General features: G+C 44.0%; 1 protein-coding gene and 1 long non-coding RNA gene across 2 annotated transcripts; one reads left to right on the top strand and one right to left on the bottom strand.

The window, feature by feature from the left end:
• Positions 1-20828: 20828 nt before the first annotated feature.
• On the bottom strand, positions 20829-39941 carry SMIM13 (small integral membrane protein 13). The gene is made up of 3 exons (XM_075585710.1): positions 39759-39941; positions 24391-24478; positions 20829-21158 (listed from the first exon to the last, which is right to left on the bottom strand). The coding sequence occupies exons 2-3, from the start codon at positions 24464-24466 to the stop codon at positions 20980-20982; spliced, it is 255 nt and encodes an 84-aa protein (XP_075441825.1). The 5' UTR covers positions 24467-24478; positions 39759-39941; the 3' UTR covers positions 20829-20979.
• On the top strand, positions 36710-51494 carry LOC142487041 (uncharacterized). Its single transcript, XR_012799118.1, has 3 exons — positions 36710-36804; positions 49608-49824; positions 51225-51494. It is a non-coding gene; the product is annotated as an uncharacterized LOC142487041 (long non-coding RNA).
• Positions 51495-72089: the final 20595 nt, after the last annotated feature.

The raw sequence follows: 72089 nt of genomic DNA on the forward strand, positions 1-72089 counted from the left end.
AATTGGAGAGGAATTCTCAATTCTAGAGCAGCGATCAGCCTCAGTAAGCTGATCGGGGCTACAAGAATTGAGAGAGTTCGAAAAACTGCCAATAAGTGCTGAAAAGTGGCTTATCGCCATGCGTTAGGCGATTTTTTTTTCCGGCAAAGAAATTTTCCAAAAACGTCTCTTATCGCCGACTTATCTGAGCTTAGTGAACAGCAGTAGGGATTTTTGGCGATAAGCTGACAATAAGTGGCTTATCGCTGCTTACTGCATAGGCCCCTAGGATTGGTGGAACACAATGGACACTCCCACTAGACAGAGTATATTTTAGAAACTGTGATGGCAAATACAATAGATATCTTCAAAAAATGGTTGGACATCTTTTTAGAAAGGTATACAGGTATTTACCAAATAAGTAAACACATAAAATGGATGTTGATCCAGGGAGTAATCTGATTGCCAATATATTCCCCTCATGAGACATCATTGGATGATGTTTCACTGGGGTTTTTTGTTTGCCTTCCTCTGGATCAAAATACCATAAATACATATATAGAATACGTATCTATGGTCTAAATTTAGCATAGGTTGAACTTGATTGACATGTCTTTTTTCAACCTCATCTACTATGTAACTATGTAATTATGTAACTATGTAACCCTATTGTATCTGATTTGCAAACAGTATCAATGTAGAATCAATGACCATTTACTAAGCTAAAACGAATGAGTCCAAAAAAGCACCATAACTGTCTTTGAGTAGATTATTGGCGTTTGCAATTATTTATGACAGTGTGTGTTGTAGAAGACGTGAATACAGTACGCTTCAGGGAAAAACATGGTTTGAATGGATGGGAAATTAATGCTTATTACCCAGACACTTTGTCTGCAGTTTACCACTATTTAACAAGAGAGCGAAAGATGCAGATTTACATAGACATACAAATGTACTCAATGGTTTCCCATACAGTACTATATGGCAGGGGTGCCAGGAAACTTTTCAGTTCGTGCTCCCCTGTCTGCACTTCCCCCTTGCTCGCACACTCCCCCCCCCCCCCCTCCTTACCTGCTCCCGGCTTTGGCGGCGTCATATAATGCCGCGTTGCCATGGCGACGTATCGCCGAAGAGCCGGCTAAGAGCAGGTAAGAGAAGTTTCAGAGGCCTCACGCCTCCCCCGGCATTTAATTAAACTGCTTGGGGAAGAGCAGGGGGCCTCTGCAACCGCTGCGCCCCCCTAGAAAATTCGACACCCCCCAGTTTGCGCACGCCTGTCTGTTTTTACCTTTAGTTTTTCCCCTGATCACTTTTTTTACACTGTGTATTTTATTCTTAAAAATGAGCCCAAACCTAAATTAATATGACTCCTAAGCCCTTCTTACTTTGTGACATTAGTAGACCAAAAAAAAGTGTATCTGAGAAGATTAACAGTAAAACAAAAGGTCTCATAAAACTCTTTGTAGTCTGCATGGAAAACAGCTTAAGCTGCCTTGGGAAGTGGGGGAAGTGTGAATAAACAGTAGACCATTTAGTTGCCATATAAATACTTAACTGCAGGTTTGGGGTCTTTTAACATAAAGATAAATGAAAAAAACAGCTAGTAAAAAAAATCCAATAAGGATGGAAATCTGCTTTAAAGGGCATTACATAGAGCTCACTTTCAGTAAAGGTCATATTGCACCCACTACAACCTTTAAAAGAGCATAAGCAAACTTCTAGTGCCACCCTATGGGCCTTGAGAGGTACTGCAGATTAATCAGTATAGTGATATAAAAAAATAGAGTATCACAAACCACGCACTCAAATTCAAATCCTAGCGCTCACAAAAATGCTGCAGCAAATTACTCAATTGCAAGGTAAACTATATCTACTTTACTTGAACGCACAGGAAAATCACTAAAATTGACAAAGCGAATGTTTAATGAATAAGGTAACAAAGCAGACAGATTATTAGCCACCAGACTGAGAATAGCTCAATCCAACAAAACATTATTTCAATCAAATTTAGTTCAAGACACTTCTCTTATCCAAAAGTGATTGCAAACACGTTTTTCTGCATACTTTTTAAAATTCTGTAATTTACACAATAACTATAACCCCAGTAGCCAACTTCCACACAAAATTCACAACTTCTGAGTCTCTCTATTGAGAAGATATCTCGAAGGAAGAGATCCTTGCAGCAAAAAATTCCCCACTAAAACCTACCGCATGGGGTTTGGATTCCATATCTGCTGAGGGTTTTGAATTAAACTATTAATGGTGCCCATTCCCTCCTTCTATGTTGAAAGACAACAATTGTTGTTGCACACAAAGATGACCTAAATGCCCACAGCAGTTATCACCCCATTGTTTTACTTAACCACAGATGTCAAGCTGTTTGCCAAAATTTTAGCTACTCACCTCAACTCTTACTTGTGGGCACTCAGACCACCAGGATCGTGAAATGATTAAATAGTATAAAAATTAACATTTAATAAGTATGTGTTAAAATGATTGGAGATGACTAAAAGACGCTTGGTAAAAATAATACCCAAATAAAGTGACTAAGTGAATATGCTCAATGTGACAGCAAATACCCAGATATACACAAATAGTATACTGTAATCAGGAACACTAGGGGGGCGCTATGTTAGTCCCTTGGTGGATATGGTGGAATAAATAGCGATTACTGTAGCCTTCTATATTTAAAAAAAATACGTTTCCAATGAAGTCACTAGTATGGCTATGATTAAAATCTATGTAGCTTATTACATGAGGACAGTGACTAGTGGATGTATTGCTAGGGTTTACAAACATATAGGAAACAGAATCAATAGACTAAATCACAGTAAGTGGTAGATCAATGCATATAGCACAGACCATCTATAACAGCTGCTCAGTAGCAAATTGGCTGGAAACTGTTTTGCTATAAGGTACCATTGTACACTTGCCACATAGGGTAGTCATTAGAGCAATCACAGTGTGAGGATTCGCCGTCCTGGTGGCTGGAGACCATCTCCTTACCCGAAGACCCCTGCCACGACAGACACTCAGGATGCGCAATCCCACGGTCCCGTTACGCGCGCGCGAACCAGGCACGGTCTGTCTGCCCTCCCGTGGGCTCCAGCCTCCGGCCCCCGCCCCCGCACTGGCGTGCGGTGGGTTTGCTCATCCAGCCTCCCCTCGGACGCACGTTCCAGTCTCCGCCCCCGGGACGGGCAGGTCTGGCGTGGGAGTGACACGCGGATCAGTCTCCACCCCCTGAGCTCTGTGACACGCGCGGGTCGGCGCAAGCTCGGTCCCGCCTTCAGAACTCGGGCACGCTCAGCAGAGGGACATGAGCGGTGCGCAAGTGGCGCGCGACCGGGTCGCCAGCCTTCCACGTTGGTAGCTCCGCCTCCATTCCCAATTTGGCTGTTTCATAGGGCAAGTACCCTCAACTACTCTACTCTCTATACTCCTGACCCGGCTTACATGACCAATATACATCCTAGGCGCGCCCGTGTGGCTGCGGATTGGCGTTTCTCAATTCCCTACCTCAGCACCGCGGTCACACTTCGTTTGTGGTGAGCTATGCGTTACACACAGTGAATGTGGGAAAGAGCTGTTTCTGTTGCCATATATAGACCGAAATAAGCAATAGGTCTAATAGTAACGAGCACAATCAAGTTAAAACCAAATCCAACCAACCAAATCCCTATCTTATTAGTGCTATACCTGGTAGCCCCTCAAATGGACCTGGATTGCTAAAGGTACAGCGTCTTAAGCACTGAGTGATATTCAGAGCTAGCCGTGTCTAATTCGCATCAGCCCCGTCATGAAAGCATGAGTGCTAACGCGAGTTTAAAAAGGGTGCTGCGGCATTACTTGGATGCCCTAGTGCAGTTTGTTAACCCCTATGACGTCAGAGGTTTTCGCCCGATATTGCCTGTCTACTGACACATGTGTTTCGCATGTGCAAACGCTTTCTCAAACCACAATAGTTACCCCCAATGGTACTGCAGGGGAATTTTATAGCAGAGTAAATTAGTCTTCAAAGTCAGCGTTAACCCTTCTCATGCTCAACTCAAAATGTGGAGAAGATACATTGATGACATACTAATCATCTGGTAAGGAGATGAGAGGTCCCTTTAGGATTTTGTAAATACTTTGCATGACCATCATTATAATTTAAAATTTAGTGGTGAGAACAATGAAGCCCAAATTATTTCCCTAGATTTGGAGATATACATTTAAAATAATGTACTATGTACTAAAATTTTCTTCAAGGAAACAAATGTCAATTCATATTTACATCTTTCAAGCAGCCATGATAAAAGATGGATTGATAATATTCCCTATTGCAAATTTCTTAGGATAAAAATAAATTGTGCAGATGAAAGTAGCTTTGAGGAGCAAGCATTTTTCCTTAAGGATAGATTTACACAAAAGGTTTATGACAAGTGTCAAATTGATTCATCTTTTAGCAAAGTCAAAAGAGAAAGAGAACTTCCCTGTTTGATATTCTAACAATGCATTAGAAAACACCAAAAATGTTTAATCATATTAAAGGGAACAAATGGGTTATTACTAATCCCAATGAAATAGTGTGAGTTGAGGACATATCTGAAAAAAAACTAGATTTTAAAAGGGAAAACAGAGAAGTTTACATTCCCAATTGTTATTACAATATTAAATTGGCCTCAAACTTATTACGAGAACATTTTGTAAACATTGGAATGTTTTGGCTATGGACCCAATCTTAGGTCCACAATTGCAAAAGAAAATGGATATTTGTAACGGAGTGCTCACCACAAACAAGGCATGACTGCGAGGCCGAGGTGGGGATTAGATATTACACCAACCTACAGCTGCGTGGGCGCATCTGGAGTGTAGATTGGTTGAGGTAGCCGAGTCAGGTAGGAGAAGTCTGGATGGTCAGCGATACTTGCCGAGGTCGGTGTTGAAGAGTAGCAGATCGTAGGAAGTACTTAGCCATGGTCTGGATTGGAGAGAGACGGATCGTTGTGGTACTTTGCAGAGGTCAGTATTGGAGAGGAGCGGATCGTCGAGGCACTTTGCCGAGGTCGGGATGGAGAGGTGCGGATCGTCATACACGGCCGGGGTCAGGAGAACAGAAGAGCGGAGTCTGGAGGAATAGCTAAGGTCAGGCGTGAAGATCAGAAAGCACGACAAGACTGTGGAGGCAAGACAGCAGTGAACACTTCGCACATAGGAAAGTTTATGCTCAGACGATGAAGCAGTAGGTTGGCTGAGCATATAAGGCATACTGGGACCAATGAGGACAAGGCGAGAGGGGGTGCGTCAGGAGCGCCTGCTGTGATTTGCTGAAGAGGTGCAGGAGACAGGTGTGGGAAGGTTTACTAACGGGGATTGGTGACGCGGTACCTGCGCATGTAGAGTGTGCTCCCCACGTGTACGTATTAACTGTGAATTCGATGTGTGTGACTCAGTGTGTGTGTGTGACTGCTTGTGTGTGACTGCCTGTGTGACTCTGCATGTATGTGCATGTGTGACTGCGTGTATGTGTGTGTGACTGTGTGTGTCAGCACCGGGATCTCAGGGGACGCGGCTCTCTCGCGCTCTCCCTGGCCGGTGTTCCCGGCTCCTCTCCTCCCCCTTGGTCAGTGGCGCGCATGCGCAGAGGCCTGTGGCCGTTAGTGCGCATACGTGCTGGAAGAGGGGGGAGAGCCAATGTACTTGGTGGACAAGGGCGGTACTGCACATGCGTGGTGGGACCTGCAAGCTCCTCTTCTACGCATGCGCGACAGGTGCGCACCCATTAGCAGCGCTTGTCGCGGTCAGCGTAGCCGGCCTTCATTAATAAAGGTGGAGCCCAGCTGGCTGCCCCTGAAACCATATGGTATGGGCTGAGAGTGTCAGCTCTTGGGTCTAATATTGTACCTTACTGTGTTGCCTGTAATTTTGTTCCTCTGTTATACTGTCCCCCATAGGGTTATAAACTAGGAACTGTGTATGTGGGGTTAACTATGTCAGCCCAGTGGGCTAGTTAATGCATTATCTGTGTATTCCCTTTGCCTTATGGACCTGCAACTGCCTGTGTCAGCTTGTAAGTGGATTGCCTTGTATGGGTGGCCTCTTATGAGAAATAGCTGCAGGGCAGGGACGTCTGGAACATGAAGGGAAAGGGGGGGAATATTTTAACCTGTCTTGCCTGCCAGCAAGGTATTCTTAGTTGGTGTCTTAGAGAAGGTTAGAACCCCACATGATAGGTGCAGATGGTGGAGTGCAAGCTCTTGTGTCTACATGTTGGTTCTCTGTGTTTTAAAACTGCAATGCATTGTGTTTGTCCTGTGATTTAAACCCAGGTTGGTGACAAAAGGCAGTTTGAATTAGCATGTGAATTACATGTGGATTAGCATTTCAATGCCCCAGCTCAGATAGGGATTACAATCCCCAAATCTCCCCAATTTATTTCCCTTATAAGTATAAAGTCCCCCAAAGTATATTCTGTAAGGAAGTGTACTTTATATTGTGTTTTAATGTTTACTATAAGGTTCTATACAGAAAGCACAGGCATATGGAAGATGCTAGCTAGTTTGCATAGATTCCATAGTTCAGAGAGGGGAGAAAACCATTTGGTGAGCAGGATGTTCAGATTAGGAAGTCTGTTTTACTAGACACCGCGGAGCCAGGGGAAAAAACGGCCCTGGATGTCAAAACTGATAAGCAAGGTTTCTATTGGCAAGTTTTGAATTTATCCCTCCTATCAGGGAATGCGTAATTTCAATCCCTGCTTTAATTGGCTATTACACTCCTCAATTATTTAGATAGGAATTCAGCCTATATAAGAGCGTGCAGTAAAAGCAGCTCTCTCTCTTTTTCCTGTTGGAGATCTGAAGACAAGCAGCTGCTGGCAGGCCTCTCACATCGTACTTCTGTGAACGAGCTATTCACACATGGAAGCATGGGGAGGCCTAGCCAGCAGGCTGGATTTCGGTCCAGGAGCCCAGAACCAAGGTCTTATCAAGGTAAGCCTTTGCTGAACAGGCGCCTTGCAACTAGGAAAGGGTAGATCTCTTCCCCAGACCCCCGTAAGTGTGTATATTCTCTGTTTCTTGTATTTTCCGAGGTCTTATCCGAATAAACCGCAATTTATTTTACTGCCTGTTTTGCCTTGTGACTGATCCCTTAAATATAAATGTGTATTTGGCCTGCGCTCCCGTCACAGCGCTACATCACTTTTGTTACGGTTTATCGTTACAAGGCAATGCATTTCTTCCCATGAAAACCCTGTAGTCGCCAGCAAAGAAGTTTTACTTCAAAAACTCAGAATCTAGAAGGTACATTGGTCGCGTGCCAATTAAAACTATGTGAAGGACAATCAAAGGTGCTAAAAGCACAATTTGGACGGGTTGGTAATTTCAAATGTAGTAAATGCCAAGTGTGCAAACATATATTAACTAAAAAATGTGCTGTTTCCCATGTTACAAATAAGCAATATAAGATAAATAGTTTCATTAATTGCATAACCACATTTGTTGTATATTTAGTACGATGCTAGTATGGTATGAAATACATTGGGAAAACAAAAAGGAATCAATGACCCCATATACTTTTAAAGGGATAAAGTTTAAGTTACCTGTACATACTACAGCTAAACATATTGGGATTGAGATACATGAATTACAGTATCTTCCTGATACGGTATATATTTGCCAGAGTAAGAGGTGTGTAACCTCTCAATAGGGATATGTTATAATTATCATAAGTATATTGTACATATTGAAATAAAGAATATATTCATCAAGAAACTGGAGCAGGGAACCAACATGTATTTTAGAACATCTAAGAAATATCAAAAACATTCATAAGTTTATCCTTAAAGATAAACCTCTGACACACTTGCTTGCTCATTTCAAATCAGCCCATAATTGTGATCCTAGTAAACTGTCTTTTATGGACATTGAAACCATCCCTTTTTCTAAAAAGTTGGGTGACAGAGATTTAAACTTAACCAGAAGGAAACAATAGTGGATCTATACTTTTCAGTCAAGATCACCAAGAGGTTCCAATGATCACATTGAGACAGAGTATGTATTGGTTTGTTTACACTTTTTAGTCATGCATTTCAAATGTGGGTTTTAAATGATATTATTTATTGTTTCATTTTTTTTATATTTATATTTCATTCGTGCATGTTAATAGTATTGTATAATCATTTTTGTGGTAAAGATGTGTTGGCATATTTAATTCTTTACTGATTTACATGGGAATCCCATTCATTACATTATTTTAAGATCGTATTTCAATTGAACTACCAGTATATTAAGTTATTTTATTATCACTTCCACAATTATTCATTATTACAATTGTTCCTTATATAATTAAATTACTATTATATAATTGTATTTATTTAATTAATATTTACATTAATTATAATTTGATATTAATAATAATAGATCTGCTCTGTGTGTTGTAGTCAGATTGACTTAAAATATGCCTCCAAATATCTGCCATAGGATTTTGTATATGATTTTGGATAGATGAGTTTTTCATGGTTTGATTAGTTGCAAACACTTGCGGCCAAATTGGAACATGGTTACTTTAAATGTGAATTTTATGTTGGCCGCCGAAGAGTGTGATTGACTTGCAGTGCCTTTTAAACTGTGAGCGTGACTTTGTACGTTACCCTGATGAAGCACCAACATGCGGAACGCTTATTCATGAGAATACTAACATTGAAGTATTTAACTATGTATTTTGTCACATTGGATGTAGCATTGGGTATCTTTGTCTTTTGTTGTATACAGTTGTCCATGGTTTTCAACTGGTATCAGTTGGTTGGAGTTTAGTGACCCCTCCTTCCAGGGTTTAAGCACACCCCACTCCACTTTTTAAGTAGCAGGTTTTTCCATGTACCTATGCAGGACAGGTCTATTAAGGCCATTCTCCCTCCACTGCAGAGGTAAATGAGAATTTTCATAGTTAGTGTTAGGACCTACATATAAAGGTAATGCCTTGACGGGGCTGCAGGCATATAACACTTTGGCCAAAGGTTTTAACTAAATAACCCTTATTCATGAGAATACTAACATTGAAGTATTTAACTATGTATTTTCTCTCATTGGATGTAGCATTGCATATCTTTGTCTATTGTTGTACTCCTGATTACAGCAGCAAAGGGACAGAAGTGTGCAGTTATTTTACTGGAGGAAAAGTGCAAGCGCGATATCCAGATTTCCTTTTGTCCCTCTCATGTACAATTAACCATTTTAGTGAATTCCCTAAATCAGGTCAGTTCAGTTTCAATATAACAGAGCAGTGATAGTTGCTGGAATAAATCTGTAAAGTGTGAATTAAGGTGCTAATTACTACGGTAGGTAATCTTAGTAATCAATGACCCCATATACTTTAAAAGGGATAAAGTTTAAGTTATCTGTACATACTACAGCTAAACATATTGGGATTGAGATACATGAATTAAAGGCGTCAATTATACTTTATTCTTCCTGATATGGTATATATTTGCCAGAGTAAGAGGTGTGTAACCTCTCAATAGGGATATGTTATAATTATTATAAGTATATTGTACATATTGAAATAAAGAATATATTCATCAAGAAACTGGAGCAGGGAACCAACGTGGCCTGTGCATATCAAGAAGATATCATGTATATATTTTAGCAAAATCATGGCAAGCTGTGTGTACATAGGGTTTTTGTACACAAACATCTCCTCACAATGATTCATAAATATGTTAGCATAGGACAAAGCCACGTTGGATCACATAGCTGTACCCCGCTATTGACATCCATTGTAACCAAAATGGTATCTGATGTCATCGATCGTAACTCCCCTAATCTGAGGAGAAACTGGGTTGTGTTCTAAATATATAATTGGCCCTTAATGACCATGGGATGTAGTCATTTGTCCAAAAACACAGCTATGGGCTCAAAGATGGAGATAGTACCAGCTACAATTGGGCATCCAGTGGGATTCTCCAGTCTCTGGTGTATATTGGGAGAGTGTAAAACAAAGGGATAATGGATTCCTCAACCGTGAGAAACAACTATCAGACAAAGGAAGTCAAAATACGATGAGGTGTATAGCACAAAGGTATTTATAAGGTAATTGTGTTCATATACCCAAATAAACCATATGATCCTCAACTGGAGGATAATTCAATGCACATACAATACATAACACCATAAACAATACCCACAAAGCGTTGCACAAGTGTTTGTGTCCATGTTTCTTTCTTTAGTACCACCCAACTCTAGACAAAGAGGCCTGTGTGAAAGTGTCGGTACACTTTTGGAGCTCTGATTTCATGTAATTACGCAGCAGTTTTGTACTTCACAAATGCTTCGGTACCATTTACTTGGCCTTCATTGAGGATCCCTTCTGATGGTGCGTGTACCTCCTACTCTTTGCCAATGGATACTCATCTCGTACCCCACTAGCAGGGTCAATCTGCACCTCCTTCAGCCAGCATCCACTGACCTCATGTGGATTGCTGTCTGGCTCTGTATCACCACCGGTAGTCCTGAGATGCCTTATGCTGCAGAGGCTCTGCCCCCACATGCTCATTCTGGGCCTCTTACAGACTCCAGTCCCTCTTAGTAGCTCCTCTCTCAAGTCCATTGTCTGATGCCGTGCCCATCATGAGGCACATGCTGAGCGCATAATGGAGAGGAGCCTGTCAGGGGGCAATGTATGCGAGTGCTGCATGCATTTTCCAAGGGGTTACAGATAAAAGGGGTGAACACAAAATCTTAATTGAGATATCTTGGGGCCAAGGTTTGTAGAGTATAGATCCAACGTAACTTTTTATTGAGAAGTTCTTTGTCCCAGTACCCCTTTCTCGCACCAGAGGAATATTGATCAATGCGAAAGAAATGAAGTGTGTTAATATCTCCATAATGGCCTTCATTAACAAGTCTTGCAATGGGAGTGTCCAGGTTGTTTCTAATTGAACCAATGTGTTCCAGAACCCTCCTTTTGAATTGTCGTCTCATGTTACCGACATATTTTTTCTGGCACTCGCACACTGCCATGATGATTACTCCCATTGTTTGACAGTTAATAAACTTCTGAATTTTGAAGGATTTCGAATTATTCCAATTGTGGAACTGTTTGGTTATACTGTATGCCTCTGGGAGTAGGCCTTGCATCTCTGGTATTTATATGAAGTTTGTGGTTTTGCTGGGAGCCATGTGGGTCTCAGTTTGTTCAAAGTGGATTTGTACTAAAATATCAAATTTTACGTGACCTTCTGCTGGTAAGTGATAGATATGTTTGTAGTACCTATGAATCTAATCATTTTCTGATTGGGGCTTGTAGGTTTATCACTCAATAAATATCCAGGTAATGTGTATTTTGCTCTTTTGTATGCTCTTTTTATTGTTTTATTGAAATATCCCCTTTTCAGAAGCTTTGTTTCCATCAGTCCAGCTTGTGTTTCGAATTCTGAGGATATAGAGCAGTTTCTTTTAATACGAAGAAATTGATCAACCGGTATACCCTGAACTTGGCCCTTGGGTGAGGACTGTTGTCCTGTAAATGCTGTTAGTGGCCATGGGTTTACGGTACATTGTTGTAGCCAGATTACCATCTGAGCCTCTTGAAATAAGAAGGGGGAGGAACCGTATATCTTTATTTATATAGCGCCCTTAATGTACATAGAGCTTCACAGCAGTAATACACGTAACATAATAATATAAATAACAAATAATTTAAATAACACAGGATGGGAATAAGCACTACAGGCATAAAAGTAAGACTATGAAAAGGAATCCTTGCCCCGAAGAGCTTACAATCTAATTGGTAAGTAGGAAGAATGTACAGAGACAGTAGGAAGTTTTCTGGTGTGTCAGTAAGGGGCCATGGTCGATATATGAAATGTATAGTATCAGCCACGGAGCTACCCAAATGTTTAGTTAAGGAAGTGGGTATTAAGATAGGTCTTAAAGGTAGACAAAGAGGGTGCTAATCAGATATTGAGGGGAAGGGCATCCAGAGGTGCGGGCCGTGAATGAGAAAGGTTTAAGGAAAGAGAGGCTTTAGATACAAAAGGGGTAGAGAGAAGTCCTTGAGCAGAACGCAAGAGTCGAGCAGGTGTATAACAAGAAATTAGGGCTGAGATGTAATGAGGGGCAGAAGAGTGTAAAGTCTTACAATTGAGGAGAATAGAGTGTGTGATACGGGATTTGATAGGAAGCCAGGAGAGGGATTTCAGCAAGGGAGATGCTTAGACAGATTTAGGAAAGAATAGAGGGATACTGGCAGCAGCGTTTAGGATAGAATGTAGGGGAGACAGGTGAGAGGCAGGAAGGCCAGACAGCAGGAGGTTACAGTAATTGAGACGGAAGAGAATGAGGGCCTGTGTCAGTTTTAGCAGTAGAGCAACAGAGGAAAGGACGTATCTTTACAATATTGCAGAGGAAACAAATGACAGGTTTTAGCTACATTTTGAATGTGAGGGAGGAGTCAAATGTGACCCCTAGGCAGCATGCTTGTGTTACTGGGTGTATGATAGTGCTTCCAACAGTAATGTGGATGGAGGTAGTAGGGCCAGGTTTGGGAGGAAATATTAGAAGCTCTGTTTTTGACATGTTAAGTTTGAATCGGCAGATGGCCATCCAGGATGATATACTGGAGAGACATTCAGAAACTTTGGTCTGTACAGCAGGTGTAAGGTTAGGAGTTGAAAAGTAAATGTGTGCGTCATCAGCATAAAGGTGATATTTGAACCCAAGAGATTTGATAATGTCACCTAGAGTGTGGGAAGAAAGAAGAGGTTCCAGGACACTCATGGAGTACCCCCACAGAGATCAATAGAGGAGGTGTTCGAAAACATATCTATTTCATATCAAATTCAAGAGAAAGATGGAGGTTATGTTTGTTAGTGTTTAATAGGCAGACAAAACCTTTGAGCAAATTTAATGGGCCACGCCATATCAGGATATCATCAATGTATCTCACCCATAGCTCGATACATAATGTGAATGTGTCCAATTAATCTGAAAAAAAAAGTTTTTGGGCTGCCCACCAACCCAAGTAGAGGTTGGCATATGATGGGGCACATGTAGTGCCCATGGTCGTGTCTTGCATTTGGTGATAGAATCTCTTGTTTAAGAGGAAATAATTCAAACTCAAAGAGTTTAGTCCCAAATTGTTTGCGAAATATACCATTGGCCCCTTGTCCGTAAAAAATAGAAAATAGATGGCAATGTCATGATTGATACTGGTGTATAGAACTTCAACGACAAGGCTAACAAGAATGGTATCCTCAGTAAAGGACACCCCATCTAGTTTTTTTAGAACATCTGTGCTATCCTTGAGACGGGAGGATAAGGCTGTGACAAACGGTCTTTCTTTCTGATTCGCATAAGAGCTTGACTTCTCAGTAAGATTGTAGATTGCCTATCCCAGACACGATCGGTCGACCAGATGGAGGAATTTTCTTCCCTCAATCTTGCGAAGGCTGTAGGTGGCAATAGGTTTTGTGTTCATCCCTTTATCAAAAAACGACACCCCACTATATACAAATCTTAAGAGACATTGTTAAGTAGATGTAGGACTCTACCAAACTCAGCATTCTTCTTCTGACTAGTGTAGTATTTGGATTTTATACGTCTATTTGTTAGAATCTATACAAGGCAACTATGAACTGCAAGGCTACTATCGCTAGGTGTACCCCTAGGTTCATTTATGGTTTTAATTTACCTGCCATTAGCTACATTCAATGTGTGTGTATGTACCCACAGGCCTGAGGGGCTACCGGGTATGACACTAAAAAGATAGGGATTTGCTTGTTTGAGATGTAACTTAATTGTGCTCGTTACTATTAGACCTATTGCTAATTTTGGTCTACATATGGCAACAGAAACAGCTGTCGCAGATTTACTGTGATTGCTCTAATGAGTACCCTATGTGACAAATGTACACTGTTACCTTATAGCAATACAGTTTCCAGCCAATGTAATACTGAGCAGCTGTTATAGATGATCTGTGCTATATGCATTGATCTACCACTTATTATGATTTACAGTCTATTGATTCTGTTTCCCATGTTTGTAAACCCTAGCAATACATCCACTAGTCACTCTCCTCATGTTATAAGCTACATACATTTTAATCATAGCCATATTAGTGAATTCATTGAACACTTACTATTTGAATATAGAAGGCTACAGTAATTGCTATTTATTCCACCATATCCACCAAGGGACTAACTTAACGCTCCCTTAGTGTTCCTGATTACAGAATACTATTTGTGTACATCAAGGTATTTGCTGTCATATAACATATTCACTTAGTCACTTTATTTGGGTATAATTTTTTTACCAAGTGTCGTTTAGTAATTTCCAATCATTTTAACACATACTTAATAAAAATTAACAATTAATACCATATAATCATTTCACGATTCTGGTGGTGTGAGTGCCCACAACTGGGATTACTTTTCTCTGTCTAGTATATTGTGTATCTATCCCAGAGGATCACCGACCTCACTTATTGAGATTGAGTGCCGGTTTTCATATATGTATGACACCTAAACACTTGCCTTCCTTTATTAATGCACTTGGGCTTGATCCTCAGTAGACAAGCTGTGAACAAAAATATATTAAACAAACCACACATTTTAATACAACAGAGACACCTTCAATGCTCCTCTTGTGTTATCACTCTGCTGAGCAAATGTTCCATTATGGTCATGTTAGGTTATAAGTTCTAGAGAAAATGAGATTTGGTTCTCAAATTTTCTCTGGGTGAAACCATCTTATAATTCCTGATCAGCAAATGTAAAGACGGCAGATTTTGACTCCAATGAATATATATATATGAATATATATATATATATATATATATATATATATATATATATATATATATATTACAGTAATACTCCTTGATAAAGTGTATGTTTACACGAAACGAGTAGGAGGGTGTTAACCTCCACTTTTAGATGGATTAAATAAAGAATATTTTACAATATATTGGCTTGGGACCCACTTTGGCGGTGCGCTGGTTTTTCTTTTTTCCATTTGCCTTCTGAGACCAGCATCTCTTGACCAGGCTGCACGCCTTCATAGGACATTGGCAAAGGGGATTTTGTGAGTATCAAGTATCATACATTACTAAATACTGATTGTGAGTCCAGGAACCATCCCAATGAGGGCTTGATTCAGGTTAGGTTTATTTTAGCCTTTTTCTTACCATTCGGGGATTATTGGTTCTCCTGGGGACATTACATCAATTTTGGGCAGGGAAGTACCCGCTATGATTTGAGATTTTGCAGACCCTTGTTTTTATCAGATTCTACCCTGCAGCTCAGTTAAGGTTGAGCACGTGCACTGGCGTTTGGATTAAAAATAAATAAATAAATAAAAAAAAGAAGTATCCGCCCCCAATACACAGGGTACTCAGGTTTAACCCCTTCATTGCCCTAGTGGATAGCTACTAAAAGGTATTGAAGCTGTTTTTATTTCAATTTGTATACTTGGGTGCGGGAGCAATGTCTCCTGAGCAGCTGAACCGCATTGATTTCAGCCCCGCGGGATCCCCTGCTTCCCGATATGGGGGTGCCAGGATCCCCCTGCAATTTTTTAATCTCCTGCGTCACGTGACATTTAAACGCATAGGAGATACCTGCACCCGTATCTCGGGAAGCAGGGCCCCGGACCTGAAATGAATGTGGTTCAGCTCGGGAGACCTCCTACTTCCGTACACTATTATTAAAATGTAAATAAAAACACTACAATCGCCTGCGAGAACTGTGCAGGGAGAGGCGTCTCTCTCTGCAGCTCTTACAGACGGCGAGAAGATCGCACAGGGGAGAACTTTGAGCAAGGCTGAGATCACATTGCGGATACGCCGAGCGGTATTGGCATTTTTGGGCTTCACCGTTTGAGATGTTACAGATTCTTTCTGAATACCGTGATAAGACAAATGACAAACTGTTCAGCGGGAACATGTCACATCGTTTGAGATGGCAGCAAAGTAATCAAACCTAGTAGAATAGTCCCCAATGTGTTTTTGCACTGGTTGTGCAGTCGGAAGACTTTAATAATTGATTCTCGCCACAGCTTGTCTTATATCTATTGTTAGTCCAAATTAAAAAAAAAAAATAAGTGTATTATCTAATACTGTACTTATTTACTCTGCCTTATTAATCTGGACTAACACTGCCTTTTCTACTTAATGGCACAAAATTACAGATGCACGTGCCTGTGCAAACACTAATGGTTAATCTCTGGCCAAGTCAGGATTCGCGATTGGTCCGGTCTTATTTGTGAAGCCTCGGAATGAAAAAAAAAAAAAAAAAAATCAAGCAGATTGCTGGTCCTTGGTACAGTAGAGTCTTTAGCTTGTTGAAATTTGGTCGATGACATGACCAGAACATAGGGAGTTATTAATTTAACGGAGATAGTCCCGATCGGCTCTATCACATAGGAAAACCACCTTGAGTTCTAGGAGTGCCCAAGCTGCACTATCGCAGTTTAATGAATAACCCCCATAAAACAGACCTGACCTGCAGTCATGCATGTGAACACCTAGGTAGTTCCATAATAGTTCTCTAAAAAAGGTATCACAACCTTCAGTTATCTTCTGTGAAAAGAATACAGGTGGTCCTCGCTATCCGTCGGCCCGTTATCCATCGAACGGATTATCCGCGGCCAGATAATGCATTATCCGACGTCGGAACAGATTATCTGACGTGGATTAACATTGGGTCCGCAATTTGACGAAAAACCAAGGACCGCATGTACAGCAACCAGAATAGTGACGAATATGGTGTCTCAATGGGAAAAACAAAAGCAAAGTCTGCCCCTGGCTTGCAAGAGTGGGGTGAGTACCTTAACTAGGTACCATTTGGCGTGGCACTTAATTACGTGTGTGTTTATCCAGATTATCTCAATAACACATTTCGCATGTTCTTTGAATTATTTATTTATTTTTGTAAGAGGAAAAAAATTCTAGTGTTCAAAATGACCATTACTTTGTGATGTGCTTTTATTTAAATTAAAAATCGGTTCAGGCAAATTAAAATGGTTAAAAAAAGAAAAGAAAAAAGGAAACCAAAAAAAAAGAAATGCAGTACAGAACGTTTAATAACGGTTTATAACACTGAAGAGGCAAATGCAAAAACAAACACTCCTCACCTACTGTAGGTCTGCAAATATACCGCACAGATTTATCCTGAGAGACGCCTTAAAAAATGAGCACAGGTCTCATGAAGTGTAAACGTAAGGTCAAGCAGTGAACCAGGACTGGCCAACTCCAGTCCTTAAGAGCCACCAACAGGTCAGGTTTTCAGGATATCCTGGCTTCAGCACAGGTGGCTCAGTCATTGCAGTCATTGATTGAGCCACCTGTGCTGAAGCTGGGATACCCTGAAATCCTGACCTGTTGATGGCCTTTAAGGACTGCAGTTGCCCAGCCCTGTAGTAGACCATGTATAATGCTGCTGGCGCATTAGCATTGAACAGAGTAGAAAGTTTGATGGGGAAAAAAAATAGTACATTTCACAACAGCAGATTTTCCAAATGACTGGGCCTTTCCAACTCTTCCAATTTAGGCAAATTTCATCTTCAAAATAGCACAACTTGGGGGTGGGGGGAAAAAAAGGGCATTGGGGAACAAATTCACATGTCAGTTTTCATGCGTAACCGCCTCACAGTTAACATTTATGAATTCCTTTATATTGGACCGTGCATATAAAGTGCGCTCGTTCAGGCACAAAAGGACTCATGCATTTTAGACCGTAGTTTAATGACACAAGGTTTATATGACAATACAATCTGCATACTGTACTAACACACACGAAGATATCACCACTTATTGACATCATTAAGATTGTAAACATAAAACAATTGCTGGAAAAAGTAGATATTGGTAAGATCAACTATATTTGTTTTTTGCAGCTGCAAATAAAATCCCCTACAGCCGGTTATTAAAAGGCAATCTCCACATTTGAAGCATGTGGTTACAGAAGAAAGGACTTGAGACAGAACAGCAAACTCAAGCTATACAATAGCTCATACAGTAGTTTACAATATACAGGGTACATAATGTTCTCTAGTCTTCTTGCACAAGTCATTTTATTCAGTATGTGGTGAAATATCACAATAAATGCAAAGCACATTTCAATTTAGAACCACACGTGATTTACCAGTTATGCTCAAATAAAAATCGCCTGTGAAATTTGAATTCACTGTAAGGAGTCATTTCCCACACCAGCAGTTGAACTTTCTTGCTTTTATTTCTAGATTAGCGAGTAATACTTTGCTTATAGCCGCGTACACACACAAAAAAAAAATTATATATATATATATATATATATATATTTTTTTTTTAAATGATAACCATGTTACATGATAACAATGTTTAATCCTGATTGTAGAGGATTTAAAAAAATAAAAAAATCTCAAATCATTCCCTCTCTCTCCCCCCCACCCCCCAAATAGGAAAGAAGTTAGCATGCATTTGATAAACAGGAGCGAGTACAGTATTCTTTCCGCAGGGTAAACATCTTATAATATTTCACCTGCTTAGCACAGCAGAAGACTCATAACTCACTGCCTATTGAAGTGAAAGAATTAAGGGAGAGCTTTATAGCGGTCATTGCTTGTTAAGCTCCTTTGCCTTGAATGATTGAAGCTACTACACTTTCGTGAATCTTCCCCTCAAGAACTAAAACATTTTTTTAAATTAACAATTGTAACCCTCGGTAATGATTTCTAGAATCAAGGACTCTGGCAAACACGCACAATTCTGCAAGTTTATTGTACGTCAAGATTTGTGTTTTTGTAACCAAAGATGGACTGCTGCTTTAAAGTATAGGTTAGAAATACTGCTGTAATGTCGTGGCCAAGCCGTTTTGTTTGAACAATTCTCATTTTGTTTTCAATTCACATATATATAGGTCAATGAAACACATGCAATCCGAGCAATGTAGCTGTGGCTACACCAGTAATGCCAAAGTCAACAAAGACATTTCACAAACACTTAATATTTACAGAGTGACTCAAGCAATATCTGTTACAGGGTGCACAGGTCTCGGGTAAATCTTCACTAGGAATACCCACCTGGTTGTGGTACCACCGACCCTCTGTGGATTAAACAAGTGTTCAAAACCCACTCCAACTGAAGATAGCTGTGAACCTTAAACAACCTAAAACTGACCAGGCATCTTTAGATCACATTTCAAAACCATGTATCAACAGAACACATGCACTACATGCTTCAATCTTGTTGAAAGTCAATGTTCCTCAGTTTAAATCTTAATATATATTTTTTTAAAGTTATATTACAGATGAATTAACCATATGCAGCATATATTAAGTTGTTGTACCTTGTAGGTAACATGATACTGGCTTGATCATACAAATATTATTAACCCTGAATAATATACATAAGTTGAAGTACTCCCAAGTCAACACGGAAAAGCGTACGAAAATGTTACACAAGGTATCTGGGTATTTCACAAATGTTAGTGAGTTCTGTTAGAGAATAACATATCAGGCTAAAAACTTATATGGTATATGGTATGTAACAATTTACAGATCTCAATGATATGTGCAAAATCATATGTAAACTGCATTGGGAAGAGGAAGCCTGTAACAGAAGACATGCTGCCTGCCTTAGCAGGTAAACAAAACCCTCTTTTGGAGAGCATAGAACATCCTTTACACATACATAATACAGAAATGTTAGATACAGTATAACAGTTTTCTGTAACTAGTGTTTTGATGAGTGGGAAAGAAATATCAGCTTGGTAACGAATACACCGATAACAAAACGTTTGAACACGGACAGTAAAATATGTATTGCTATTAAATATATAGTTTACTCAGAGTCAAAAATAAACTCTGCCTTTAAACAAAAAGTCTTAAAATAAGGGTTTTTTCCACATCACTGGTGGTCCTTTATAGTAACAGTGCAGAGAATCAGAATAACCAGGTTTAGCTTGAAGGAAAAATTAAAACTTATTTTCCTTTGTTGTGTGCAATACCAAACTGAGCCGCAGGATCTTGTTATATACAAGCCAAGCTCCCACTATGCAGCCACTGCTCGGCCTGACAGCGGAAAGGAGGTTGCTGCATAGAACTGTATACCCCAAACATGCAATTCAAAATAATCCTGTTTGTATCCATTTCAAGGTCTAATGTCCAATGTGGAATCAGATAAACCCGCTTTGAAGAGAGTATGAACAAAGTCCAGGTACAAGGCAATCAGGCTATTTCCTTGAGACTGAACAGAGGTGTCTGCCTCTTAAGCGGTGCTACACATTTAGCAACTCAACAATTTCTAAAGATATATTCAATTTTGTATGTTTGCACTTCTCAAAATCAAAACTAAATTTTCAAATTTAGTTTAGAAGTCCCCATTACAAAAGTTCCAAGAGTTTTTTTTGTATTCAAGTTGATGGTAGTAAGACAAGATACAGGAGACCGCAGGAAATCCTGCAATGTAACATTTAAATCAGCATTCTGGAGGCAGCTATAACACATTTTTGCAAACCATGGTATGCAGGTTGAATTCAGTGGTGTTCTAATTACAAGAACCCTTAGCCCGATGATCCTGTTAGTATTACTGCAGATGAAGTCCAACTTCCATCAAAAGCTACAGACTTTTGATTACATACTTCACCTATTTTTTTCTTCTTTTTTTGTTACTAAAAACAAAAAGAACGCAAATAAAATAAAAATATGCTTTTCAGCATTGTTCAAAGTATAACAATGAATGTTTACTGTACGTTTCTAAATTCCCACTTTGAAGCCTTCAAGACAATTGGTGCAGGTTACAAGATGTCGTTTCACAGTCTGGACCTAAGATCATGCAATTAATGCCTTCCTATCCATTGATGAAGCAGCATATAAATTTAAAAACTGGTAAAGCATCACAACAGATTTAATTTATTCCCCCCCCTAACCTTATTAAGGCAGTATTTCAAGAACATTAAAACCGTTAACTCCTATAGTGCAGATGCTGAAAATATTGCATACGAGTTTCCCCAATGACGAGTGCCTAGTGGAACAGCCTCTCTTAAGTTGCCTCTTCTGCAGGCGCTCTCCTCTGTCGTGCAGACTTTGGTCTTTGTGGAGTGGATGAGGCTTCTGACTCTGTTGGTGATTCACTATCTCCCTGTAGGGACCCATTGTCGCAGACGAGCTCTCGGAGGAACTTGAACTTTGATAAGAAGAGATGCCATACCACGTACCAACCTGAGCAGAGCGGCACAATAATAAAAAAAAAACAATCCCATTACTTGGTTATTTCATACAAGTGTGTTCATGGGCACGGATACACAGCCAAATATTAAACAGGGGGGTGGGGGGAATATATCAACTTTCTAACGTATGGCAGTGTTGCTAAGGTATTTCCTCAAACAGCTTCACAAGTTCAGGGTATGACTGGCATAAATGAAACAGAATAGCAAATTCTAAACCAGCGTTTCCCTGCTGGGACTAAATATTGAACGTGTGCGGGGAAGCACCGGAGGCAAGCGTCAACCCACCGGGCTAAAAGGATGAATAGGACTTCCTGCTAACCCATACAATCTTTAGTGTTTTCGCCAGGGGTAAACCTAAAGTTAGAATGCTGCAAAGACTTCTGAAGTAGCTCTGCAAAAACCAATGAGTCGTCATTTATGAGCCCGAATATATACATTCTGCAGGAGTTTACTATGAAATGTACAGTAACTATAATGTTCCTATCATGCAAGTATCGAGCGGAAATAGATGAGCCTAGAGTTTTACAGACCCATTTTTTCAGAGGAATATAACTTTTGAATAGCAAATGAGATTGAGTAGTGTTACCCTTTGAATGCCCCTTCCCATGATTTAGTGACTATGTCATGCTCAAAGAGTGCTGGTTTCCAGGTTAGATCGGGTCCTGAAATGCAATTTGCAGTGTAGGGAAACAGAAGAGGACTTTTCCGTTTCCAGGTTAATGGCCGCCACGATCCTAGACCGCACTTTTCCAGAGGGGGCACTCGAGGGGTGTCACGGTAGCTTGTGACAGGGTATAATATAGACCAAATATCTGGGCTGAATTGAACACGACTTAGATATAATAAATATAGTTTATTCCTTAAAGAAGGAGAACACACAAGATGATATACATAACAGACAAGAGATAGACACTTACTTAAGGGTTGGACAATGAGACACTTACTTAAGGGTTGGACAATGAAGCAATCAAGTACAGGATTGGCAATTCATTCGGCAATACAGGTTCAAATGAAGACATCACGAAAAGACACGAAAGGCACTGGCTATAGGGCTGACACTGGTTTATATGTGATTTCAGTCCTATACCCTGGCATTGAGTGCAAGTCATTGGAGGACAATTATCTGCACCCAATCCCTCCATTGCCACCTCACCTGAGAGGTAAAGTAATACCTGCCACTTGGTGAACAGTATTCTAATCAGGGGCTTATTTCCCTAGCCCCCCTCCCACAAGACTGGCGTCGCCCAGTCTGCTTGGGATAGGAAACCCTTTGTTCCAAGGTGTGAAACACAACACTTATCCCAAGTACCCACATCCTGCTCTGTTTTGTTGTAGCATACACAAGAAGGGTGGGGGAGCCTTTGATCAGGGGGTTTATTGAAGACCACTTGTCTCCCCCCTGAGCATTAACATACCATATGGGCTCGGGGCTTTTATACCAGACCCAAAATACAATACATTCTTTAATATCTACACATATTAAAATAATCCGTTCTGTGGGTCTGAGCGGGCTGAAATTTGCCAGGTCCTCATGCCGGAGGACCCTTGCCATAGTGGCCAAATATCAGCCTTCCACGACCCCCAGAACCGGAGATACAAAAATACAGTTTAAAAGCACATTACAAAAAGTGGCTTTTTTCTGCTATGCAAGTCAATGGCAGAAACCCAAAATTTGCCATTACCCTGACTCTGTTCTGTTGCCCAGAGAGGGTCACTATTTGCCATGCAATCCTGCCAGAACTAGGACTACATGGTGACCGAATCTCAGTCCTCTAGGTTGAACAGAACCGGAGTTATGGGTTCCAGGTTTCTGCTCATTCTGACTTAGCCGTTTTTTCCACGCGGCTTCCCTCCATTAAAATGAATAGGGCCGGCGCCTCCATAGGAAATGCATGGGCCGGCGCCGCCATAGCATTCAATGGGACCTCCGCTACCATTGAAGTACATGGGACACACACACTTTTTAACAGTTAACCCTACTCCGTTCGGTTGTGGGGAGAGGGCTGGAAATTGCCATGCAGTCATGCCGGAGCAGTAACTACATCCTTGCCAACTTCCAACCCTCGGGTCCCCATGGAACCAGAGTTATGGGTTTTCAGTGTACCCTGTTTCACACTTAGTGTTTCAAAGCCACGCGGCTTTCTCCGCCATTACGGTCAATGGTAGGACGCTCCTGGCTGGCGCGACCCTTTCTCGTCACCATTAATTGTCGGACCCCGTTGGGGTCAAGTGAGGGGGTTCCTAACATCTAGGGGCAAAAGGAATTTAATTTCTGGGTGCCCTAGAACAAAAGTTCCCACGCCAATTGGCTGTGAACTTGACCGAGGCCCTAGTTCACACGCCAATTGCGCGATCAAAGCTCTTTTTTGACAATGTTGCCGCTCTTGCGGTCTGGCAGGCTGCCAGCTCGTCTCCGGAGGTCGGCTTCCAGGAATCCCCATTGAAATGCATTACTCCATCCACTTTCAATGGGGAACCGCCGCTCCTCCTCTCGAGCTCTACCTGCAGGTCTACGGAAACGGGCCCAAATCGCCAGAATCTCCATAGGATTGTATTGAGCCCCCATGGCGACCTATGGAGAAACTGCAAAATGGAGCCTGCAAAGGCGGGAAAAGGGACAAAGTGCCATAAGCACAGAATTAACATTAACCCTTTCCCTCCCGCATAGATCCCAGTGTGAGTGTTGGTGCAGACACTGGAATGGGGAAAATACATTGTTACAGGGGGAATACACATTTGGGTGCTGAAGCAGGGTAAAAACACATTACTGGACCGCAGTCCAGTTAACTCCTTGCCTCCCAAGTGAGGTCAGGGGGTGGCCATATGGGGTGCAACCCCTTTAATACCGGGCCAAGCCCCCTCTCCCATGACAAGGGGTTAACAGTGTAGGGCATTGCAAGTGTGCCAAAGTCTGAAATAAAGCTGGCTGTGAAAAAGTTCTGCATAATTACTTTGATTTGTATATGCGCGCGTCACTACCAAAACCATAAACATACATCAATATTTACATTGTCACGTGTCAAACGTACCACTAATTAGATATTCCTTTTTTTTTTTAAAGGATTTCACAATCGTCTAAAATCTGGGAATAGCGCAAAATTTACAACATACATCCAAAAGTAAACTGGATCATGCTTTTTGAATTATATCCTTTTATATTAGCAACTATAAATCTTAACAGAATTTATATAATATATATAATTTATTTTTTAAATTGGACTTACCAAACAGCATAAACAGCAGGACACAGATTAACGTAGCCACGAAAACGAGAAATGTCAAACCAATACTCTGCCACATTTTTTTTATTTTCTGAAAAAATTAGAAAGACAAAAGGAAATATAAAAAAAAAATTGCAATACCTTCAGAGAACATGTATAAAAGAAAATGTTTACTTTTTATCAATGCTATAGCACTGTTTAAAGCAGGGGTACGCAAACTAGGGGGCGCAGTGGTCACAGAGGCCCCGCGCTCATTCCCAAGGCATTTAAATTAAATGCCGGGGAGCACACGCGAGGCCTCCAATTTCCCTTACCTGGTCTCCTACGACGCGTCGCCATGGTAACACAGCATCAAATGACGCTGCGTGAACACGACGTCATGTTGCCATGGCGACGTGATGTCAGAAGAAGACGCCAGACAACAGAAATGGGGCAAGGCGCGAGCACACTGAAAAGTTTGCATACCCCTGATTTAAAGCACCAAGTAAATTGAAGGTAGAACAGATAAGACCTAAAAGTGCGTCTGGGAGGAGATGGACTGATTTCTACAAACAAATACAATTTAAAACTCTCTTTCTCCTATGCCTCACCTCGCGTGAATTCTATTATACAGTATATGCAGGGCCAAAGACAGATTTCCCAGGGGCCCAGGACTAGTTACGACCGGGACACCATTTCCCCTGTGTCAGTGGTCTTGCGAGCCCATTGCACACTTCGCAAGCCCCCTCTTCCCATGTATTTCTCTCCTCTCCATCAATTACCCCACTCACTCAATCCCTCCTCCCCCACTCATCTCCTCCCCCCCCCCCCCAAAAAAAAACACACGACATGTCTTAGACAGATCTGCAACCCTGCCTTTCACCATTATCACCTAGCATAGGAGGCAGGGTTCCAGACCTAAGACATGTCAATGTCATCACAAGTGATATTCTTATTTGCTATATGGTAGAGGTTGTGTCACCTTTTTCACCCACCATAACTTATTTAAAGTATGGTAAACCTACCCAGCCTTGAAAATTGCAGAGCCAGTATAACCAGCCTCACACTGATGAGACCCAAAAGGTCGAAACAGCTGTCTTCGAGTGGTTTCACTGGCTTTTCATCTAATCCCATGCTGTGCTTAAAAGCTTTGGGAACAGTAAGCATTAGCTTATAAGGGTTCCATGTCAAAATGGATTTCAGGCAAAAGGTGACACGGTGTGCTCATTTGCATGTCATTTCCCAGAATCCCTTGCTGCAGTGGAAGCACTGAATGCTAGGTAATAATAGTGAAAGGCAGGGTTGCAGACCTGTCTAAGACAGAGGTGCGCGAGCGGTTGTAGAGGCCTTGCGCTCTTCCCCAAGGCATTTAAATTAAATGCCGGGGGGGGGGGGGCAGAGGGGAAATCGCATGAGGCCCCTGCAACACTCAGCTTACCGGGATTCAGCCAGCTGTGACGCAACACCATGGCATCAAATTACACAGCAGTGCCATGTGAGGTCACACGCGTCAAATGACGCCACGCCATCATTTGATGTGGATGCAAGGTAGGCGGGGGGAGGGGGGGGCGAGAGGCGAGAGCCTGGGCAAGAAAGCCAGGGGGCGCAGCAGCAAAAGTTTGTGAATGTTAATGTGCTCACAAGTGGTCTTTTTATTTGAGATAGATATAGATACACACACACACACACAGCCAAAAAAAAAAAAAGTCTGCAGCACTCTCCATTAGACAAATCGTAGTTTAATGAAACACCAGGCAACCAATGTACTCCAGAGCAACGTACGTGTCGGACCAACAAGGTCCTTTCTCAAGCTCTAGTTTGACAATGCCACAGAGACAGACTATACAGGGATCAGAGACAAAAAAAAGAGCGCCAAACAAAGCAAGCAGAATCAGCTGTACATCTAATCCCAATCATGTGTGTACCACTGCTGAGCATGGGCAATACCTATACACATACTGATAATAATCATCCCCACTAATCCAGACAGCGCTGGATATTTAAACCAATATATTTACATGCATGGGAAAAGAAGGAGTCTGCATCCCATCAGTGGTGTCTGCATCATCCTTGAACTTGGCGATCCCTGTAAATTGTTGCAGAGGGACCCGCTGGCGTCCTAGACTACCAGCATCGCTAGGGCTATCCTAGCGCATGCGCAAAGACCAGCTGCTCATAAGCCCAAAAGGAAACCAGCGTGATGACGTCACGCGTTCCGAATGTATGAAAATAGAGTCCAATTCAGCATAATGTGCATGTGCAGCCCGTAGCCAATCATAACACTCCTACAAAAGCATCCCTAGCACCCTAACAAAAATATCTAGCCCTAAAGAATCCTACAGCTTTTGATTTTTGAGATAGGATAAAAATACATGTAAAAATACATACTTAATTGTCTCAAGGCTCTGGCCGGGCATGGCCAGCTGCCGGACCTCTAGTTGCCGCCGGGCCCAGCTCTGCCCCAGCTGCGGGTCTTCCACACTGAGCTTCTGACGTCAGCGCGCACCGGGCCTCCCTCTAATGCCGGTGCGCACCGGAAACTGAGCCCAGCTTGCTGGTGCGCACCAGCAGTTCGGCGTGGGACAGTCAGTGAGGGTGGCAGCTAAAAGACCGGCAACCGGGCCCCCGGCAGTAATGCCCCCTCCACCCAAGTATATCAAAAAAGTTATTGTGGGTATAAAAAAAAAAAAAAAAAAAGTGACAAACCCTAGACTGTACAGTAAATAAAAATACCACACATGGTGAATTTGCATGTCTCAGCCAGGTCTGCAACCCCAATGACAAAAATCAGATATAAAAACACCTATATCACTCAAAAACACTTTCTTACAGCGATACAACACCGATCAACTAGATTGTCTAGTGTCCTGCAGCTCAGAAGACTTGAAGGCGTGTTCAAAAAGCCTTCTTGATTGACATACACAGAAAAATCGTCCTCTTTGGCGCTTGGATCCTGGTGAATGGTGTCGTTATTCTCCGATAAGTATATGGGGAGAGAAACAATACATGTACTTCAATACGTTCTAAAGATCTGTATTCCTTTAAAACACCTTTGTGTATAATTTCCATAAAGTGAAGAAACCTCAAAAGGATGTAGCTTATAGCACATTGATATCTTCAGCTTATGCTACAGTGGGTGAAGAGATCTTGCCTCATATTCCATATATAAAAAAAAGAAATTGAAAGCAACCACAGGGCAATCACGTATAAAAATTATTTACTAAAAAACACTTAAAAAGCAAAAGGGAAATACACTCACGAATTCCCTCTTAAAATCACGCAGTGTGAACCTTCAGGCTGTCACCAGTCCCTTTATTCCGGCTCTTTAATAAAATAGATGTGGCTGTTAGAGGTCAGATGATGTACAAAAAAAAAAAAAAAAAAAGAGTAAGGGCCAGAGGAACAACTAAAAAGCTGAATAAAATGCCATGGCACCCCACATATATATAAAAAAAAGTCTTAAGGAAACATTGAGGAATTAGTCAGATTAGGGCAAGGGAATCAAAGAATTGGATAAAAGGCCTAAATGGCTATCATGTATGTAATAATTGCCGTGGTCGCCAATATAATGAGGGAGGTAAAACCTTCAAAATCAAACGTGACAAAGGAGTACAACATAAGATCCTTTATTAACTGTAACAGTGACCACGTTGTGAAACCTTCTTGAATGTGCATACAGCCTACAATATGTAGGAAGAACGAGCAGGACGCTTAAAAGATTAGCTGAGCACATTAATAATATAAGGAAGGGTTTAAAAACAGTGTGTCTAATCACTTTGTTAGTCCATGGCCAAGATCCAGAGGGGTTCATTTGCAAAGGCATAGAATGCCCAGTTCCACATTGGAGGGAGAGCGCAGAATAACCCAAATATCCAAAAGGGAGACCTACAGGCATACCCCGGTTTAAGGACACTCACTTTAAGTACACTCGCGAGTATGTACATATCGCTCAATAGGCAAACGGCAGCTCACGCATGCGCCTGTCGGCACGTCCTGAACAGCAATACTGGCTCCCTACCTGTACCGAAGCTGTGCGCAAGCGGGGAGACTATAGAGCCTTTTACAAATGCGTTTATTACATCAGTTATGCACGTGTAACGGTATTTCTGGCCCGGCCTGACCCACCCAATCTCACATTGGCCCCTGTGGTCTAACCGGTCCCCATTACAGTATGGTAGTGTCGGGTGGTGCACCTGTTGGCTACAGGACTCCTGAGTCTCCCGCATGATGGTGTGTGGGGAGGACCCGTCCAGACAGGCAGCTGAGGTAGTGTGCTGAGTCTCACCTAGTTCCAGTGCAGCGCCTCCACCTCATCAGGGTCCCTGCGTCCGCATGGGGATGATCCTGGTGAGGAACTCCTCGGTGGTGCAACTCCCTGTGTAATCACTTGACTCTCACACACAGGGGTTTCTCTGATCAGCTCCATCTTTATTGTCACGGTGGGCATAGCTGCCCTCCACAATGGGGTATCTTTAGCCAGTCATCGTGCCTGTGCTTCCCTTTGACAGGTACGTCTCCTTGATCAGGGATTCACTGCTCTGTGCCAGGTCCCTGAACACAGACTCCTATATCAGCTACTATAACATAATCGTCCCCTAGTCTCTGAACTATGCAAACACCTTGCCGAAACTTGAACTCCTTCCTCAACTGTACTAGCCTTGAACTAACTTTTTGACACAGTGCTGTGCCTTATGTAACTTCTGAGGCTGACACACCTCTGACATCACTAACCATGGAGTCAGAGCATGTGACCAGTCCCATCCATACACAGGGCACCCCACCAGGGTGTGAGGGAAAACCTCCATGATTACTGCTGGCATGCCCACACTTACCAGGCCTTGCTGCCAGCAGGAGAGATGACTGTAGGCATTTTACATGACCGCTACATTCTCCCCCTGGTGAATCCCATCGTCCTCGCTGGGACCTAAATTTGTATACCTCTTTCCAGGAAGCACTGTAACAGAAACATAATTAACATCACACAAATTTCCTCATTATGCAGTACACATGAATACAGTCATCCGCCAAGCCCGCCCCGACCAGCAGCCACGGACCCGCGTAATGCGCAGTACCACCTAAAAATAGTGATAGGGGTCCGGTTTCTTTACTTCCCTACCCCCCATATCTAGAACGGTAACAGAATAATGCCGTGGTAATCCCCTCTCGGGCCTATATGTTACCTTGTGTTTGTGGATATTTCTACCAATGGCCCATATACGGATCAAATGCTCTATCCGTTCCTCGGCCTTCTTCCCCACCACATCATTCCCTTTACTGACTAAGTGCATCTCAATATTTTCCCGGAGTCACCTATCCCTGTTCTCCTCTATTTCATCCATTAGTGGCTCAGGAACATACAGGTACTCCAACCCGTGGGATGACTTGTAACGAGCCATTATAGCCCGTTCGGCCCTACTGATCCTAGTCAGGTCAGCCTTACCTGCCCTCCCTGGTAGCACCCATGATAGGGGTTCGTCAGGATCCACGGGGTCTGACAAGATGCTGGGACCCATAGGTTCTATCTCCCTATGCTCTATTTGAAGCCAGCGCTCCTGCAGTTCCCTGTCCCTCTGTTCTGGGGTAAACTCTCCCACCGCCCACCAATAGTCCACTACATCCTCTCGCCGGGTGAGGAACCGAGTGCGGTCCATCCAGGCCGAGTACCCTTCAAATAGTGGGGCCCACCAACGGTTCTCCCGGAATCTGTTTGACCTCCCTGACTCCCTATCATCGTCCATGGAAAATACCCCTGATGACCGCTCAGATCGCGGTACAGACCACCTAGACGATCCCGGGGCCTTTTTTACCGGCGCCGGAACTGCGGGGGGCAACCACTGGCCTACCGCAACCACTCTCAATTCTCCCCCTCCTCTGGAGATACCTTCCGTAGCGCCACTGCGCTGTCTTTCCCCAGTCCGTCTCCCCTCCTCTTCTGAGGGAATGTCCACTGATTCCAGGCTAGGCGGGGAACCCGGGGACCGTGTGACAGGGGTAGGGGGTCTTAGCTAGGGCATGGGGTTGGGCATACGGACGGGGTAGCGATTGCCACGGGGCTGCGACCCGTTCCTGGCTGTCCGTAGATATTTCAAAGGATGATACTTCACCCTCCTCAGTCCTCAGATCGCCCGTCCAGCTTCTGAGCCGTTGAGGTGATTGGGGACCTTCCCCCAATCGCCGAAGCGTCGCTGCAACTTCCCCATGGGTTCCGCCGTCACCACCGGAAGCGATGTCTTCCCCGGAACCGGAAGCGTCGCCATCTTGCGTGGGACCCCCATGCGGGATCTCTTCTTCCACGACGACATCCGGTTGCTCCGCCGTCGCCGCCGGAAGTGATGCCGCCACTCCACGTGCGCTCGGGGCCTGGCGCGGCCCTTCCAGCGCTTCGCCGTCTGCTGCAACCAAGTAAGTAATAGGGCTGCTTGGCTTACCCATCCGCAGGGGTATAGGCGTCTCTCTCCCGTCTCCTAGATCAGGTCCTGGGATGGCGGGACTCCGTCTGTCGGCTCGCCGATCTGCGGGGGACGCCCTGTTCTCAAGGCCACCACTCACCCCACGGGGTGTCGCCCTTCCGGTCTGCCTTCTTGGCTCCGCTTTTAACACCGCCAGCTCACGGAGGTCCTCGTCCGAGTAATCCCCTTTCCCTGACTTAGGGGTCTCCGAGCGGAGTGAAAGTCTCTTTTCCCCGATTGCGGGGAGTGATTCAACCGCCTCGATCGCCACTGACCCAGCCGACTTGCCCGGCTCCAGTCCCTTGTCTCCGGGACTCGCGCGGTTGATCCATAGCGCGCCCGGGGACTCGGCGGAGCGCCTTGCCAGGTCCACCGGGGGGTCAGCAGGCTGGATTGGAATAAATGTGGGCATAGGCCACAGGTATAAAGTCCCGCAATGAGGGCAACGTGCCGCCGTGTTGACCGTGCCTCCGGGCAGCCCACATTGTAGGCAGAGCCCGACCACCGTCTCGGTGTTGGCCACCCTCACTACTAGCAACCCGCCGGGTACTGAGTAGGGCTGGGTGGAGACCATCGTGCCCACAGTGGAGGAGCAGGCCATTCTTTGTACAGGAGCCACTTCCTGTACAGGTCTCTTCTTCTCAGTGGTTCCTCGCAACTGACTGGTGGAAGTTGCTGGATCCGCCACTCCCTGCTTCGGCTCCTCCCTTCTCTGACAGAGCTGGAACCCGCCCCCAGGGGTTGCAATTATGGGCGGGTCCCACAGGGGAATATCATGCCCCTTAATTAAGGCCGCACCTCTCTCAGTCCTGGTGGGCGCGGTTAGCGTTTTCGCGCCAATTTCCCCACAAGAGTGGGGGTCTTTTCCCGCGGCTAGTTCCCGCCTTCTCCTGGCAGCCGCCCTCCGTGCAAGATAACCATCCTTTTTGCACGGCTCCTCCACGGCCGGAACTACTTTTTGTAGTGGCGCCGTCTGGATATCAGTCCCTGGGCCCAGTGGGTGTATTCCCACAGGCCATAGTTGAAATTCACTCCCCCTGGTAGAAATCAGGGGAGGGTCCCATAGACTAAGCGGTTGACTCAGCACAGGGGCTGAGTGAGTCACTGTCCATGCAGGCGCAGCCATAGCTTTCGCGCCATACCCCCCATCAGGGCGGGGCTCTGCTGTTCGCGCCATTCCCGGCCAGCTTTTTGCAAGTCCTGCACCAGCCACATTTTCTGTGACTGTCCCATGCGGTGTCCCTAGCAAGCGGGAACCGCCATTTTGATTGACTTTTAAGCCCAAAAAGTCCGTTTGTTTGTTCTCCTCACGGGGTTCTCCCCCAATTATTACAATTTCCTCACACTCTTCAAGGGTGGCCCCTCGCTGTCCCAAACAGGATAAAAACGGGGCAGCCACAGCCTTCGCTCCGCTCCGCAGCAGACTGGTTAACGATAACTCGGCGACTGTTTGCTCTTCAGTGGGGTGCCCTCCCCATCAGCCTCTGGTCGCCATTTTGGGTTCTCCGCACCACGCGGATCCTCCATTCTTTGGGTTGTCTCACTCTCGTACCAATTATCGTACATGGGGCTCCGCTCTGCGGGGCAGCCGCCACACCGGCACAATAAAGATTAGCTTCAGATGCACCACCACATGTGTACCTTATCTAGGTGTGACCCAGTGTTGCACTACCTCAGGCTAGGCTCACTCTCTCAGTGTCTGCTGTAACTCCTTCCTCCCAGTCTGTGCTCCCTACGGTGAGTGTCTGGAATGGGCTAGGTACTCTGGCTCTGCCATGCAGTACTTGGGGCGTCTACCTCTCTTGGTCAGCCTAGCGCAGACCCTCTCCAGGATTCCTGACCACGTTAACAGGCTATCCCTTCTGGCGTCCTACCAACTAGCACTACCTCAAAGTGACTCGGTCAGCTATAGCCCGGCTCCAAACCCCTCACTCCTTTCAGGCCCCTAGGTTGTCCCTGCGAACTGACAATATCCCGTCAGCCCCTGACCACCCCTAGGTCCGTCCCTACGCAGCACAGAGTGGCAGCAGACTCTATCCCTGTTTCCCAGTGTGCCTAGCTAGAGCCTGTCCTGATGACAGATCTGATCTCAGCAGCGCCTCCAAATGTAACGGTATTTCTGGCCCGGCCTGACCCACCCAATCTCACATTGGCCCCTGTGGTCTAACCGGTCCCCATTACAGTATGGTAGTGTCGGGTGGTGCACCTGTTGGCTACAGGACTCCCGAGTCTCCCGCATGATGGTGTGTGGGGAGGACCCGTCCAGACAGGCAGCTGAGGTAGTGTGCTGAGTCTCACCTAGTTCCAGTGCAGCGCCTCCACCTCATCAGGGTCCCTGCGTCCGCATGGGGATGATCCTGGTGAGGAACTCCTCGGTGGTGCAACTCCCTGTGTAATCACTTGACTCTCACACACAGGGGTTTCTCTGATCAGCTCCATCTTTATTGTCACGGTGGGCATAGCTGCCCTCCACAATGGGGTAACTTTAGCCAGTCATCGTGCCCGTGCTTCCCTTTGACAGGTACGTCTCCTTGATCAGGGATTCACTGCTCTGTGCCAGGTCCCTGAACACAGACTCCTATATCAGCTACTATAACATAATCGTCCCCTAGTCTCTGAACTATGCAAACACCTTGCCGAAACTTGAACTCCTTCCTCAACTGTACTAGCCTTGAACTAACTTTTTGACACAGTGCTGTGCCTTATGTAACTTCTGAGGCTGACACACCTCTGACATCACTAACCATGGAGTCAGAGCATGTGACCAGTCCCATCCATACACAGGGCACCCCACCAGGGTGTGAGGGAAAACCTCCATGATTACTGCTGGCATGCCCACACTTACCAGGCCTTGCTGCCAGCAGGAGAGATGACTGTAGGCATTTTACATGACCGCTACACACGTATATGATGATTGCAGTACAGTACATGCATCCATAAGTGGGAAAAAGGTAGTGCTTCACTTTAAGTACATTTTCGCTTTACATACATGCTCCGGTCCCATTGCGTACATTAATGCGGGGTATGCCTGTATTGGATAGATCAGGCCTGCACAACTTGTAAAGCGAGAAGGGCCAAACTGCTCCAAGGAAAACAGATTTGGGCCGCACGGGTAAAATCATCATCATCATCATCATCATCATCATCATATCTCCCCCAGCACCTCTCATCATCATCCTCATATCTCCTCCAGCACCTCTCATTAATCTCTCCCAGCAGCTCTCATCATCCTCATATCTCCCCCAGCACCCCTCATCCTCATATCTCCCCCTGCCCCTCTCATCATCAACCTTTGCGAGACTCACCCTCTATCTCACACCCCCATCTCTCCCCCTCACCCATACACAATACTCCCCCTCCACATAACACCCAATATCCCCCTGCAGACCACACACATCCCACCCCCCTGCACCTCACCTCACTCGCACCTCACTCACCTGCACCTCACCTCCCCCCCCTGCACCTCACCTCCCCCCCCTTGCACCTCACCCCCCCCCCTTGCACCTCACCTCCCCCCCCTTGCACCTCACCTCCCCCCCTTGCACCTCACCTCCCCCCCCTTGCACCTCACCTCCCCCCCCCTTGCACCTCACCTCACTCCCCTGCACCTCACCTCACTCCCCTGCACCTTACCTCCCCCCCTTTCACCTGTCGTCACCCCCCCCGTGCACCTCACCCCCCCCCGTGCACCTCACCCCCCCCCTTGCACCTCACCCCCCCCCCCCCACTCCCAACGGCACCTCACGGCGGCAGAGCAGGCAGGACTAGCACGCTCGTGCAGTCCTGAGAGCAGGCTCGAGGAGGAGGAGGGGGGGAGTGGGCTCGCGTGCCGGAGAGCGGCTCCCGGGCGGGAGAGGAGGGGGTGAGCGGCTCCCGGCCGGGAGAGGAGGGGGGGGGGGAGAGCGGCTCCCAGCCGGGAGAGGAGGGGAGAGCGGCTCATGGATATGGTTGTATAGCAGCAACATGTTTGTCTCTTCATTCTTTATAATATAGCCATTTCATGTGCCCAATTCACGGGGACCTTATATATCACAGTATTGGCAGCATCCATTAACTGCTAATTCATAGTCTAGTCCGTGTGGGGACTGTAATAGGTACCTCAATGTTTGTTGCACACATCAATGGCTAACAGATATCTCCATATAGTTATCCTTCCTGTTTTATGAATGATTTTCTTAAATGAAATACAATTTGAGAACATATAATGTGTGTTTATTTAGAGAAGATCTAACATTATGTTATCAGTATATAAGAATGCTGTTTCAAGCAAAAGACTTTTGATTGGACTTTCTGAATTGTATGCCATCTGCACGGGCTATAAAAAGGAAGGGAATTCTCCCTCAAAGTGCCCCTGACAAAGCGATCAGGTGTTTGTGAAACGCGTAGGGCAGAGTTATGCATGCGTGGTGTGGACCCGAACGGAGTAGATCACAGTTGCCCTACACCGGAGGGGAGAGAAGCCCTTGTCCGATCGGCTGCTATACATAGAAGGTATCCCAAGGTATGTACGAGGACCACGAGGTGGCGTCACAGTAGGACGACCATGGAAGCGGGCTACACACAAGGGACGCCAGGAAACCTCCATGCAGGACGGACGAGCCAGCTTCAGACCGAGGGCACTAATCTTCTAAAGAGCCGGAATAAAGGGGCTGGTGACGGCCTAAAGGTTCACACTGCGTGATTTTAAGAGGGATATCGCAAGTGTATTTCCATTTGCTTTATATGTGTTTTTTTGTAAAGAATTTTTATACGTTATTGCCCTATGGTTGCTTTCAATTTCTTTTTTATACATGGAATATGAGGCAAGATCTCTTCATCCACTGTAGCATATGCTGAAGATATCAATGTGCTATAAGCGAAGTTTTCTCAATCTATATAACTACACTCAACAAGGGTGTGTTTCTACTGTGTGTACAAGCACTAACTGGTGTATGGATATAAGGTCTTTTGGAGATTGTTTAATATAAATACTCACCATAAAATCCATTTACTCACCTGTATAAGGTATCCCCGTGAACACATCCTAGGGGAGGAAGAATCCTTTTAAGGTTTCTTCACTTTATGGAAGTTATACACAAAGGTGTTTAAAGGAATGCAGTTATTTACAACGTATTGAAGTACATGTATTGTTGTTGTTTCTCTCCCCATATACTGTACTAATCGGAGAATAACAACACCACTCACCGGGATCCAAGCGCCAAAGGGGACTATTTTTCTGTGTAGGTCTGCAACACTGTCTTTTCCCATTATCGCTTAGCTTTGCTTCTTCTGCCGCAAGGGATTTTGGGTAATGACATGCAAATGAGCACTCACAATGCACCTTTAACTTCTTATCCATTTTAACATTGAACCCAATAAGCTTATGCCAGCCATATTACACAGCCTATGTTAAAGAATTGCATGGCCAGAAAACCTATTCACAGATAGCTATTTCGATCATGTTAAACTGGAGAAGTAAAAAGAGTAACACACTGTGCTCATGTGCATATCATTACCCAGAATCCCTGGCTGCAGTGGAAGCACTGTTAAGCGATAATGGGGAAAGACAGGGTTGCAGATCTGTCTGAGACATGCAAATGCATCATAAGTGCTATTTTTTATTTACTGTACACAATATATGTACAAACATTGCTTAGAAAAGAAAAAGTATTATATAACACACCTCGAGGTAAAGAGTGTAAATGGAAGAAACATAATGCAAAATACATGGTTATAGCACTGCAAGAGCCTTTCCCCGTCTAAAAGGCTTAAATAAATAAAACCTGTCTTTAGCTGATGAGTCCAGCAGGGAGCTAGTTAATTTTAGCATGAGTTAATTAACCAGTTTCCACCTGGCTCGTCAAGCAGGCTTAAAAGCCTAAAAAGGGATCACTAGCACCACAGAGTCTCTGCTGCTGGAAAGAGAGAGACTGTTCCAGGCAACACCAGTCCCTACCAGAGGGAGCACCCCACAGACCCTGGACTGACATGGAAAGCACCCTGCCTACAGGTACCTCTCTTTGCACTCGTCCAAGCTTGGTGAGGGGCTTAGCCTTCCAGCCCTCAGATAGGGACTGCTGAAGGTTAGTCAGTCCCCTACATGGGGTTAGGCCTGGCTGTTATTTTCTGCTCTAACTTTGTTTGCTGATATAAAGCTGTTTGTTAAAAGCTGCTGGCTAATAAAGCCTACGTTTTCCTCCTAAACGTCTCCAGTGTTTTACCCTTTGCGCGCATCTCCTACAAGCACCAAAATTGATTAACCCGAGCAGAAATATTCTTCATTAAAAGTTAAATGGTTGTTGACTATTGCTGGAATACAATGTTGTTAGGCTAATAAGAGAAGTGTCTCTTGCCCTTGGTGTGCTATACTGTATCAGATCTACAGGTGTAACAGATGTTCTCATTAGCGCATTGTTGCGGGACATAAGCAACACGCGATTTATTATAGCAAGTGCAGGTAGTACATTCTCATCCATCACCTGTGCTTACCACTGTTAATGCTCTAGTACTGTACTAAGAATAGTACAAGAAATGGCATGGAAAAGGGCCCTTGTGCTGTTCCCATAATGGCACAGCCATTTGTAATGTGGAAGCGGCAGGATGGAATGAGGACTTACATTCCTGAACTTGTGGTTTGGGTCTGGGCTATGTGCATTTTATACAGTCACATGGTCAAAGATGTCAACCTCTATGGACCAACACTTGGGTTTTTTGGCCCAAAACATGGCATTTTAATGACAAAGTACAGATTAGCAGTGAGACTCCATAGAAGTGATGAACTCCAAATTAGTGACTCACAGAAAATCAGTGAGTTGATCGGCCTGCACATGTGCTGTTCTAAACACATCACAAACCCCAAACATTATGAATCAGTCCATGAAACCTCAAGACACAGTGGCAGGTAAAGCTGAGAAACATTCAATCTTTGCTAACCAGCAAGTTTGTCTGCATGGTTTAACCAACATCTGCACAAAATCATGGAAAACCCTCTAAAGCCTCCACTTCACTTTTGCAAAAAAGGTTACTTTTACTTTTTTTTTTCCCCTTTAGCCAGTTTCTGCAAACTTTAATTTAGAACGTTCAGCAAGGTTTTCTGCCGCAAAAAATAAAGTTTGCACAAACTGGGCACCCTGTTTATCTGGGTAATAAGTCCGTTGTTCAGCATTATTTAAGCAGCAGCAGGTTAAAAAAAAACCTGACACCAACACTTGCCCTAACACCAATATGCCAGACTAATTCTTAAATTAGTCCTAATGCAGTCCTTACAGTACATTAACCCTAATGCCAGCCTAACCCCAAACCTTACCAGCCATCTCACTCCTAACTTTTAAAGCTTTACGCTCTTCTGCTCCTCAGGCCGCGCTTAGTGCTGGCGACAGCGCCGTCGCGTAAAAACAAATGCATTGCCGCCGTCGCATGCGCTTATAGTATGCGCGTCGCGATCGCTGGAAGTCATCTCAATTTGATTTTTTCAGCAACCGCAGCCTGACGTCGCCGGCACTATAAGCGTAGCCTTACATCTCAGGCTGCGTCCATAGATGGACCAGCCGTGCTGAGGCGTGCGGACGCTCCGCGCTGAGCCCCTGCATCCTCAATGAGGATGCCTTGAGAGGGGGCTCACGCGAGCGTCCACAGGCGTGCTGAGGCGTTGGAGGTTTCAGCCGAGCGCCAGGCTGTTTTTCAGCGCACTGTCGGCTGAAAACCTCCAATCACTGCACAGCAGCGTCAACGTCACGGCGCCGTGACATTGACGTCAGTGCGTCGCGGGCGATTGGCCCAGCGACGTCACTGCCCCGCCTCCAACCACCTCCCCACGGCTCCCTTCGCGCACGCTGGCTCGCCTGCAAGTCCGTGCAATCGCGCTGACTGAAGCAGGCGAGCCTCAGCGTTGGCGCGCCTCCGCTCTCCCCACACCTCTATGGCCTGGGCCTCAGTCCTAATTTCTCGCTATGCCCCATCCTGGCTCTTGCCTTCTGCTCAAGGATGTCTTCTCCTCTAACCCTTTTGTGTCTAAAGCCCTCTCCCGCCTTAAACCTCTCACTCACTGCCCCACACCTCTGGAATGCCCTTCACCTCAATATCCGACTAGCACCCTCTCTATCCACCTTTAAGACCCACCTTAAAACACTCTTGCTTAAAGAAGCCTACAAGTAGCTCCATGGCAGATTAACACCTCATACATAAACCTTCGCCCCTTGCAGACGCACTTACCAGAACACCCTCCTACTGTCTCTGTACGTTCTTCCACCAATTAGATTGTAAGCTCTTCAGAGCAGGGACTCCTTTTCCTAAATGTTACTTTTGTCTGAAGCACTTATTCCCATTGCGTTATTTGTATTATTTATGGATTGTCACATTACTGCTGTGAAGCGCTATGTACATTAATGGCACTATATAAATAAAGACATACATAATCTGGGAGAAAATCCACTACAGATAAGTGGGGTTTTAGAGCAACAAAAAACAAAAGGTGAATGTGCAGAAGACCAAATCTTATTGTATGTGACTGCTGGGTGAAGATGCCTCCTGGCTTGCAAGTGAAGCTGCTTTAGCCTCCCTTGGTAGCTACTCCCAGTTATTAGCATGTTCAGGACGGAGCTCCAATTGTTTATCTGCTGCTCCTACTGGCCGATCCTCTGAGCCAGTTAGAGGTGCCGCAGGATGACACACTGGTCACATTTACACCGCCAACCAATGACCGGCTTTTACCTTCTTATTACAAGGGATTTACCCTAGCTCGTAATAACACACATAATAATATGCTCCCGATAGCCACCTACGTATCAATGTGCAACATCTACCTACATCAATGCTACAGCATCACATACCCCTCTGTACAACGCTTAAATAGGTCGGGTCATACATGTGCCCAGGCTCATGCATTGCGTTAGAATGTCCCTGGATGCCCACACATGTGTGTGCATTGCTGTAAGTGCCAGCCCTCCCTCACCCCCTCGCACTCACAGATGAAGCCGGGGTCTGTGCCTACTGCTCCGTCGTCTGTAGCTGCGCCTTATTACCGGGGCGGGAGGCTCGGACACTGCAATGGAACCTTGTCCCGGGCAGATCGGGGCCTCCTCTCATCACATGGTCACCGCGGGGACCCGCCTCTCGCCCACACATGATTGGGTCTCCAAATAAAAGGCAGCCAATGAGCCACGCCGGCGTGACGTGACAATCACTGCTCTGAGTGCTGGGGAGAGGGGAGGAGCACTGCGGCAGCTGTACTGGGGGAGGAGCCCGCACGGGGGGCTGTGTGTACAGTACTGCTGTGGGAACCAGGCGGGGGAAATATAACAACGCTTACTGATTGTGTGTGTGTGTGATTGTGTGTGTGTGTGTGTGTGTGTGTGTGAATGCGTGAGATCGAAAGGATTTCTTTCTCATAAGGTGCAATTGCACCAGAATTGCTACACACTGTATGTCCCATAGACTTTAGTAAAATGCAGCATTGTGGTCCCAAATGTCACTGATTAAATGAACACGTTTGAAATTGGTTAGTGGTTTTACACTTTAACCAATGTGTGTATATCGTTATTCATATAGCGCCATTAATATATGTAGCCAGGTCCCCCTCTGGGCTTGTTATCCCCCCCCTTTCCTGTACTTGCCTTTGCGGAGGTCGGGAGAGTGTGGCCGGGTGCGCGTGTATGCGCCTTCAGGAGCTCCCGGGGAGGGGGGCACGATCGGCCGGCGATCGCGTCTCCGGAGGCTCTGCGGTTGCTTGTAGGGTGCGCCATATTGTGGAGACTAGTGCAGTTGAGCAGCGGTGGCCATTACATGTCGCGCCTGCGCAGTGAGGCGGCGCGCGAAGACGGGCCAATGGGAGAAGGCTCTTGACAGGGACTACAAGTCCCATGAGCCTTAGGAGCGCACAACCTGATGCCAGAGAGCCAATAGGGCTGGAGAGATCCCTGAGAACGCGATAAGGATGCGAATCAAAGAGCACGCAGACAGTGTGACAGGCAGAGGTAGGGGACAGAGGGTCCGTGCAGAGAGGCAAGTAGCCTCTGCACTAGGCCGGCAAAACACCCCCCTAGGCCCAAGATAGGCCCTAAGTCAGTGTGTAGTTTGTGGCTGCTATAGCGACAGGCCCTAACATAGGGAACAGATCCCCTTAGTACTTTAATACAGTTAGGGACACAGCGAACGCTGAAACCCCTGAGGAGAGGTCTGGTATCAGGCCTCATCAAAGAGAACATTACCCGGGTGGGATCACCCTTGACGACGTCGTGGAGGATCCTTTGGGAAGTTTCAAAGGACCAGGTGCTGGCGCGCCCGGCAGGTATAGTCTGCAAGTGCACCAACAAACCGGTACAAACACAGGCGCTGATCACGCCTATAAGGGTGGGTTCTTTGGGACACTGTGGGTTTAGTGACCAAGGGACTATGCATTATTGTGGACACGGTGTGGGACACGGTCTTGGAAACCACTTCTGGGGATAAAAGGCCCTGCGAGGCGTGGGGCAGTTGTGCACATAGTACTTCAGCTAGAAGGAGAGTTATTCTAATCCATTATACTGTTACAGTAAAAGTTCAGTTATTTTATCATTGTGTGTTTATCATTGTGTCATGTGAGGGGCTGATTCCGCTCTGCTGGGATCCCTCATAGGTGGAGGCGCTGCACCAGAGTAAGTACACAACCCAGGCTCTCCGTGGCAGAGGCTCAGGCTCCTGGTGCCGACGGGTATATAGCAGCACTGGTAGTTTCTTGTGTTCTGGGGGAAACAGGGCTACATTTGGAGGCGCTGCTGAGATTCAGACCTGGGGTGCCCGAATTTGGTATAAACATGTCCTTCAATAGTATTCTCACCTTCGCGCCAGGAGGTGTATGACTGGGCCTTGGCAATGCAAGTACCGCCTCTCCGAGTGCTCGCTGTAGGGCAAGTGCCCGTCGATGCTCTTTCTTATGAAATCATCAATGCCCTGAGACAGTACCCACATACAGGGTAAGGTAAAAGTCATGGACCGCTGAAAAGACGCTGACGGAGTGTGGTGCTCTCTGTTAGTGAGTGTAGGGCCAGACATAACAGAGGGGCAGGGCCTTTCAGTGTGTGGGTTCAAGAAGCTAAAGGTTCCCGTTGCCCTGTAATCTACCCTGCAAGGCCTATAAAAACAGAGCCGGGTCAAGCCGGAGTCACTGCGCAATTGTCTCCCTCCCCTCCCGAGAGTTTCTATGGAGACGACGTGAGTGAGCTATGGACTAAGTACTACAATCTCCGGCAGAAAGGGATTTCATACAGCGACTCCAACTGGTCTTGTGGGGCCTGCACTCCCATAAAGTCATTAACGCCTCAGCTGTGGATGAGTATCGACAAACTCAATCCTGCGGGAAGCCATACCCACCCATCATATCTTGGTCATGATTAGACGTTCTCTGTTGAAAGGGGAGCCCACTACATTAGAAGATCTACTGGGTGAAGTGAAAGTTCATGAGGCTCATACTAAGTTACACACTCCTAAGAAGACCGAAGACTTGCAAGGAAGTGGCCAAGGAGGTAAACAGCCCAAAAGCCACGGGAGCCACTACTGCAAAAGAAGCTCCCTCCGCCATCAGTCCTAGGCCAACACCTCAGTCACCAGGCATCCCACAACAATATGGTGAACGCATGCTACCACTGTGGACGAGTGGGCGATATCGCTAAGGATTGTCCGAAACATCAAAAATCTCCTACAAGTGCCAAATCCCTTATGGCCCAGGCACAGCAAACACTCAAGACGTTCCTGGCATTAACCGAGGAGGGTGGAGGAGAAGTAGAGGTCAATACAGAAGCTAAGCCGCTCCCAGATGCCTACAGTTGGGTAGGACCCACTGCTATCATACGAGTCGTCGTGGAATGAGTCTACTCTTCAGCGCTACAGGACACCGGGTCTCAGGTGACTATCATCTACCGGCTGTTCTATGACCAACACCTCAGCCATCTTCCCTTGCAGTCGGCCGAAAAGATGAAGTTGTGGAGGCTGAGTAAAGACGATTACCCCATCGACGGGATAGTGGCAGTTAAGGTGGACATCCTGCAGTTGAACACTAACCGGTCGCACCCCATGGCGGTGGAAGCCCTCGTCTGCCCCGAGGCCCGATAACATCCCAGCGCACCCATCATATTGGGCACGAACGCGGACATAGTGAGGTCTGTGATCCGTTCTTATCTTCCCAAAGCAGTTGAGCTACCGTTGTCAGCCCTGAAGATATCCACTGGCCTAAAGGATGAATGCTATTGGGTAGCGTCTCAAGACTATGGTGACATCTTTAACCAAGAATGAGGGTTAGTGGAGATTCCACCAGGGGGAGTGAGACACATGACAGCGCTGGTCAAGTATTACGGTCGCCATGAAACAGATACTTTTCGCTAGAGACCCTCCCTGAGTCTGAGCTTCATTGGGGATACTGAATGATACCCGAAGTACGTGAGTGGACGTCAGACATCCCCAAGAGAATTAGTGTCTATTCAGAATACTTCCTTGCACACAGTGCCAGTTTAAATAGGACAAAGGTTGGGCAGGATATATTCTGTGGACCCTGTGGACAACATAGAGACAGTAAATGCAGCCAGTGTGGGGGAAGAGCCAGAAGACGTACAGTTTGACTTTGGGGAGTCTCCCCTGGTGGAAGAATGGAAGGAGAGGCTATGTGCTCAGTTGAGAGCGACGAGAAGTGTTCTCTACGAGCAAGATGGACGTGGGATGTAGTCGAAACGCTCAGCACATGATTCGTCTGAGAGATGACACTCCATTTCGGGAAAGGTCCAGGCGTATAGCTCCCTGAGATGTGGAGGATGTGCGGAATGTCTTGAACGAAATGGAGTCGGCCGGTATAGTGACTGAATCTCGAAGTCCCTACCCTCACCAAATGTGGTGGTACGGAAGAAGAATGGGTCCGTCCGCCTGTGCGTGGATTATCGAACCCTGAACAGACATACTGTGCCTGACCAGTATACACTACCACGAAAATAGAGGAGATCCTATGCACTCTGTCCGGAAGTCCGTGGTTCAGTGTATTGGACCTTTCATCTGGGTATTATCAGGTTCCCATGAGCTTGGAAGATCAAGAGAAGATGGCGTTTGTCTGTCCACTGGGGTTCTGCCAGTTCACCCGAATGCCCCAAGGTATTTGCTCCGGCCACTTTCCAACGACTGATGGAAAAGACAATTGGAGACATGAGTGCTTGATCTACTTGGACGACATAATTGTATTTGGGAAGACACTCGAAGAGCATGAGGCTCGGTTGATCAAAGTGCTGGACCGACTAGGCAAAGAAGGCCTGAAGCTCTCCTTGGACAAGTGCCGCTTCTGCCGGACTTCAGTCACCTACGTGGGCCATATAGTGTCTCCGAACGGAGTGGCCACCGACCCTGCCAAGGTGGAAGCTGTGGTGCATTGAAGATCTGATAGTGTTCTGCAGTTTGTAGAACGGTACTCCAAGAAGGCTGCGCTGAAAAAATTTGCTGAAGGTTTATCCAGAGGACCACAGACAGAAGAATACCACCCCACAAACAATTATGCGGGGATCGGTGGACATTGGCCTCTGAAGATGCCTTCAAGGGACTGAAGAGTTTAACGGAGGCCTTTTGCTGGCCTACGCTGATTCAGAGAAGCCTTACATCCTGCACGTAGATGCCAGCTTCAACGGATTGGGAGCAGTACTACACCAGAAGTATCCGACTGGACTGCAGCCAGTGGCCTACGCGAGTAGAAGTTTGACTCCTAGTGAGAAGAACTATCCAGTGCATAAGTAGAAAATAGGGGTAACAACCCCCCGGTGATGCTCTCACTATACAAGGAAGTCCATAAACAATAAAAAACATATGTCCATAAAACGGTGTGCAATGCAAATAAATGATGCGTGGATTGTGGAGTCCAGTGGGTAAGCCGATGGTGTGCCTGAATACCCCCACCTCACCTGTATGCTGCCGTAGGAAAAGTCTCGCCACGCCGATGGATAACACTCGTCCCGACCGAATGCTGTTAAATGGGGTAAGTAAACCTCCTCAGCCGTGAATGTGGTAGCCCGGTGAATGGGGACTGGCTGATGGAAATGGAGATCCGTACACAGAGTCTCCCCCGGGTACCGGATCGATGTTCTTCCGAGGTGCCAGGTCGTGGCTGTCGGTGGGGTCAGTGATGGCTGCTGGCAGTGAAGACAGGACAGGACAATCCACTCCTCCGTAGGATGTCCATCCGCGGTGTTACTTCCCGGAACAGGTGAGGGGAATGGTTATCGGCTACACACTGGCAGGAACCCCGGATCTCCGCAGCTAGGAGAGGAAATCCTCTTGATGTAAACAGCTGCTCCGTGATGCAGATACCGGCGTGCTACGATACTCTTTGATAAAGCGCCTCCACGGCGGGAAACGCGTCAGTTTTTAAACGTTAGTGTGTTTGTCCCCTTTTTTGGCTTATATGCCTAATAAATAATCATTTTGCTACTGGCCCTTTTTCTTATTTTATTAGCAGTGCTCTACTTTTTTTCCTCTCTGCTCCCTATCCAGTGCATAAGTTGGAGTTTCTTGCCCTCAAATGGGCCGTCTCAGAAAAACTGCATGGGGTCGCTTTTGAAGTCCGAACCGACAACAATCCGCTGACATGTCCAAACAGTCATTGTATGTGACCGGTCAAAGATGGTTGGCCGCCATCTCCAACTATCAGTTCGCTCTGAAATACAATGGTAAAGAAAGGGGTTTGACCCCATGAAGATTCCAATGCTACAAAAACTTGCTGTATAAAATATGCAGTCCTAACGTTCCTGTATACAATAAACGGAGGTGACCACCACTGTCAGCAGTATATGAAATAAGTAAATCGGAGTATAACACAAACGCACGTGTAAAGGACTAACTGTGGTGGGGGCTATAAAGCGGTAACTGTTAGAAGTACAGGGCTACACATAAAAATACATGCTGCCGTGTAAGTCAAGAAAAAACAGAAACTGCTACCCTTACCAGACCCCGTGTCACACGGCGCATTGCCCGACTCAGCTGGCTGTAATCCGTGACATCACCGAGAATGCTGGTTTGGGGCTGTCTTCTCTGCTGTAGCGTGGTCTGCGTGCTCCTGCCGATCCAGTGAGTAGTAGTAACAGAAGAGAAATCCCAGCGGTCACTGCAAAACCTCCATAAAGCTCAACCAAGAGTTAAAATTGAAAAACTTTATTGATACAAAAATTCAAGTTTTTCAATTATAACGCTTGGTTGAGCTTTATGGAGGTTTTGCAGTGACAGCTGTGATTTCTCTTCTGTTACTATCACTCTGAAATACAAGCCTGGACCCCTCAACATAGGAGTAGATGCCGTATCTAGAAGACCAGGACTGGGTGAGACTTCAGATGATGGCTCCTGGGAAGAAATCCCGGGGCCAGGAATAAAAGCTATGTGTTCCACTGCAGCCATTGTAAACAACAGAGTGGCCTTCTGAGAGCAGCAGATTCCTTAGGGTGCCAACCTCAAGCGCTTCTCGAGGCCTACTGCCACAACGACGGCATGGGCATCAATCAAAACTTTATCTTCGCTTGGAGAGAAGTGGTACTAGCACAGATACATGATCCAGTGGCTAATGCTGTCCAAGAGGCTCTCCACAACAATGATCCCTCTATGGTGAAAAAGTCTCCGCCTGATACTGTGACTCTCCTCCATGAGAGAATGGGATACATTTGAAATGGATAACGGACTTCTCTATAGGGTTGTTCAATATCACAATCATCCCGATCGACGTCAACTGTTTCTGCCCCGACGTTTGCAAGGCCTTGTCTTAAGATCCATGCATGATGATCACGGAAATCTGGGGGTGGACAAGACGTTTGGCTTAGTGAGAGAGCGATTTTTCTGGCCTAAAATGCGGGAGTCGGTAGAGCAGCATTGCAGGAAATGTCTACGGTGTATCCATAGGAAGACACTACCGACCCGTGCTGCCCCAATGGGCCACCTCAAAAGCTCCGGCCCTATGGACTTTTTGTGTATAGAGCCAGATTCAAAAGGCATCAGCAATGTGCCGGTAGTGACAGATCACTACACTCTGTACGCCCAAGCGTTTCCAACTAAAGATCAAAAAGCCATCACTGTGGCCAAGGTACTGTGGGAGAAGTATTCCATGCACTATGGTCTGCCCAATTGAATGCACTCTGACCAGGGAAGAGACTTTGAGAGTAAGCTTATCAAAGAATTGCTCAAACTGCTAAACGTTCAAAAGTCTAGAACCACTCCCTACCACCCTGAGGGAGATGCGCTTCCTGAAAGATTCAATCGGACATTGTTGGATATGTTAGGCACGCTGCAAGACTCCAAGAAGGGAGAATGGACCAAATATGTTGGGGCATTAGTACATGCATACAATTGCAACCGGCATGAATCAACGGAATACACGCTGTATTTCCTCATGTTTGGCGAGAAGCACGCTTACCGATGGACATTCATCTAAGGGTATCTACCGATGGGGTACCCAACATGACTCACTATCGCTATGTGAAAAGGCTCCAAGACAGTTTACATCATGCCTATCAGCTTGCCGAAAGAGCTGCAGCCCAGGTGAATGCTAATAATAAGAGGAGAACTTCGGCCTGGAGCGGCTGTCCTCCTCCAAAATTTGGAGATCCCTGGCAAGCACAAGCTGTCTGATAGATGGAGAGAAGGACACTTTGAAGTGGAGTCTCAGATGCCTGGCCTCCCTGTGTACGGCATATGGGATGGAAATGGCAGGGTAAAAGTTTGGCAGCGTAATCACCTGCTGCCCATACCTCAAGTGGATGGGGATGATTCGGAGTCTGAAATTGTAACTGATGACTCTGAGCCAGAAGGACCTACTGATACTCATCTAAGCTCTCAAGATCAAGATCTTATGGAGGAAACCTCAGCTGAATCTACTAACGATTGGTGGGCACCTCCCAAGGGTGATCCAGGTAATGGGCCTGCACCCCAAGACCGGTCTCAAGCGACTTCCACCCATTGTCCTAGCTTTGTGCCTAATCGAGACTGTGTGCTATCCTATTCACCTCTTGCTAGAGAAATGGGGCCTCAAGCCCCGAACCAGTGTGATGAAGATGCAGAGACTGAGACACGTCAGAGTGAGGCCCCCCCCCCCTACTAGAGTGGTGTACGGTCAATTAGGGGCACCCCACTACGAGTCTCAGCAGCAGGCTAAAGCTAAGCTGGCCTCCGTGATTAATATGTTCAATGAATTGTACAACATTGTCTAAGTGAAGTGACCATGTGTATCATAGTTATGTATTGCATTTTCCATTATATAATTGTGTCTGCGTTCCCCAAGCGGGGACGTTGTGGTTTTCACCTGGGAGCTCCAGGGGATGGGGGGGCTTGTGGTGTGGCAGATGCAGGCGCGCTGGGCCGGCGATCGTGTCACCGGAGGCTCCGGCGGTTGCTTGTAGGGTGCGCCATATTGTGGAGACTCGCGTAGTCGAGCAACGGCGGCCATTGCATATTGCGCCTGTGCAGTGAGACAGTGTGTGAAGATGGGCCAATGGGAGTAGGCTCTTGGCAGTGACTACAAGTCCCATGAGCCTTAGGAGCGCACCACCTGATGCCAGAGAGCCAATAGGGCTGGAGAGATCCCTGAGAGCAGGATAAGGATGCGAGTCAGAGAGCATGCAGGCAGAGTGTGACAGGCAGAGGTAAGGGACAGAAGGTTCATGCAGAGAGGCAAGTAGCCTCTGCACTAGGCCAGCAAACCCCCTCCTAGGCCCAAGATAGGCCCTAAGTCAGTGTGTAGTTTGTGGCTGCTATAGCGACAGGCCCTAGCATAGGAAATGGATCCCCGTAGTACTTTAATACAGTTGCGGACGCTGAAACCCCTGAGGAGAAGACTGGGATCAGGCCTCACCAAAGAGAACTACAGACACATTACCAGGGTGTGATCACCCCTGACGATGTCGTGGAGGAGAGTGGATCGGTGGATCCTTTGTGGTTTGGTGCTGGCGCGCCCGGCAGGTATAGTCAACAAGTGCACCAACAAACCGGTACAAACACAGGCGCTGATCCCGCCTATAAGGGTGGGTTATTTGGGGACACTGGGTTTAGTGACCAAGGGACTATGCATTATTGTGGACACGGTGTGGGATACAGTGTTGGAAACCACTTCTGGGGATAAAAGGCCCTGCGAGGCGTGGGGCAGTTGTCCACATAGTACTTCAGCTAGAGGGAGAGTTATTCTAATCCATTATACTGTCACAGTAAAAGTTCAGTTATTTTATCACTGTGTGTGTTTATCATTGTGTCATGTGAGGGGCTGCACTGGTAACTTCCTGTGTTCTGGGCAAAACAGGGCTACATGTACATAGGGCTTCACAGCAGTAATAATACATGTGACAATCATATATTATAATAGCAAATAACACAATGAGAAGAAGTGCTTCAGACATAAAGTAACATTTAGATAAAGGTGTCCCTGCCCCGAAGCGCTTACAATCTTATTGTACCCAAATGTATTCCTACTGTTTCGGTTGGTCTCTGATTAAATTGTAAGCTATTTAGGACAGGGGAAGTTTTGGGAGTTTGGTCATATAATTACTTTTGCCATGGTGATATTGAGGATCTCTTGTAAGGAATATACAGTACAGTATATACATTCCACCCTCTTCACATTCTCCATAATCCTTGAAATCCATAACAAAGCGCTATCATTGACCACCTCTTACCTCTCCCATCGTACTTTGTGCCTCGTTTGGTAACTCTGTCTGTCCTGTGACTTTCTTTTCTTTTTCTCGTTACACTCATTTGTATTCATTAATATGCAGATGAATATTAATACTGATGTTTTTCGTAAATGTAATTCACGAAACACTTTTTTTTTTTTTTTTTTTTTTGCAGGCAGACAGCTGCCATCCCAAGTACCCATTAAGAGGGATTCCAGAGGGTCAACTATTCAGACTCAACAGAATCTGTACAAACAATGATTACTTTTTGAAGCAGTCCAGAGGCCTGTTAGCCCAATTTGAGGTCAGAGGTTTTTCCCCGAGGATCTGAAAAGATGATTTGAGGAGGAAAATGAGATGGACAGAATTTCATTATTACACCAAAAAAACAGGTAGGAAATTCCCATTCTAAATCCCCAATCATTATATGACAGTACAATGTACAAGTTAATCAAATTAAAAACATTGTTAGAAAACATTGGTGTTTTGGCAGCAGACTCAGCACTTCATCATGTGTACATGGAAGGTCCCAAATTTGTCTTTAAGACAAAAACGATAGCCAATCACGTTTCTACCAGTTTATTTCAAACTTGCAAACAAACAAGTAATTTGCCAAAAGGTAGTTTCAAATGCTTAAAATGAAAATCGTGTAAGCATATGCAATCCACTTCTGAATTTGTTCCTACATCCACAGGACAGAAGTTCACCATTTAATCTTTCATCAATTGCAATACCACATTGGTTATCTATCTTAGATGTGGATGTGGTAAGCAATATATCGTACATACCACTAGGGCTTTAAAGGTCTGTATACACCTACGCCTCATTACCAAAAAGGATATAGTCACCCAGTTTCCCAACATTTGACCAATTGCAGTTTGGGAAATGTTGACACATTTACGTATATGGGTATAGGACACATCATGTCCTATAAGGGGTGGAAAATTAATATTCTGGACAAAAGCAAACTGTTCTGGTTCTTTACTCTTCAGACCAGAATTCCCCAAGGGTTAAAATCAGATTGGGATTTGGGCACATTCTTGCATTGAAATACATTCATATACTTCATCATTATTAGCCAAGTCAGATTTGTTCTGTTATTGCAGTATTATCATCTCTGCTAAAATGTATGTGTGTTCATACGGATGTGGTCCCTTTTGAAACATGAACATAATAATGTTTATAAAGATCATTTGTATAGAATATATTATTACAACATAAACATTATACTATATATCAATAGTTGTGTTTTAAATTCTTTGAATTGTCAATTATGGATGATTTCTAGTCAATTATTAATATTGTTGTGTTCATGTCCTTATGGGATTCTTTTCCAAATTCTCTATCAATATTAGGTTGACATATTATATGGCTTTGGAATGTTAACTATATATTTATTTAATCATAAACATAAGTTATACTTTAGTTGTATCTTAACTGATATCATCTCTATATACGTTCCTTATCAGGTTGTCTTTTCTCACTTTCTAAAAGGTATATCAAATATACAGATAGCAGAAAAAGTATAAGTTGCTGGATCTTCTACCTCTCAACTAAGGAGTTATATACAGTAAAGGCTGACATTTCTTCATTTAACATCTATGTAGATTTTTTTTTAGTTTTTTTTTTTTTAGTTTCTTTTAATTTCTATTGATTTTGTGTCAATACAGTTTTGGGTTTTAATGTCTTGTTTGTATTTTTTCTACCTGAGTGTTTGTTAATTACATTTGTGAATAAAGTTTTTTCCTACTTTGCGCTGACGTCACACACCCCACGTCATTTGACGCACCAGGAAGTGGAGGGGATTGGTTACTACGGCGCGCTGACTCAGTATTTTAAGCACTCCGGTAAGTTTGTAACATAAGTTCGATAATTATGTTATTCACCTTGATAAAGGGCGTGTAGCCTGAAATGCGTAGGTGTGGGCTCTGTGCCCTTGTCTGTCTTTTTTATGATCCATGAAAACCAGCATTTTTTTTTTCTACCATGGGAATACAATCTGTTATTTGTATATGCTCTGGATGTAGTGCTCTGGTCTTCTCTTCGTTTTTCTCTGCTGCCAACCTCACACAATACCCCAGGACAAACAGGCTTCACCATCAGGACTACGCATATTCACGTGAGTCTATGGTGAGTCTATGGCAATTGCCTTATCTGCTTCTTCTGCTATTATGATACCCATTTACATTAGATGTATTGTATTGGGATCCGGATTGTGTTGAATCCGGATCTGCAGTCCTCAGTGGGATTTACCAGTTACTACATCTTTATTGGGACTTTCATTTGTATTTCTATTAAGCTACTGGAGGAGATTTTTTCCATTGGGGACATTTATGTACTTATAAAGTTATCATCCACAGATCTGCCCAGTTTTTTTTTAGAGCACCACACAGTGTTTTTTCTACCTCACCTTACACCTGCTGTACAGACCCAAGTCTCTGAATGTCTTGCTGCTATATCATCCTGGATGGCCTTGCGCCAACTCAAACTTAACATGTCATAATCGGAGCTCCTCATACTCCTTCCCACGCCTGGCCCGACTGCCCTCTTCTACATTACTGTTGAAAGCTTTATCGTAGTTCAGTGATTTTCAACTTTTTTTTTTTTTGGTTGGGGAACCGCATAATTAGATTTTGAAATTCTGGGGAACCCCTCTGTCTCTGCCCCCCCCTCTTTGCCCCGTCTCTCTTCTCCCCCCTCCCCCTCCCTGTGAGAGTCCCGCCAACCGGAGCAGGCAGGAAGATGAAGTATAGCAGTGAGCTGCCGGCTGCTGCTTGGCTCGGGAGCCACCGGTCACTGCTATGTGGGGGTGCTGCCGCGTTGCTAGTTCATGGGAAGCTGGGAGAGTTGTCCTGGCTCACCCCCCACCCCCTCTGGCGGCCGCGGAACCCCTGAGGTATGCTCCCGGAACCCCGGTTGAAAATCACTGTCGTAGTATCACAAGCACTCTGTCTAGGTGTCACATTTGACTCCTCCCTCACATTCTCCTCTCACATTCAAAATGTAACTAAAACCTGTTTGTTTTTTTTCCCCTCCAACATTGCAAAGATACGCCCTTTCCTCTGTCCTTCTACTGCTAAAACTCTAATGCAGGCCCTCCTTCTCTCCCATCTCAACTTTTGTAACCTTCTACTGTCCGGCCTTCTTACCTCTCACCTGTCTCCCTAACAATCTATCCTAAACGCTGCTGCTAGAACCCCTTTACTCTCATAAATCTGTCTCAGCATCTCACCTGCTGAAATCCCTCTCCTGGCTTCCTATCAAATCCTGTATTGCACACAAAATTCTCCATCTCACTTCTAAGGCTATACAATCGTAAGCCCCTCCTTACATCTTCGCTCTAATTTCTCGCTATACACCATCCCGACTCTTGTTTTCTGCTCAAGGATGTCTTCTCTCTACCCCTTTTGTATGTAATGCCCTCTCCCATCTTAAACCTTTCTCACTCACTGGCCCACACCTCTGCAATGCCATTCCCCTCAATATCTGACTAGCACCCTCTCTCCACACTGAAGACCTTTCTTAAAACACACCTCCTTAACAAAGTATATGGGTAGCTTCATGGCTGATACTATACACCTCCATACATTGACCTTCTCCCCTTGCGCCGCACTTACCAGAACATCTTCCTACTATCTCTATATTCTTCCTACTTGCCACTTAGATTGTAAGATCTTTGGGGCAGCGACTCCTTTTCCAAATGTTACTTTTATGTCTGAAACGCTTATTCCCTTTGTGTTATATTATTACTAGCTCTACCCAGCGTAATAAACATCGATCTAGCAGATCTTAAAGGTTATTAATTAAATATTACTCTGTTTTCACCCCTTCCTATAATGCCTTCCTTTCTCTTGTCCCATCTTTCCCACCATACACTTTCCTCCATCATGCCCTGCTCTTTGTGCACTCTCTCTCTTTGAACTTCCTGCCTTACTGTGTCTGCTCCTCTCCGTGCATAATACACTCCTTCTTCTCCTACTCATCTCATATATGTCTCCTCCTCTCATTGCTGTCTGTTTTTGTCCAACGAACCTTGCTGTCTCTTTGCACTCCCTCCTGTCCCATGTGCACACTGCTCTCCAATCTCCCCTCCTCGTCATCCATCTGTCTCCTCCTTACCTTGCTGTCTCTCTCCTCCCCTCCTTGCTCCGGCATGCCGGTTGTCGCAGACATCCTTGGTGTGGTGTGGTGTGTGTGTCAAGTCAGCCACTGGGTGTTGTACCTGGTAGGCTATATATCTGGAACATATCATCATGCATTGCAAACATCCTTAGCCTTTATCTATATCACGTGTATTACTGCTGTGAAGTGCTATGTGCCTAAATGGTGCTATATAAAAAGATATACATACATACATACTTAATAGGGCTCTTAAATCTTAGTAAGCCATAACAATTTAATTCTTTGTAAGAATGTTATTGAGAACTGTGGAAAGAGGAGTCCACTTCAGATGTGTAAGGAATCCGCTCCACGGTTTACTGGTTGCCTTACCTTGCAGACCGGTGCAGTTCTGGAACAGCTCTCCTGAGGTTTGCTGCAGCCTGGATTCACTCACCAAAGCAATACACACTCCCTCTGGTATCTACTGCAGCTGTGCAGCCTTTCACTGCAACCTAGACTTGCATTCACTCATTAGGAGCAGTACCTTCACACCCCCGCCGGGGATTGGCCCGCTGGCCTTTAAGTACTGTCTTCCCATAATGCTCCCTGCCGAGCATAGTCCTAACTGGATGTCTACTGTTTTGCCACAAGCCCTCGCTTGTTCTCCTATGCTGATACGGAGGTTCCGCCCTGCGTCCTTCAGCTCCCTTCAAGCCGCTTGTTCTCCTATGCTGATACGGAGGTTCCGCCCTGCGTCCTTCAGCTTCCTTCAAGCTCCCGCTTGTTCTCCTGCGCTGAAGCAAAGGTATCCCCTATGTCTTCAGCTTCCTGCTTTCCTGCACTGAGGCAAAGGTATCCCCCGCGCCCTTCAGTCTCCTGATTCCTGCACTGTAGCGGAGGTTTCCCTGTGGATCTTCAGCTTCCTGGTTCCTGGGGCCTACTCTTTTCCTAATCTAGAGAGGCCGTGTCCTGGTTCCTGCACTGTTACAGAGGATTCCCCAGCCGCTCAGGACTCTTGCGCTGTAGCACTGGTGCAGCAAAGCGGTGTGCTATTCTGGTCTGCCTACCATCTCCTGTGACCAGTACCATGGGCCATGGTCATGGCTCGCGCAGAGGCCAACCCCGCGCTCCTAAGCTGAAGCGGGGCTCTCCTGACTACATGTTGCCGAACTCTTGCCTGAGCAATGTTTATCCTGATATCTCCTGTCCTGACCCTGGCTTGTACAACGACGATGCTGTCTTCTCCTTACCTGATCCTGCTACGTTTGACAACGAACTGCGCAATCCGGATCAGCCTGCGCGGTCTCAGGTCGGTGCTTTTACAACCCCACCTCAGCCTCGCGGTCCGACCCTGGTTTGTGGCGAGCAGAACCCTGACAAGATGACCCAAATCAGTGAGGTTTGAAGGCTCTTTGGAAAAACAACTGTTTTCAATGAGTGAGACTCCATTGAAATTTATGAGATCACTAATGTTAAATATCCATTAAGATACCTCCAGGTCAGTGAAACTGATAGGAAAGCAGTCATATTAGACCGGCTTGAGCGGAAATAAGCAAGAAGCCATAACAATTGAACATTTAAACATGAATTCATAAATATTATGGTCTGCATATACAGGCAGTGCTCGCTCGAGAAAAGGGCAGTACATTTTAGGGAATTGAAGAAGTGTTGCAGGCTTGACCGGCGTAACATACAAGGAACAGCTGTAAGAAGTCAGAGTTTCTGTCATGTGCGTTAATGGCAGCAGACAACAGACCAGCTCTGCTTTTCCACACCATGGAGAGGCTTTGCAAACCAGTATGTCTGTAGTCTGGTGAAGCCTTTTCACAGTCCTGTTGTGATTTTGCTCTCCTTCTCTGATAAAGTTACCCTTTATCCGGACTGAGGTCCTGACTGTGGGATCTAATAAGGGTCGGGGTTCCAGGCATGAAACTGCAGGTTCTCTGGCTTTATGGACTAGCTTTGACCATCTGTATGTAGAATACATTGTGCAAACAAACAAGGGGTTGCACCCCACTACCTGTAATTTGGACCCAGGCCCAATACCCCTTCTTCGGCTGTGTTGATGAAATCGGCCCAGCGTTTGCTAAAGTAGTCCTGTGCTCGATGCAGGTGGGGATCTTTCATTACACCTGAATTGCATGGCTTACACCCCTTACTCCTACGTGGCTAGGGCTCTGTTGCACTATATTAGTGTCATTTTAGACCGGTTTTATTATGTATTTCTGATATATGTAAGTTTGTATGATGAACTATTTTCTTTGATATAAAATATATGTATTAATTTTGGCTTCTCTTGGTTTCATTTTCCTGCGCTCCTATTTTTGTTTTTTGCTTGCTGAGTATGCCCCGCTGATCACAGGAGACTAGGAGCTGCGGGGTGGAACCGGGTAGCCGAGAGGGTGGTCGTTTTGGAGGGACAGCACACTCAATACAACATTTTCTTATGGCTAATTACAGGCCTGTATAAAACCTTTTTGTGATGTGAGGATTTGCTCTGTAGCCAACATAGCTGAACGACCAGGATGCTCTCGCCCCAACTAAGATGGCCACCAAAACAGGAAGTCAGTCTCTCTCTGACTCTGTCTGCACCTGCTCCACGGATTTAAATAGCAGCCAGTTGCTCCCATCCACTGCCAATGTAAAGTATTGTTGTTATACAGGGAGTGCTTCCTTGTTCTGTGTTTTCCCCTGTCCTTGCTGTTCTTGTTTGTGACCTCTGCCTGCCTCCACCTCAGAACTGTGACCTGACCATCCCTGCCTTGTACTGCCTGTTTTGACAATGGAACTGGACTCAACTATTCTTGCCTGCCTTGACCCCGGAACCGGACACACACATTCTTTGCTGCCATCTGCCTCGACCTTGGAACTGGACCCAACCATTCTTTACTGCCGCCTGCCTTGACCTGGAAATGGACATCACTACCCATGCATTTCTAAGCCTCTGATCCCAGGACTGTGTATCACTCCCTGCCTCTGCCCTGCAAGTTCGTATCCTAATTTGCAGACAGCATTGTTAAACATAGAGAATGTTATTGAGAAAGTCGGGGCAACATAACTGGAAAGCCATCTAACAATCCATGACATTTATGACCCATTCCAGTCAGGATTCAGAAGACAGCATAGGGCCTCATGCAGTAAGCGTCGATTATGTGAAATCGGCAATCTTACCGATTAGTCATGTTATTGGCGTTTTTTCCTCTCCGTATGCAGTAAGTGCCGAATACATTCAAAATCAACCCGAAAACAAATCCGCCCACTCTCACGATGATTAGCCAATCACACACAGGTGTATCGGCGTGCGTGGCGGGGTGCTGTTAGGTTGCCCAATCACAAATCTTGCTGAATCAGGCGAAACAAGCATGTTTTGGATTGCGCGCCATATTTAAAGGCAACGTGTACTGCTATTCATTCTCTGTGTTGTTGGGAGTGAGAGAGAGAGAGACGCACAGAGCTGGCTGTTTGAACATTTGCATATTGACTGAGAGACTTGTTGTGTATTGGGTGAGCTTTGTCCATTGTTGTTTTGTTTACATCTTTGTCTTGTTTTATATGTGGAAGTGTTTCGTGTGATTGCCTGTACATTTCTTGTCTGTTTTTTGTGAGTGCTGGAAGTATGCCCGCAAAGCGTGGGAAGAGTGATGCTGGTGGGAGTGGGAGTGCTACTCGTGCGAGTACGCGTCGGAGTGAACGTACTGTTCAGGGGAGTGATGTTGCTGAGAGTGAGAGTGGTGTTGCAGGGAGTGGGAGTGCTGGTGCTGCGAGTGGTGTTGCTGGGAGTGGGAGTGCTGTTGCTGGGAGTGGGAGTGCTGTTGCTGGGAGTGGGAGTGCTGTTGCTGGGAGTGGGAGTGCTGTTGCTGGGAGTGGGAGTGCTGTTGCTGGGAGTGGGAGTGCTGTTGCTGGGAGTGGGAGTGCTGGTGCTGGGAGTGCTGGTGCTAGGAGTGTGAGTGCTGGTGCTAGGAGTGGGAGTGCTGGTGCTAGGAGTGGGAGTGCTGGTGCTGGGAGTGCTGCTGGTGGCGCAGTTGCTGATGGGGTGGATGGTGGTGGCGTGCTTGCTGGTGGGCAGCTTTTGGAGGCTCTTCCATTGGAAGAAGGAGAGTCCAGTCAGCACCAGCCAAGCTCTGACCCTAAACCTGCTCGGAAGAAACGTGTGGAGAAGCCACGTAATCCTCGCTTCAATGACCAGGAAAATACAGCTCTTGTCACTGGCATTCTGGAGCACTATGACAGTATATATGGACATTTACTAGGTAAGTGTACATTTACATTTATTATTCAAATACATGTGATCCTAGGTCATCTGAGTTTTGTTCATATGCAAATATGGCTTCACAATATCTTTCTATGTTAATTAGTCTGGAAACACAGCTTTTTATCATGCCTTACAAGGACAACTAAACACAGGCGGTCAATTTGCCATAACTGCATACAATATGAATGCAACCTTGCTTACATGTATAGGTTTAGTAGTGAATGCTCATGTGCTTCACATATTACACCTAAAACAGCATGTTTGCTATCTCTTGGAACAGCTAGCAGTGTAGGAAACTGGTGCTTATATTATTATTAATTTACCTCATATATTTGATATGTTTTTCAAGGGCGGACAAGTTCAGCAAGCAGAAAAGAAATGTGGGACACAATAGTCATTGGTGTCAATGCGTGTGGGAATCATGTGAGGGACAAGCGGAATTGTCACAAGAGATTTGATGATATTAGGTCCAAATTGAAAAAGAAAATACAACACCAACGCGTGCATGCTACTGGCACTGGAGGTGGGCCCACACCACAACGTCTCATATTAAGTCCATTGGAGGAGCTGCTTCGGGCAAAATTACTTCCCGTCGTCGTGGAAGGCTTACCTGGTGACCGTGATATAGGAATTTACCCCTCACAATTTCCACCAGGTGAGAAATATTACTGTACTAGGCGTGTCGTTGCTTACAGTTATTTTGCATAGTTACACTGCTTTTTATACTGTCTTCACAATATAAGCATACCTGCATCTATATATGTATATGTCTGATTCTGTATATATATATATATCTAAATAGACATATATGTTGTAGTCCTACTAAAAGCAGTAACTAATATAGCACGTGCCATTGCGTGCTCATTTACATGTGAATTCCCAAAATGCATTGCTGCAGTGGAAGCAATTGATGGTGGGCGAAGATGGGGAACAACAGGGTAGTACACATGTGTAACACATGTTAATGAGAAATTATTACTAGCTACAGGTACAGAACAGAAATATGTAGAATATTATTGTGTATTTATTTATTTTACTCCGACAAACATGACATTACTGCCTATTTTAAGCATGCATCAAATATATTGCATGCAACGGCCTACAAACATCACTTGCACTAACACATCTATAGTTGTTTATGAAAAGGTCCATTTTTGCTTTAAGTCATATACAGACAGCATAATGAGGCACACGTATCATATTTTATGTCATTGTTTTCATAACTTCAAAACTGCACACGACTATTTAGCTCATCTACCATTGTGTTAAAGCAGCTGCAATTAATATCTCATCACAGCATACACTTCAACAGAGGGGGTGGGGTTCAGCACACACACTAATTACAGCCTCATTTTAGGGGCAACTTAGTTCACACCATTTTCACCTGTTTCAAGTAATTGAAAGGTGTGGCTCATTAGGCTTTTTGGGGAAGGGAATACCGTTCTTACAACCTGACTAGCACAACTGAAGTTAATCACACTCATTTGAAAGCTTCACTTTAGCTACTAAATGCCCCAAAAACTCATTACTTATCAAACCGTACGTCACACATTAGTTCACTCATATCTATAGTTGAACTACTATCAACGACACATTATCACACACTGCATGTGTTGTCTTGTTTAGTCACAGCCACATTCATGTGTGCCACATCTTATATTAATGTACCACACATATCCTCTACCAAAAGCAACACTTTTTGCAATATGACCACCTTCATGATAACCATTGTGAATGGTCATCTCATGATAGTTATGTACATTATGATACTGATATCACTACACAACATATGATTTTTATGTACAAATTTAATGTATTTTTCCTCACGCATTACTGCAGAACCATAGTATGTTGTATGTTAGGGAACTCAAAACTTCTAAGTACACAGGCATGTACATTGTTATTACAACTATTTATGTTCACTTTCACACACACATTTTGGGTTAAGGAAATGATGCTGTTAGGTACTCATAAATACAGAACATACAATAACTGTTTGTTCAATATTTACACATGTAAATGTAAAACTAATGTTATTGTTATATATAGTTGCCCCTGAAGGACATGTGTCACCTGAGACTGAACAAGTGTCTTCACCTGGGTCAGCCAGCTCAACACACCTAGAAGGTGAGTGTATCAGTTGGTGGCCATATAATATGTGCTCTTCTATATGTTATGTTGTCATGTTCATTATTTGTTTTGCACATCTTCTTTAAATAGGATTACTTAGTGTCAGTGAAAATGAAGTGTAAGGCAACTTGTATTGTGTTAGTGATGTTAACTATCATGTAGGAGTTGTGAGTTTACAGCAAGTTTTCATTCACTCATATTTCATTCTGAGTCCAAACATTATTCTTAAGTCAAGGTAGTTTTTAATGTGAGGTTATAAAACGTATGGAAACATGTTAGTTGTTACTTATGACACAGTACAATTACATAGTAACACAGCAGAGATTAACATGACATTTAATAATTTGTACATTTATTTGTAGAACATGATGAAGAGGATTATGATGATGATGATGATGACGCCACCGCCATACACACACAAATAGAAGCAAGTGACCATGAAGACGTTCCAATTGAAACTGTTTTACCGGCAAATCGTCCAGCAAATACGACATACGATGCAATTGTAGCTTCTGAGGGAAAAATTGTGGAAGCAGAAAATCGTCGCCATTCTGACTTCATGACAGTGCTGGAAAGGATGATTGCACTGCAGGAAGAAACAGTTTCACAATTGGCACATCTCCACAGAGTCTTCATTGAAGTGCCGAAACAGTTGCAAAAAATCAACACCTCATTCGAAGCATTAGTTGTTCAGCAAACACAAGCTAATTACTGGAGAATGACTAATGTACCACAATTCAACACCTCCCAGCCAGGATCTGTTCATGCAGGTCAGTTTTCACCACATTCATCTGATATTCATTCACCAGGCCCAAATGTTACCGGTCAAGTAGCAGAGATTGCTGTGCAGGTTCCTGACGACATACTACCACTGCCATCTGTACAAAATCAGCAGCTGACACCTACAAAGGAGCCCACAAAAACAAAATACAAGCAGTTACTACTGACCAGTTTTTGGTCAAAAACAACAAAAGACACACATGAAACAGACCAACCATCACTTGTGCAGTGTCTACCAACTTGCTCACAGTCACTACCCAAAAGCCCTGTAGGTGAATCACTGCCCAAAAGCCCTGTAGGTGAATCACTGCCCAAAAGCCCTGTAGGTGAATCACTGGCCACAAGCCCTGTAGGTGAGTCACTGGCCACAAGCCCCGTAGGTGAACAGTCACTGCCCAAAAGCCCTGTAGGTGAATCACTGCCCACAAGCCCTGCCCGTGAAGTGCCAGAGGCCACTCAAAGTGGCTCTGCTGTGCCTAAAGTTGGTGGCAAAAGAAAAAGGAAAATTCAAGAGACAACAAGCAGGCCTGTTACTCGCTCGCAAAAGGAACAAAAAAAATAAATGTTATAATTCAGAAAATATGTCTTTGGCCTTGTTTTGTTGACTTCACATTATCTAATTACTATTGTATGTATGCTGAAGACTGTGTTGTTTCCAAACTTTCAAGTATGTTCTTGTACACGTGAAGTTTTGGAAATGTTTACACTCCTAATTAATGAATAGTGTTCTAAATATTTATGTTTTAATCGTCTGTTCAGTAATGGTCCACCAGGAGCCAGTTGCTAAGTTTAGAGAAGCTGCCATTGACTTTGCAGCAAAACATTGCATTTGGGTGTGTTAATTGATGTAATCATTGCATGTGCATATTATTTTCATGCAATTATAAAAGCACCTATTTAACTGCAAACATCTTTCTTGTACGTGTACAGCAGGATTTTGTGTTACATATTACTTACCTTTGCTGCCCATTGTAATGTTGTCCTTTAATCATTTATGTGTTCTTGTTTCAAGAACATCTCTGAATTGATACTAATATATATGTAGTATGTATTGATATATGCACACACACACACACACACACACACACAGACACACACTGTGTGTGTGTGTGTGTGTGTATATATAGTGCTATATAAACTGGTATAGATGTATTTACAAGAAACATACACTTCATGCTTCCTTGTGAAAACACAGTATTTTAATAATACAGGCCTAATGTTTGAGAAGTATACTAAGTGTGAGCCTCTAACATTATTGGGCTCAAACAAATGTTTATTACTTAATTCACTCATGTTTATCACCATTTAAATAGGTTTCATACAAGGCCTACTTACTGCCATCAATATGTTGTGTGTACTCCAGCAATATTTAAAAAAAAAAAAAAATATTACTTTTTATATATATATATATAATATATATATATATAAAAAAAAAAAAATATTTTTTTATATATAATATATATATATATATATATATACATATACACATACACATACACACAATATACATATAGTACAATATACACTTTATATATATATTTATGAGATAGATATATTTATATATATATATATAGATACACACATATATATAGATACACACGTATTTAAACTCATGCAGACAGGGACTTAACCAGACTTTCAAATACACACAGAAATGTGGGAAAAAAACATTTCATTTTGCAGGTGTGTGTATTTACTGATATGGCTGTCTAAGCACTATTTTCACACAGTGCTCATTGTTATTTTGCAAGAAAACTCAATGTTACTGAATGAAAAGTGTACTAATGTTTTCAAAAACGAGATAAAAAAAGGATACATGTTTGTCCCACATGCGGCTATCACTAACCACAAATGTTCAAGCAATTATAACTAGAAATCCAATTGGCGTTTGAAATAAGGAGTTACAGTTTATACTTTTGTTGACCTTGAAAAGGAAACACAGCAATTTGTTAGCCACTGAGCAGTTTCATTTTGATGAGCAAAGAACAGATACCTGCACACATCTTTTGTGCTACTCTGCAATGGCTGATGAATTGGTGACAATTATGAATCCGAATTTAGGTTATAAATACATGATTTCAGAAGCTATTTTATCAACTTGCGGACATCAAGCAAGCACACGCCAAATCTATGATTTGATTCGAGCAAAATATCCTTATTACCAAAACCGTCGGCATGCGCGCAATTTTAATTCATCAATAAGATTCACTTTATCAACAAATGACTTTTTTGAACGTGTGCAGGATAAGCTAGAACACAACTATGGTTTCTGGAAGATTGCCAAAGAAAAACATTTCACCGTGAAAGAAGGCACATATATTGTGGTTAAAGGCATATTTATTCCTAATGCCAATAGCAATGGATCCGCTACTACTGTTCCGTGTGAATCGATAGCTGCTGCAATATCTGCACCCTCCATTCCTGAAACCCACATTGTACATGAACATAACTACTATGATTCTGTACCAAGCCTTTCAGCTGAAAATGCATTGGAATGGGTACCCGAAGAAATGAACCTACCTCCCGACCAATTGTTTGAAGAAAGCAGTGGCGATTCCTATGAGCGCTTCATGGAGGAGATGTGTTTCATACTGGATTCAGCGTTTGGGTCAAGCGTGGATGAAAATGCCTTGCATTTCTGGAGTGACCAGTTGCAGGCAGACGAAGAGTTAATTCTAGAAGAATGGTAAATATAACAATCGTTATGCGTTGACTCTGCGTTTACATTTTTTTTTTTTGTCTAACCACCATTTTCCCTTTCAATGCGTGGATACAGCGTAACATAGCAGACTGCATAACATGTAGCGATCACAAATAAATTGTTTCCGAATACAATATAGTAGAACCTGAAAGAGTAGTACACATTGCTGACGGAATAAATATACGTACTTTCCTATCACTTTAAACATATTAGCAAAATTTTACCATAACTCTAACACATACCTGTTTTGTTATCATGCTACATCTACAACATTTAAAAGCGGGTCCACCACGTATGACGTGGGACCCTTGTCATGGCCCAAGGCGTCCTTAAAAAGGATTACGGATGTAAGTCCCGCCCCCAAGCGACGTGCGCGCCTCAAAGCCTATTGGCTGTCATGTTTTGTTATAGTAACGGTAACTGCAGTGTGTCATACAGTGGGGGCGTCAACTGGGCGTTAGCCGAATGTTAATTGAGTGGGAGGAGTGTTAGCGTGCGTTTCACGCTGGTTTAACATGACGTCACACGTATTGCATTTGCGCATTGTGTTATCGGCCGTCCTTTCTGTCCAAACACGTCTGTTTAAAAAGAATACAGATGTACTCGTTTAGAACGAATGTAGTTTCGTATTCATTGTATTTGAAATAAAGATTGTATGTTTAATCATATTTTCAACCTGTATTGAACGCACAACGTACGCTTTGTTTTGCGCATGCGCAAACAGTTAGTGCAGCCAAGCCTGAAGTGCGTGCGCACACTAAGATGTGCGCGCACATTTTTCAGTATACAGGCAACGTTCACATCATATACATAGTTATGCCTGCTACAAATTTAAGGAAACATTACATACTGATGTACACTTGTACTTCTAAAATATAAGTGAGTGACGTGTGTATGTACACAATCATATACAGCTGTGTAACGCGTTGTCACGGATACATATATAGTAAGGTGCCATCTTTGACCATCATGTGTTTGCTGTATTTCAGAGATGTCGGGGAAGATACAATCGGATCAATGTATGATTTCAGAAGAGTCTACCTTTATATGAGATGATTGTGAGGAGGAGCCACCGACTACTATACTACATATGGAACTAATTTTATATTGCTTGCAGCGCTTATTAACAAACAATTAAAAATGTGATACACTTATGCCTATATTGCATAAGCACTTAATTAACATAATGATGTTGCAAAATAGTGCCTCATGAATTTTTATTGAGTGTTCTTTAATGACTACTATCATTTTATGGCATGGTGTGTTTTATATATAACAACCATTCCCACTCTGCTAACACATTTGTGTATTCTATTGTGTAATGGAACGTATGACTGTCGAAACTATGTAACAATAATAATAATAATAATAATAATAATTATAATATGAGCATGTTCATGTATAGCGCTGCTAGTTGTACACAGCGCTTTACAGACACATTTTTCAGGCTCAGGTCCCTGGCCCGTGGAACTTACAATTTATTTTTGGCCGCCTGAGGCACAGGGAGATAAAGTGATTTGGCCAAGATCACAAGGAGCCGACACCGGGAATTGAACCAGACTCCCCTGCTTCAAACTCTCAGTGCCAGTGTGTGTCTTTACTCACTGAGCCACTCCTTCTCCCAATGTAAAGGACACTTACAACCAACTAGCCCTTTATTGTTAAAAATCTCTTGTTACATGGGTATGTTGATAAAATGGTTTGGGACTGTAGCAATTAATGTTATTGGCCAGATGTTGTGGTCCCCTACAATGCATGATGTTCTGAATATGACATCAACATCATGTAATGAAGTACGTTTCTGTGTATATTTCATTAACCTAACTAACTATAGTTTACTGTGTTTATTAAACTTTCTAAAAATACATCGTATAGTCAATATGATGATATAAGCTACCATAATAAAGCTGGTGTTATCATTTGTCGGTGTTATACATGGATCCTACACAAATTGATTCAGACACAAACAGTTGTCTTAAAAAGTGTGTCTATGCTAATGTGCACGTGATTGACGTTACAATTGTGAGAATACTTGATAATTATCATCATGATAATGATGAAGTGACGTGAATTATATAGCAAAAATATTACCAACATTGTCATATAGGTAAATTAGAAATGCTAAATGACAGTAACATTTGCAACAAAATAGTGTTTTCTGTTCACAGTTTTACACTTGGTACATGTAGGACACATCCACACACGTGTGACTTATACATACACATGTCACAAATTTAAATTCATGTTGACTATTAATTCCTAGCATTAAAAAACACCTACATTGCTAAATATAAGATGTAGTACGCATTGTTGTGATTACAGGCATTCATGCATGGAGTGTTATGATCAGTCAATTTCATCCGTGATGAATGAGCTCCCGTAAGTAAACAAATAAGTACAGTTATCCCCTTTTCTCCAAACAGCTCTATATTACATGAATGGAATTTATAAGGAAACATACATAAAATGTGATAAAATGTGAGTAATCATTTTCGAATACAATGCACATGAAAGCTCAAGAGTAGCTAAATGCATATACATGATACAGAAAGTACATGTATGTTACATTTGTCTTTAAAACAATATGTTGTGTTTTTACTTCAAATAATTATAGGAAGATTGAGGTAGGCACATCTTATGAGAGATGTCAGCAAATATACATACCATGATCAGTCATACTGGAGATATACCTATAATGCAAAGGAACAATATATAAATTACAAACATTGACATGCCATCTTCAGTACCGTAAACAACACAGCAAAGTGTGTATTTGGTGTTAAATGTGCAACACCATGTATATTTAATCACATTCAAAATGTAAATGAGCCTGGTGTACACATCATATGGATGTACATGTTACACTGCACCAATAACATTGTATGTAAGCATACTAGAAGCATGAATGAGTATGGGCATAATATGTGTATTGTGTTAGCATAAGGAACAACACAATGCTAAAATATTAGTGCTTTGTTACCCCAGTTGTATTCACATACACACAACTAAAGTACAATTGAAGAGGGATTATATAACCTGTGCAACAATAACATACCGGTGCCACATCCCTTTGTGCACACAGCAGAGAAAAGAAAGGTGTGCAACCCATAATCATCTGTGTCCTAACAGAAGGTTATATAAAAAAACATTATTGTTAAGATAACATAATGTAAGTATAAAAGTAGAACTTGGAACATATCTGTTTTTACTTACAAGAAAAAAATGAATTGATGAGATTCTGGCGTGTGTGGCCACCACTGGCTGTTTGTTCATTTTCAGCAGCTACATGGGTGGGATGCTCGTCTACCAAAGGCTCAGCTAGGTCTGATTGTACATTGTGCCTGAGTGCAACATTGTGCAAAATGCAACAGGCAAGGATAATATCAGAGACTTTTTGAGGCTTGTATAGAAGAGCCCCACCAGTTCTGTCCAGACACCTAAATCTGGTCTTGAGTAGGCCAAATGTCCTCTCTATAACAGATCTTGTAGATATATGGGCTGCATTGTACCTCTCCTCTGCTTCAGTTTGAGGGTTTAGCACCGGAGTCAAGAGCCACGGCCTAATTCCGTATCCTGAGTCACCTATAATGAATGGAACACACATAAGCTGACATTAGTGATCAAATGGTACAATGCCAACATTCCTAAATAAAAATGTGTTTTGTGTTATAACATGTAAATGTGTACTCACCCAGCAGCCAACCATATTCAAAATGTCCCTCTTCGAACGCATGGAAGACTGAAGAGTTCCTCAGGATAGAGGAATCGTGACTGGAACCAGGGAATTTGGGTACCACATGCATTATCCTCATCGTCGCATCACATACCACCTGTACATTGAGTGAATGGTAGTGCTTCCGATTGCGGTACACATGCTCACTCTGACTAGGTGCAATCAAAGCAACATGTGTGCAATCGATTGCACCCAGCACACATGGTATCCCTGCTATATTATAAAAGCCAGTCCTGACTTCCAGCCACTCTGTCGCCTCTGTAGGAAAATGAATATAATTCCTAGCGCGTCTATTGAGTGCATAGAGAAACTGGGTCAAGGCCCGCGAGAATGTAGATTGCGAGACCCCGCCCACTATGCCCACAGTTGTCTGGTATGACGCGGAAGCAAGATAATGTAATGAGCACAGCATTTTAACAAGCCCAGGGACTGCACGACCTCTGGCTGTGAAAAAATCTAAATCTCCCCTTATCTCCTGATAAAGAGCTAAGATTGCTGCTGAACTCAAACGATAGCGACTTACAATCTCCTCCTCACTCATCCCATCTAACAGGGTTCTCTCCCTGTACAGACGCGGACGAGGCACAACTTGTCTCCTCTGTCTTCTCCTCTGATCTCCTGTCCCTCTCCCTGTCCCTCGGCCTGTCCCTCTCCCTGTCCCTGTCGTATCCGCGTCACTGTCCCTGTCACTGTCCCTCGGTGTGTCCCTCCCTTGCCCTATATGATTGTCTTCATCATCAAGCATGTCATAGAAAAGAATGTTCCTCCGTCTCCTAAACAATCTCAACATTTTGAAATGAGTAGCTGTGAATGAGCAGGTAATGGGCGTCCTTTAAATAGGTATAATGATGTCAGGTGACATAGTAAAATGCAAGGTTTTACATGAACATAATAAAGTACTTGTGTGGCAAGCTGTGTGCAGTTGTTGTGTGTATTCTGCAGGGAATGATGATATTTGCCAATGATGTGACGTGATGCTTTGTAGAAACATTGCTTGCAAATAAATAATTGCATGTGCAATGCATGTAAAACTTGTGAACGCAAGAGTCAGTCATGTAATGAGACAAAAAGGCTGAGATTGATGTGGGAAAAGTTTTGTGTAACATGTGTAATTAGCCATGTTATTGTGACATGTTGCCAACAATGAATAGTCGTGTGCATATGCATGCATTTGTGTAATGAGGATAGTTGCTATAGAATGAGTTTACAAGGTGTCCCAATGATGAATTACTGTACATGTGCGTATAAGTTAGGTTGAAGTGCTTGTAATGCAACGGTTACAATGTAAACATGCAATGTCATTGATCGTCCAATAAGTGACGTCATGAAAATAGGGAGGACCAAACGTAGATGTAAACATGAGAATTTAGATGTACATGAACGTTTAAAGATGCGTGACACATTACAAGCATTGTGTAATGTAAAGGAACATGAATATACGGTGTATGTGTGACATGTGTGACATGTGTAACATCATGTAAACAATTGTCGATCAATTCAGTAAAATGTGTGCTATGATGTGAGGTTCTCCTTTAAGAGTTGAGTATAGTATTTTCCCTTGCCACATCATCACATGATGAGTAATGTGACCCGCAAATGCTGCAAACATGTAAAAGTATAATGTTATGCAAATAATACACGTCAGCCGTGACACAATGCAGGGAATGCCCCCACACTGTAATGCAAATGACGTTTGTATTGTGAGCAATGAAACGTAAACAGTACTATACTGTTATACGTCCCCGCTCCATTGACTCCATTGATGTACAGAAGATTTTTTTTTTCTAAGTGCCGTTCCGGCAGCCTTAGCGATCGTTCTCCCGTCCAAACTGCCAACTTTAGTTGGCGGGAGAAATCGGCCATAACATCTCAATTTCGTAGTGCCGATCAGCCCCGATAAGCTGATTTTTTTTGTTGAATCCAGCCGATTTAAAAAAGTGGCGATCAGTGGCGAAAACAGGCTTATCGGCAGCCGACTGGCCATAACAAAATAATCGGCTCCGAAACCTGGCGAAATCAAGCACTTATCGGCGCTTACTGAATCTCAAACCCAATTTTGGCTATAAAATGGTGATAATTCCCTTATCAACGCTTACTGCATGAGGCCCATAGTCCTGAAACAGCTCTGGTTCATGTGCTAAATTATCTCATGATGGCGAGAGACAGAAGTGACTGTTTTTGTCTTAGGGCTCCTTGATCTTTCTGCATCATTTGATACCATGCACCATGGAAACTTAACGGAGCACCTGAAGGATTTCTGTGGACTAGGTGGCACAGTTTCAGCTTGTTCAGCGCTTTTTTTTTTTCCTCACTTGCAGGTCACAGAGTATCTTCAGGAGTGTACTGCTCTACAGAAATGCCCCTGTCATGTGGAGTGCCACAGGGTTTTCTCCTTTCTCCTATGTTGTTCGCAGTGTACATGCTGCCACTAGGTATCATAATCCCCCTTTAACATTTGGTGTCAGCCATGATCAAATCTTCATTCTTCCACCTAAAGAACATAGTCAGGATTAAGCACCTGATTCCCCTCAGAGGATCTTGCTATGCTTGTTCATGCCTTTTGTGTCCTCACGCCTGGACTACTGCAATGCACTCTACCTGGGTCTTCTGGAAAAAGAACTGCACCGCCTGCAGCTGGTGTCAAATGCTGCGGCCAGGTTAACTAACCAGACCCAATCTTGCCACATGACGACACCTGTTCTCCGTTCTCTGCACTGGCTGCCTGTAAAATGGCAAATTTATTTAAAGATTGGCTTGTTGACATTCAAAGAACTATGTGACCAGGGTCCCACCTATCTGAGCTTCTAATTCCCTACACTCCCATTCACTTACTTCAATCTGCAGATTAAGGACTAAACTGTTCCCAGAGTCTCCTTGACTTCCTTTGGGGCCTGAGCTTTTAGCCACACGGCTCCCACTCTTTTTTTTCAACAATCTGCCTCGTACAGTTCAATAGGCCCTCTCTGGGAATCTATAAAAATATGCTCAATACTTACCTTCTTACCTACTGTAGGTACTTAATTAATGAACCACAACCTGTCTGGCTTTCAATAGCTACAGTACCGTCCCATCGTGTATTGTGTCTTTCCTTGTGTTTGGTCTGGTTTATAACCTTATATGTCCCCCCCGCCCCCCTTTTTTTGTAACTTAAGTGCTTTGCGTCCCAATGGGAGAAAAGGGCTATATACAAAAATGTTTATTTGCATGCTTTGAAATAATCCGGACCGTTACCAGAAAAACTTCTGCTTTGCAATGCTTTCCAGACACTATTCACAAAAAAGATCCAAATTAGTATTTTAAAGTCATTGCATTAATTGTGGGTCTGTTCTGGGTCAACTTATTACCCTTCAAGTGTACTGGGGGTCAACGGCTGCTAGGATCAATATTACAAGGGGGCCAGCCAGGGGGTCCCTAAAGCTTAAAGTAACACCATTCACCTTCGCGGACCCCACTGATTACAAATATGTAAAACTAGCTGAAAGTAGCCGGCGTTGCTTGGGAATTCTATGAAACCAACCTCATCCCTTGTATCCAATTTCCGAACATAGACAAAAACCTGGTCCTTGATCTCAGGACCCATCATGCAAACTTTGCTTTTGATATCTTAAGAGGTGTCCAAATATATAGCGAACAGTGAAATCTTTCCAAAATATATAGTAGATAATAAACTATAAACTACAATTATGTTTTGGGGGAGGGGGGAGAATGCTGCTTAAACTCACAACATTAAGCAGTATGCCCTACCGCCCTCCTCGTAGACAAACGATCTGGAACTGTATAATTCACATTATCATTACAAGGTTAAGCATGTTTATTTGTAGGATGGTTTAAATTCCTCCCTCCTCCCAAACAAGCATTGCAACTTTGCTTGCCAAATGGAGTTTCCAATGGTGAGAATGTATGCATAGTAATGTGTTGCACTTATTTGTAAACATCTGTACACTTGCACCTATAAGGGGTGTGTATTGCATTGCTATATAGGCCATGTGTATTAAAGCTGCCGTTTAAAACGGATATATATATATATATATATATATATATATATATATATCTTCCCATATTCAATATGTTCATCAATACAATCTGCACACTGACAAGTGATTAGCTAAGCTGCAGATCGATCTGTTGTCCTGTAATCGATCGCTTGCTCCGGATTATTTAATTCCGTTCTTGCACAGCATTGTGGACATCGTAGTCCTGGAATATGATTGACTGAGCAGTTACTAGATACGATTGGTGCACTGCTAGAGAAAGGGTGGGGCTCGAGCCAGAGCTTCCGAAGGGGAAGAGGGCTGACACTTTGGAAATGCTTCCTACGTTAGAAACATTAAAAATGTCTTGAACTTTTTTTTTTTTTTTTAATGCACAAGTATTTTCTCATAGTACAGAACTGATTTACAGTATTACAAAAACACATGTAGGATATTGCTTGAACTGCTGCTGTAAATAACTTAAAGCTATAAGAACCACAATATAAATAGACCCTAAAAAAAAAACTAATGTGACAGAACATACATCTTTAGAGATTAGTGTATTTGTACTCTGTACATGTAGCTAATCTTAATGAGGAAAACTGCTAGCACCTTTAAAAAAAAGCAATCCACAGTGGTGGTGTGTGGGGGTTGTGTTTTCTGCTTGTTTTTGAGGGGGCCGACGTGTTTAATCATCTGAACAAGGGACAGGGGTCCCAGAGATGAAGCGTGGTGCCACAACCTCTGGGAACCCCTGGTTTCTGAGATATTACACATTTTTGTCTGGGGTGGATGGGCTGGGGGGGGGTAATCAAAGGACAGAAAATATCTTCATGCTCGATCTGGGTCGGCCAACGTCCATTTTGCAGCTATTTATTGCTGAACTGGCAGGCATGTTTGTAGTTGTGTGTCAAACATCAGCACAACAAAATACAACTATCTTGAATCTTGAGGTGCCCAGAATTCAAAGGACTATGGTTCAAGTAAGG

The sequence above is a fragment of the Ascaphus truei genome, chromosome 2 (assembly GCF_040206685.1).
Source record: "Ascaphus truei isolate aAscTru1 chromosome 2, aAscTru1.hap1, whole genome shotgun sequence".
NCBI lineage: Eukaryota > Metazoa > Chordata > Amphibia > Anura > Ascaphidae > Ascaphus > Ascaphus truei.

Bases quoted from the DNA above. Each gene is read 5' to 3' on its own strand.
- SMIM13 (XM_075585710.1), bottom strand. From the start codon at position 24,466: ATGTGGCAGAGTATTGGTTTGACATTTCTCGTTTTCGTGGCTACGTTA. The intron at 21,159-24,390 runs GTAAGTCCAATT...CGCTCTGCTCAG, and splicing joins CCTGCTGTTTATGCTGTTTG to GTTGGTACGTGGTATGGCAT.